Genomic DNA, 63,593 nt, shown 5'->3' on the forward strand with positions numbered 1-63,593 from the left:
GTCTGTGGGAATATTGTAAGCAGGACTACAACAACCACCAGTTAATATATGCTGGTTTCTTAGATCTTCTGAATCTCCAGATCTTTTGGAGATGAAATAACAAGACATATTCTTTTTTTGGCTTCACTCACACATGAAGCTATGGGATACTAGGAGTGCCCTTAGCATCTCATGCTTGAGAGCCCTTCCTTCTTCTATGTCTGCTGTATAAATTATGTAGCTCTTGGGCATGTGAGGCTATTGATATGAATTCTGCAGTGTCACAAATTTTGGCCACTCCTGAAAGATTGTTCTCAGGACAACATGCCTTTTCAGAAAATAAGCATGTTAGTAGAAAATAAGCAGGTAGTCACACTCATTTTGGATATTGGCATGATATTTTTACAGGGAACCTATAATCTGTGGGAGCATACAAGAAATTAATTTTAAAAATTGCAAAAATGTTTCTAATGAATAAAAAAGAAACAGACAAATGATTGGCTTGTCCATTGTGGTTAAACAGCAAAGAGACAAACAAATGGCAGTTAGGTGTTAGAGGAATAGCAATTGAAAGTCAAAAGTCAAATAGTATCAAAGTACAGCATTTGACAGTTCATCTTTAATATTCTGTAAACAGTTAATGCTGTCCTGATCTTGACATCCTTATTTTGTTCATGATGTAGACTAACTTCTTAATATAAGCAACGGAATACACTGAAAGTAACTGAAAGAACAGTATATATTATGAGCATGACAGTTTGTCCCAGACGATCCACCTCTTGCCAGCTGCATTACCATCTGCAATAAATATTTCTGACCAGCTGGCAATGAATCTTAATATAGTGCTATATGCAAATGAAATAATCTCACATGTTTCTGAAAGTTACTGAAAAATGGTTTTGGCTTGCTATCCATCCCATAGTAGATCTGCATGTGAGTTAATCATTGTCACAGCAATGCAACTAATGGAGTCCTTTCTCTTTGGGTAGATTCCCTATACTACTTGTGATGTACTAATTGAGTTGAGTGAGAGGTTTGGCTTAAGAAACAATGTGACTTTTCTAACATGAGGAATAATGTTTAGTATTTATAACCAGACTTCTCGGGTATATTTTATCTGCTATGGCGGATTAAAAGTGTCTCTGGGTCTGATTTACAACCAGGTAACATAAAATTTAGGTCTCTCTGTGGGAAAAAAAATGTCTAGACTTCTAAGGAAATGCTATTTCTGACTAATATATTAGTCTTGTAGCTCCTGGAGAAAAACTGGGAGATTTTATTAAAGCATGGTTTTCATAACTGCATGTTGAACAATGCAAGCAATAAAGATGATATATTGTTCTATTATAGTAGATTAAAACACTTTGTAATGTGTTTATGATAAAAGCAAAATTTCTGGCTTAAAGGGCAAACCTATTCTTTAATTAAAGTACAGAAATACCTATGTATTAATTATAAGGATGGATGAGGTTTTCTTAAAAAAAACCCTTGGTGTGCTTTGAACCTTAGCACTTTTATACTCAAGTATCAACCACGTGCAAAATTGGGAGAAACAGAGCAGAAGAACGATTTCTCCGTCCTTCCATGTCATTTCCTTTCCCTGACCACAAGTTAATGTAGGACACATTCTGAGAACCACCTATAGCCATGTGCATCTTTGTACTGTTTTTTTTTTTCCTTTTTTTTCCCTATCCCACTAATTTAGTGGCAGTTTGTCACTAGTAAATGTATAATACATGTGTGTATGTATACACACCAAAAATTATGACATATGCATGAGGAGCAAGGTTCAGACAATCAGTGCAAATTCCTTCTCCATCCCACCAATTGCCGATGTTCTTGCTGTGAAAGTATTTTGAAAATTTTGTCAGAAAGTTCATTCTCTCTCCATTGGAATTTGTATAGAGCAGGCAACAAATCAAGGGACTTTCCAGGAAAGATGAATCTGTTTTGCATTCTTCATTCTAACCCATTCTTTCTCCTTTGTCTTAGGCTATTGAGAGTGTCATGTGCTTTTGATCTTGTTTCCCCATTGTGTGAAGTCAGCTTTCCAGGACCAGATATCTGGTAGTTATCGTAAGGTCAATCACTAGTGTAGGCATTGAGAACTGTTGGATGTGAGGGTTTTTTTAAAGATACCACTAACTGATTTCCTAATGTGTTACACTACTTTCCTAACAAACATATTATCTTGATATTATCTTGACTTGTGGAAGATAGCTGTACAGATTTTGAACCACTGCTTCTTTGGATAATCAAGACCTTTAGTAGTAGCTATTTTTGTGTCCGAGCAAGCAATTCTCTGAATATCCAGTAAATTAACAGCTTTTTGGAAAAAGTAGAAGGAAGCTGTAAGTCTGATCTTAACTTCTGATGAAAAGCACTTGAACTGAAAAAACTCTTATTTATCAGCATAACTCTTTGTGGTGTCAGCTACAGTAAAAATGAGAGTAAGAGGAAGATCGAATTCTGAACAGAAGATACAAATCAGTGACCATTAGATAGAAAACAGTGAGACAACATCTGAGAACGGGAAGAACAAAGGCACAATTGGGACAGTGAGGGCTATTAACTGTGAACATAAAAATAAACTGTTTAATTTTGTCATGTACTAATTTAGCCAGTCAGTGTTCTACAATCTAGGTTAGATGAGTCAGCTCCAGTGATTCTTCTTCTAAGTATTATTGACATCATGAGTGATAAAGAAGCAATGATCTTTTGTGGCATTCATCTGTGGTGTATTAAAGCCAGGAGAAGATTTCTGATTCTAAAAATTACACTTCTTGTAATTCTTGTAATTGTAATTACAAATTGTAATTGTAAACCTTGTAATTCTTGTGCATGTGTAAATTCAACTTCCATATTTTTTGCAGCTTTTTGAAATGCAGCCATGTTGCTGCAGTGGTAGAAGGAAGACTGATCTTTCAGTGCCAATCCAGTATCTACTGAAGAAATTCATCAGAACTGTATTATTTTATCTATAATTTCTTCTTTTTAGGAAATTAAAGATCTACATCTCTGCTGACCTTAGTAGAGGAAGAATTTTCTGCACACTACTTGCATAATCATAATGACCTGGAGCAAAATCAAGGTTTTATCTTGATGAGAATAAAAATACCTGAAAGACGACTTATACTGGAAATAATAGGTGAATCAAAAGAAGACATTTCTTTCAAAAATCTTCCACACTGTCATTGCAAAAACTGAGTAGGTGTGGGAAAAATAACATAGACTACAAGCAACATAGACTTTATATAGAGTGACAAGAATATTACTTGCTGTCAGTTAATAGTGCTTTGGTATTCCAGCATCTACAAAGTGTGCTTAGTATCCTGTACAGTGGATACACAAACTGTAGCCATCAGATCTCTAACAGTGAAGGAGCTAAAGAATAGTACCTGAAAGTTGTGTAAGGAGCAGGACAGTTCTTTGCACATGTACAATTTATTGTTGCCATCAGTGGTGGTGGCCAAGTGAAATTTAACTTTTGTAATCATCTTCAGCTGATCCCATGACCTCAGTCTCCTTGCTGTGTAAGCATGATTCCCATAAAAACTCCCGGAAGAATCTGCCCATTCCAGCTCTTTTGCTATGCAGCTGCCACATGCACTTCCCACTAGTTCAAAATGCTAATTAAATACTAAACACAACTGCTGCTTTAATGATATGGGATCTATCTGTTTGCTTATTTTAATTTCAATACAGAGCAATATACTTGGCTACAATCTTCTCTTTCTTATATGCCAAGATCACTGTAGTTGCACGTATGTTACAATTGCTTGATTTCTAATGTGATTGACATAAATCCTTAGGCCAGAAGGCACAATACAAAAATAAAAATTTTCTTATTAATTTATAGAAAGATTTTACTTATAAAGAAAATGTAGTTAATATTTTTCATTTTACCTAATGCAACCATGTAGCCTTCAAAGTTCTCATTGGATTCCATTTCCCAAGTCCCATTGTAATCAGCAGGCATGGTGGCAAGAGCTTAAAACCAACTTCAGATTGAAAAGTGAGGCTGGAAACAGAACCTGTTAGGAGAATGCTTTATAAACCTTTTCATATCTTATTTTTTTAAGGCTTATGGGTTTCTAGATAATACAGTTTAAGGGTCAGAGTGATAACCCTAGAAAACTTCGCTTTTATTAACAAAGTTCAGTTTGTCTGCTTTGCTGGCAGACAAGGATCACTTTCTGAAATACTGGATATGGTTTTACAGTGACCTTTGTAAAGAACTACTAGCTATTACGGGGTACCTTTGAAATATATTAAACATAGTGGCAAATTGTACAACACAGCTAAAGTTCCCAAAGGTGAGTTCTATTTTTCGGTTCCTTTCTAGGTGTCATATTTCCATGTGAAGAATAAGCCTTACAGATCTGACAGACCCAGAACTCCCATTTAAAACTGATGGAACTTTTGAATGTGTAACATGTGCAAGAAAGAACAAAAAAGGGGATATTTCTGTTGAAAATATATCTGCTTTCCTTTGATTTTTGAAATATTTTTCTACCAAGTGCTTCACTTACACCAACTTCAATTTAACACAATTCTTGAGGATCTAGTTTATAAATATATCCATATATAAAAAGATATCCATATGTATAAATAAATGCAAGTAAATCATAATTGGTGCTGGTCACATACTACAAATCTTTATTTTGAAACAGCGCTTTGTGTTAGGAAGGTATTTTTCATCCAGCAGCACTGTGTTATTGTGGGGAAAAGCACAGATGACAGTTGTGCAAATATTCAGAATGTGTCTGCCTAGAAAATATGAATGTGCAGTAGAACTTTACCAGAGAGTCATGGGATCATTCAGGTTGGAAAAGACCTCTAGGGTCCCCTGGTCCAACCGTCCCCCAATCAATATCGCCCGCTAAACCATGTCTCTAAGTACTACATCTGCACACTCCTTACACAGCTCCAGGGACAGAGATTCTACCATTTCCCTGGGCAGCCTATTCCAGTGCCTAATGCTAATGTGCATTCCTAGATGATACTCTATGTTATGCAGAAAGTAATTTCAAATTCTGAGTTCTCAAAACATTGTTCCACCAGGATATTATGTAATATTTATGCAATAGGCTTGTCTTTACCTATCTCCATCTACTTTCTTTCTTAGTCCACACATTGCATCAACCTGTTTAAATACATTTTCATTATTTATGCATTTTACCTGTATAATAAAATGTCTCTTAAAAACAAGGAATAGGTAGGCTATTGTTCCTTACTCAATCACTCAAAATCAACTGTATGAGCAACATCAGTTGCTTTGTGCACGTGCATGATCATCTCTAAGTGCATTACAACACTATTTCTCCAGCTGGAAGTTATTCCCTCCTTCAGTACACTAAAGAGTGTTGAATTTATAAGAAGACACTCTGTGTTTTACCTTTTATCACCAGTTGCCTACTGGTGGAATATAAGGAATTAATCAGACAGAATGTGTACATTTGCCTTACAAAAGTAGAGTATGTAGCAGCTCATGGTGATAGATTTTATGTACTTATTGATTTTAGCTCTGAAGTAGTTTGTTTCCTCAAGTTATTTTGTGCAGAAGTAGTGTGCAGAAGTGAGTGGAACTGTGTCATGTGATCATCAGCAGTTACCATCTTTTAAAACTACTAAAGAATCTAGTAGTAGAACTATTAGGTCTGCAGCTGTAGATGTGCAAAGCTAGGCACATTTAGAGGAAACAAATTATGAGAAGAGAACATCCTGGAAATATAAGGTCCTAATTAATTAACAGCATAAACACATAATTGTGTAAGTTTTCACAGTAGTGCTTTGTTTATGTCCATCCCTTATTATTAATTTAAGTGTACATATTTTTTCCTGTGTGTGCATTGTGTAAACTCTCTGCTTGGATCTCTTTCAGCACACAGTTATTCAATAGCCTTGAAATAGCTCTTCTGAGCTTTTTTCACATAAAGAAGCAGCCAGCCTATGGGCAGCCAATTTAACTAATCAAGGAAACATTGAAGTAGGAAATTAATAAAACATAATGTATTAAATTGACAGAGCTCTGTGATGCTTCATGAGCATTGTGCTAAGATCCACAAAGAGAATGTTTCGTCTAGGAATCAATACCTTGATAGGCAGTAAAACCCTTATTACATTTAAATGCCTGCTAAAATCATATAAGACCGATAGATAGTTTTTTTAATTCCCATGTGGATAATTTAAGCCTGTAGATCACTCATTCACTGTATCCATAGTGTTCTTTTGGGATTTTGCCTTGCCAGTTATACTGACCTGTCTCTTGTCACATATTAGCTTTAAAATTTTGACATACTGTTCATGTAAAACTAGAAACAATTCTTTTTGCTTTGTGTTTATTGCTAAACTTTGATGAAAACTCTACATACTTAAAGGAAAGATATACATAGAGAAAAACTCACAAAATGGCAAAACATTCCATTCCTGTGCCATCAGTATATGCCTGGGGAAGTGAAAAAGTGTCTTCTCCTAATCTTCATGATAATCATGTTCTCATACCTCTTCCTTGCAAGATCAAGATTAAAATCTATTGGCACACAGTGTACAGCATGTAATGAGACCTGAGAGTGGAAGGAATTAAGTGTCTTTTTTCAAGTTTTCTAATATCTCTGTTAAAAGCAAAAGCTCTGGGCTCATAGCTTGTGTCAGGTTTCAAACCAGGAATAAGTTTTAGAGCCAAGTAATAAGATCTCACAAATGAAGCAACGTCAAGAAAAGTCGAAATATTGTATTGTAAAAGCTTGAGTAACTTTTCCAGTTTGTGAATGAAGAAATGAAGATGGCTTTTCTCGTCTCTGTCCTACAGCTTAATATTGGTAAGTGGCAGTTTGAAACAAAACTGCTCATAAAATGAGCCTGAGCTGGCAAGATTGAAAAGGCCCAAATCTTGTGTCTATGGAATGAGTGCGCAGTCATGAAAGCCATGGCTAACACTGGCCTCCAGATTCCTCTCATGATACTTGAGGCCTGCCTGGAAGAGAAATCCTATGTATTTGAACAAAGTTCAGCCTTCTTGTTATCTTGTCCTTGGGCAGTAAACCACTATTAGAAGAACTATATCAGGAACAGAGGCTACTAGCCAAACAATTTTTCTCTGTAAACTTCTGGGCATGGCATTTCATAATGTCACTAGTGATCATGATACTAAGTTTGGTAGTAAGAAGAAATCACCCAGTGAATGCTGCCTGCTTGAAAACACACTTCAGTAAGAAATTCATTATGAAAAAATATGTCACTGAGAAAAAATAGCCAACCTTAAAGCTTACCTTGATTTTCAAAATAAATGAGAAATACTGAATTTATTTTCTATTTAATTCTACTTATCAGTTATTCAGTGTTGTCTACCCATAGGTCTCAAGGGAGCAGGTAAAAATCATTTGTGTTATAAAATCAGAGAAACATAAGGAGCAGTGTGGTTTGGTCAAGGTCGTGAAATGAGCCACTAGATACAGCGAGTTATAAGGCACAATCATTTGTTTTATCCATTAAAGCATGCTTCTTCCTGAGCTAAGTTTAATGCAGATTGAAAGCATGAACCCAGCCTAAGTGCTTTGTCACTGACAAAGCCTAAATCTTCTCTTGAAAGATTTTTTCAACATCTGAATTCCTTGCATGAGCCATGCATTCATATATCTAACTGTAATCTATTACTTAATTGTATTTATTCTATGGTGAAGTTTTGTAATTGCAACTGCCACTTCTTATCTTCATCAGATAAAGGTTGCATTACTCAGACATTGAACTGGAATACTGGTTTATGGCTTTTGAATTAGAAGAATCTACAGATACCAGTGTGTTTTGTTTTCTTTGATGCTTCTATGACAAGCATAATTCAGCTAAGAAACTGTGTATCCCCTTTAGTGTGTTCATTTTAATGCAGGGTCTCCTCTATTAGCATAACATTTTGCCCAGCAGAAATATTTCTATTACCTCATCTGGAGAACACTTCAGAGAGATACTTTCATATACCTTAAACATCAACTTTTGACATACCTCATAACTGGTATAATCTCATGCTGGGAAGATTTGTAGTATATAATCCCATTTTGCTTAAAGTTCTAGAGTCCACATGAAGAGATAAAGCCATGTCAGATGTTGCGATTAGTATACAGTTTTGCATTCACAGTAGCCATTTAAAACAAGATTAAAGCCATTCTTTTATGATCACCTGGACATAAGACAGTTAAGATAAATTATGCCAAGGTATGTTAATGAAAACGTATAACATAAAACATTTTGCCAGTTGGCTTCCTTTTACTTTTTTTTTTCTTTCCTACCAGCATATAGTATTTACAGAACTGTTATCCGAGTCCTAAAAAAATTACTAGAAAGCAGAATGTGCCTGCTTCCTGAATGCTTTCTGAGAGATCTTTGCCATAAATCAGTTTTATGGCTTCAGTAAAAAAAAAAATCTATCTGTGCCAGTAACCCAGAAGGAAAACTCTCTTGCAGGGAACTGAACGTTATTACCCTGTGTTGTCACATATCTCTTAGAATTTTGGTGTAAGTCTTTATTTCCTGTTGGTTAAGGGATTTTCTGTGTTGTAAATCTCATACATTTTGTTCAGAGTGCTGTGTGGTGACTCTTTTCTACTTGCCTCTCTGGCTCCACAACAACACTCCTGCTGAGACAAAGATTCTGGCTTCGTTCTAGCATATCCTGTTTGAGAAATGAAGCCAGCATGTAATTCCCTGATGAATGAATTCCCTCATGAGTTCTGGAATTAATTTTAACATAATCCAGCTTAGTAATAGAGGTGTTTACATGGCTGTCTGTCCCTGCGATGATTTTCTGGCTTTAGGTTGCAGATGTTTGACAAAAACAGCATTTAAGATGGAAATTTACAGTCATAATTAAAAAAAACAAAACCCAAAACATGTAATTTACGAAATCAAAGTATTGTCTGATGTAGTTAAATGAATCAGTGTACTCTGTGCTAATAAGATGTAAGTGCAACATACTTGAGACTGCAGGATGGATCTCTAAGCATATATATAGTCACCTTAAGGCAACTGGTGGTATGCCACAGAATATGCCTTGGGATGCATTGCCAAAACTAAGATTCCTCCCAGACAGCTGCAGGACAGGGCTTTAGAGGTAGACATGCCACGTGGTTCAGGAATTGGATGCATATGCTTGCATGCACGTAGAAGCAGGGAAAGCTTCATTTATGTCTGCATAGTTCAGTTACATTGCCGCCTGTTGTCTACACTGAAACAGGGAATTGATAAATAAGGAATTTTCATATTTTCAGCAAAAAGTACCAAGTGAGTTGAGTTTAATGTTGAAGATGATACAAATGAAAATAAGATTTCTTAAAATGTGTATTTTAGAAGAAAATTTGTAGATAAAGTTGTAGATACTGAGATTCGTACACATATACATTTAAATATACTACTGAGTGTGAGCCTGTCTTTCACTGGAAGAGTAAAATAAAAGGGGAAAGGAATTGAATAGATGATATTAAAATGCAAAATTGAAACCTGAGTATAATCTCAGAGGAGGAATGGATTCCCCAGTCATTCAGCCGTAATCTCAATGATAACACTTCTCTATTTTATACATATTTTATACATGAACAGCAAGTTAATAAATTGATTGGGAAAGTTATTTTAAGAGAGTATTTGAAAGTAAATTTTTCAAATTCCATTAAAAGTTTCTTAGGAATGGTAAAAAGCATATCAGTGAGGTTTTTAATATACCAACCGGGTTTAGCCTGGAAAGGAAAGAAAGAAAAAAGAAAGAATCCTTATTGATGGACATCACAATTTATTTTTATCTGTCATCCATTATATAATTGGTACAACAGCTTGCCTAGAATGCTGCAAAAAAGATAGCTTAAGGAAGCTGAATGCAGAAGGCAGAATAACCATGCCTTCCTGAAACTGTCCAATACTTTGTGATTGACAGCAAAAGGAAGGTACACGCACTGGTTTTCAAAGATTTTACCCACTTGACTCTTTTGGACTGTATTTGAAATTTTCATTATTAGTTGTTCATCTTCACTCTGACTGCATACCTAATGGGAATTTCCACAGGTGATCTGAGATTGTAGCAAAGAAAGGACAGTATGGAAACGAGTATATTTTTTCCATGAGCATAAATGACAGTGGTGTAAGTACAGTGCCAGTTTTGTCCCCATGGTGACGACACTGAAAAAAACAGCTTGAGTTGGAAATATTCCCACAAGACCCTTACACTGCAGAGTTCCTCAGGAATCAGTGTGATTAATACACCTGTGGTATAAGTAATCTGTGGCATCAAGTATGAATCCATGAGTCTACATATTATATATGCATTAACTGCAAACATTTTTTTTCCTGATATTTTATTGTAATTTCCCGAGCCATGCCAAAGGTGAGACCATGACAAAATACTACTGTTCATTTCCTGTAAGTTGAGATTTCAATACACAAAATCTCTGCAATTGTGAGCTATTGTTTCTATTCATAGAAAACCTGAAGTGAGTAGCATTCAGTCTCATGAGATAGAAGTCCTTGCATCATTCAGACTACGCTTAGCATTCCAGTGAGCTTAATGATCTCTCTTACAAATACAGAAAGGGATGGATGTTGTTACGATGCACTGCATAGATGTGTGTTTTGGTGTTGCTCGAGAAATGCGTAATTACATTTTATCACAAAACTTGCATACTGTGGCAGCTAAAGTTCCCAGTGCAACCTGAATTTAGTTAAAAAACCTTAGCCAGAGATCACTGATAGCATATGAAGTCTGAACCTGTGGATTTCTAGGTCCTGCTGCCAAACTGGGACCAATGTCCCACACTATTATGTTTGGATGCAGTGATCTTGAGGGTCTTTCCAAACTAAATGTTCCCATGTCTCTGTGATTTATAACCGTGGATGAACTCCTTTGTTAAAATTAGATGTATTTTGTATATATTGTAAAAATGTATATCTGAGTAGTATTTTTTAACTTACAAAGCGTAAATAAAAGACTTTGTTGTAAGTTATATGTCTATTAGAATGATGTTGATCATCATTTTTTGTTGCTAGTAAAAGACAGCTGCATCAGAGAAAAGAGTGCGTTGGTTGTCAGAGTATTGTGTTCTGTTGGTTACCAGTGGAAAGATGATCATTTTGGGGAGTGCTGCCTGAATTAACTCTGCTATCGAGAGATTGCAGATAGGGAGGCACTTAAGGTAGAAAAGCATACTAGTATTGCCTTTTATAGCAATATTCAGTTTGAAGGGGAAAAATATCTTTTCCTACTTGTTACTAATTATAGAACTACATCTTCAGCAAGCAGTGTTAAAGATTCAAATAGTGCTGTGATGTAACACATACAGTAGCAAAGTACAAAGCGATTGGAAGGCAGCAGAGGCCTATTAATGGGCAATCGTATATTGCTTTATGCATGTCCTACTGGAACACGCTCATTGCCTCTGAAGGCTGATTTGCTATCTCTGTTCAACAGCTTATCCTTCCATCATGTGAGTAAAGGTTACATTACTGCGTGGCATTCAGATGTATCTGCAGTTTCAAAGGAAACACCATAGCACTGTAACAGCCTTTTATATAGTGTCTGTTACACAAATACTCGTTAGACTGAGTCTGTAATGGGATGCTTTGAAAGTTCAGATTTAACGAAAGCAGCCCCAAATAATTCTTCCTTCCCGCACTGATACATCTTTCATTAGTCTGACCATGCAGGCAGCTGAGCAATCTGCCTTTTGTCTAGCCAGCAAATGTGCGTAACTTTTTCTCCTTTTTGTCTGCAATTAGCATTGTGTTTGATATCAAGGTAGAAAGCCCAGTATCCTGCAGAACTCCATTCAGGTTTATTTGTGATGTGGACAGTGCAATGATCTTAGGTGTCTGATTAAAGTAAAAGAGTTTGTATTAAACCTGAGCGTGCAGATACTACTTTTCAAATCCTAAGTGCGATTAGAGATGGTTTTGCTGTCTTTTCAAGGAAAAAAATAAGGGAAAAAAATGTTATTTCAGAAGGTACTTTCTTTGCAAAGAGATAAAATCATTAGCAAATAAGCACTGAACTGGCACATGGCTACAGCATTACATGGATATACTTTCTGGAAAAAGGACATGCTTGAACCAGAAAGGAAAAGAATATGAAGAAAGGGTAATCTTTTTGCTTTGCCCAGGCTGTTTCATAGAGTTTTTTATTTTTTATTATTTGTCCTGTGTAATATAGGTAGGTATTGCACAACAACTCATAATAGACCCCCAAAATGTTAAAGCAAGGCCAGGAAGAGTTATAGAGAAACACCTCCAACAATAAGAGCCCTTTTCTGTGGATATCTATTACCTTCATTTTTAACATTGGATTATACAGACATTTCTAAAGGGAAGAATAATCAGGTGAGGTAAGAAGTCTGCCATCCTGCAAGAAACTCTGCAGAAGGCAGCGATTTTCAGACTGAATCTTTGACCTGCATCCTTTTTCCATTACGGACAACATGCTGGTATTCTCCTGTGATCCCAAGACAACATGGTCTTTGCCATTCCTCTCATTACTGATCAAAGTAAATAAGCTTTTGATGTTCCATCTACGGAATACATATATCAAGCAGGCTTGTCTTCTGAATTACACCAGGAATTCTTCTTGGAATTCATTTCTCAGAAGAAAGAGTAAATATATCAATTTAGAGCATCTTACTTGATTCTGCATTGCCTGGTCACAGCACCATGCTAGTGATTTCTTCAGCTCTCTCCCAGTTGCTGCAGCAATCCTAAATTATACTTCTGCAAAACCTCTTGTCCATTATCTCCAAATGCAGTGGATGTGCTCCATCTGTGGGCCTTTCGTTGCCTTACATGCGTCTTCCCCAGTGCAGGGAAAAGGCTGAGGGTTGCTGTGCAGCAGGTGAGCAACATCTTACGAGACAGTCTGTTTGAAGGAATCTTGCTAAAGGCCACTTGTTAGTAGCAGCTTGTTTTTTTAGTTATAGTCTCTCCTTGTTATACAAGCAGCCCAGGGTCTTCAGCCATTATGCTTCTCCGAAGAGAAGAACTGTAGAGAACCTTTGGTCAGCTCTGTTACTGAAAACTGTTCTAAAGCACGATGAAATGTAGATGATTATTTTGTTGTGATGAAGAACTACGTCATTTGTTTTCACTGACTTCAAACTTTTCATTTGCTTCCACTTCTCCACAATTTGGTCATTCCTTCAGATCTGTAACGTCTGATGAGGGAATGTGGTTAGCCCCAAATGAATTGTTTGTTTTTATGCTAAATCACATTAACTTACATAGGGGGAGTATGTAACTGAGAAGGCATTTAGCTGTTCCTGAAGTTACACAAACTGCAGTGGGAGGTGCTGCATGGCAGCATGCTACAGAGGGAGAGCATTTTTCGGAGCATTAGTATGGCTGAGGAGGGAAAAAGGCTGCCCTAAATTATCCACGTGACGTTCAAACAAATTAGGTATTTATTGCCCATTAACTTCAACTTACAGTTAGCACCTGGCAGGGTTTTTGAGCAACATTTAGCAAATTAAATGCCTACCTGTGGCTTTAGTCACCAAAATACTTTTGGAAATAATGTCAAAAAATATCCGACATCATGTTGGGAACTGGAAACAAAAATGGAACTTTGTGTCACGAGATGCTTCAAATGTTTATGAGGCAGACACTGTATGAGAAAAATATGTTATAGAGCGTTGTACGTATGTTGCAAAAAAACATTCTGTGAAATAACCCTGCTTGTAGGTTTTTGGGATGGAGACACCTTGCTTTTCATTGCCCAAAAACTGACAAAGATTTTTTTCTTTTGTATGATGACAATTAAAGAGCTGGAGCCGTACTACTTGGAGATTTTTTTTTGCTGAAGAACTCTGGTATTCTGCTTATTTTCTGTTTTGCTCGTCAGGGAATGAGTCATCTGCTCCTGCATCATTTACAGCAGTGTGAAATGTAGCTTGCAGACCTTATTTGTCTAGCTCCTAAGTCAGCCCCCATGTCTGAGATTGGTTTCAAGAAACCTAACAAAATTAGCACAACGTGTCACTGCTGCAGTGTTGTGAAAATCTGTTATGTGTTTTGTGCTGTTTCTTAGGTACAAGAAGTCTAAAACTCATGAGTAAATCTTTCAGAATTCTTTCAGAGAGTGATCTGTAATCATACTCTCGGAAACTGAGTATGTCTCTGTGTTTAGGTCTGAACTACCTGAACGTACGTGTCAGAAAAGAAGACCAGTGATGACTGGCTTTCTAGCTGGTGGGATTTCAAGGATTAACGCAGTGGCCTTTAAGGACTGTCCCCAGTGATCGGCTGTTTCTAATGAGCACTGCTGTCAGTGAGACAGTGGAGAGGACTGACTACATTGCAGTGAGCTGCACTGTCGTACCTGAAAACTGGTGTCTGGAGGAGCTGCTGTGTTTGAGTAAGGGCTTTGCTACATTACTCTAAAATACATAAAAGGTGCTGTTCTCCCTCTTTCCAAAAATAAACTTGGAAATGTCAGCATCAAGAATGACAGCATATTTCTTGACAAGATGAGTGAAAGACCACAGTTATTTCACAGAAGTACTACTGAAATGTGTTAACTTCTTTAACAAGCCCAGCCTGGAGAGAAGTGTTAGAAGCTGTAATGGTTATGGATAGTAAGCATCAGTGTCTCTGTAAGAAAAGATAAATTGAATCATGCTGATTTAGAATTAGAGAAGGAAAGTGATGAACTGCTGTAAGTCTTGTTGCACTTGACTGAATGTGAAATTTCAGCTCATCCCATATGCAATGCTTTAAACCTAAAAACTGCAAATGGTGACTCCATAGCATTGTATCTATTTTTATATAGCAAGGACACTGACTAAAAAATGGCTGGGAACATCAAGAAAGAGAGGGACCTTTCAGTTTAAATTCCATTACAATTTTGCATTATCTCCTCTGCTTTTCTTATATTTTATCTCTGCACTTCTGTAATGCTGCTTTGTGTAGCCTAAAGGGGAGGGGAAAGAAAGGAAGTGAAACTGTTGCATAAAAGCTTTTAATATGATTCCACAATGCTGATAAAAGCATTTTTAAGAACTACGCATCTTTAAAGATTACTACTGGTATCGATATCATGCTGTATGTATTTCTACAGATGCACAATCAAGTTCTAAATGTTATCTACTCTGTGATTGTGCACCCATAGCTAATTGCTCATGCTTCTGTTACAATCTTGAACTCTCAATTAACTGAACATTCAAATAAGCTGTTTTAAATTTGAAACATTCTTATCACAATATTGGCTTTTTAATTGGCTAAACATTAGAACAGTGTTGTACCAACTGGCACAACTAGATGGTCTCTGGCTATGTAAATTACTGTTACTCAATAACCATGTGCTTTTTTCTTTCTTTACCTGCTATAATAAGAATATGACTCTTGAAAGAGAATTTCATTCTTTGGAGTAGAAACTTGATCTTCAGGCAGACTGGTTGAAGGAATTAAAAGCTATGCTGCTCAAGTGTCCAGTGTGGATGCTGTTGGCATCAATACAGAGAAGAGTGCACGCTTTGTTGATAAATCACAGGATACTGAAGGAATTCTCCTTTTTTTGTGCTTTTTTGCTAGACAGGAGTCAATTACTTAAATAAACATTTGCTTTGAGGTTGAAAATTGTCTTGAAGTACCAATAGCAGCAGCACATAGATACTATTCTAAGAGGAAGTGTTTTAGTAATAGAAGATAATGGCCATGAATCCTTTACGTGATTACAGGTGATATTGTCCAAGAAACAGCACAAGACGATACATGCTAGGAAAGTTTTACCAATGTTGTGCTGCAGAACTCTTTTGCTTTACTATCCATATAGAAAATTTAATATAGTGGAGTCAATTAAATGATAGGCATTGATGAAAGTGGATGTATCTCCTGGAATGCACCTTTCATGCTATGCTAGTGGATTGGTACTCTCTACTGCTCCATCTCATATAAGAGACTCTTTAGAAATCTAACACACCTTGTTCTATGGAATTTGCCATTCTGGCAGCTCATTTTAAAATAAAAATGTTTCACAGATCATTCAAAGCAATTATTTTCCATCTTTCACAGTTGTATGAATGCAGACTGCAATCTTAGCTCTTATTTCTGTTCTGGTTTCTATGAATGGATTAGACTAGAAGAAATGCTGTTAGCCCATGTGTTTCAGTTGAGTGTTTCTGAGTGGCTTGAATTGAAATGGGAGTCTTCGATGCTTTAAAAAAGACTTCTAGGAATAAAAACATTCAAATTTATACTCTGGAATCAACGTAGTGACTCTGATTCTGCTAGAGCAATTATCTCACCATAACACTAGGGGTACAGAAATCTGAGGGTTGTGGCAGAAACAGGGAATGGTGATTTTGTATCTCTTGCAGTACAAGAATTAGGAGTAATTACGTGATAACAGAAGGCAGCAGGTTCAAGCGAACAGAGAGATTTCTTAAACAACTGTTTGCTAAATATTTGCATTGATCTCAAAAATGACTTGAGATTTTCATGAAAGAAAAATATGGTGAAGGTTATTAAATAGTGAGACAGCAGCTTCTGGCTTGAGCCACAGAATCAGAAAAGACTGGGAGAACAGTGTGGTGTAATCTTAGTCAAAGTGCGTGGAAATCACAAAGGTTGCTATACTGCAGCTGTGTCACTACAGTATAGATCTTATATATCTGAAGATTAAATTCTTTAATGACATTAAAGGTATTTCATAATTAATACCACACATTTCATATTATTACTTAATATTAAAACTACGTTTTCAGATAATGCAATCTAATTTGTATTCCTTTGTCTGTGTAAAACATTTTGGTAGCTATTAAGAAATCCTGGATTTCTAAAATAAGAATATAAAATATTTAACATATATGAAATAAAAATTTACCAGCCCTTTCTTAGGCTTACATGCATGTTGTACAGGTCTGATTAGATTTTTTCTCACATCAATTATTTAATCTTCAAGTACCAAAATACTTATTTTATGCTCATATTTGCACCCAGTAAAATCAGTGTGTATATTTTGACTTGTTCAAATCGAACAGAAAAAAACACAACAATTTCCAAATGAAATATATACATTACACAGGTTACAATATTAGATACTACATAATCAGCGTATTCAAAAAATATTCTCCTGCTGTTAAGAGAGCATCGCATTTCCTCTGCAAATCATGTTACTATAAAGAGTTTCAGTTCTCTACCCGATCCTCTGCATTTGCTTTATAGTTTTAGAATCCTTCTGAATCTTCTTTGGTATTATGCAAGTCATACTCCTTAATCATTTCATGTTCTGATCCTACATCCTGACTTAGTGCTTTTCATGTTTTTCTTCTGTAATGGGAGGGGTAGATCAGATGGTGAATAATCACAGAAACCACGAATAAAACAGCTGAGGATCACATTAAATGATTATTGCTATCCTAAGTCGAAAACAGGTGAAGAGAAGTAAAAGACTCAGAAATGCCCTTTCGAAGAGGAGCCTCCTAAATTCACGGACATCTTACTACTTAAACCTGTAAGAATGTTTAGTATAAAGTAGTAGGTCAGTGCTTTTCTATATGCTGCACGAGAGGATGAGCTCAATGATGGGTACTAATAAAATATGAAAATGATATTGTACAAAGCAATGTTAGCTATCTCTTTTGTATGTGAGTACAATTACATAGTTACAAGCAATAACCTTACTGTCAGCTTCATCAGAAAGAGGAAGAAAGCAAATAGTCAGTCATTGGCTAAAGCATTTGGAAAGGAATTGCCTCTTGGCCATAATTCTGTAATTGCTGTTTTTCCAGATTATTGATCCATAACTTTACTTAATTTAAGAAATCAAATCTTCCATTTTGGTGGAATACTTTCACTGAAGTACTGCTCCATTGGAGCTGGTGGTAAAATTCTCACTGGCTTCAGAGAGATGAGGATTTCTGGTCAGCCACATACTGCAGTCCTCATTCACTTCCCTACAACAATTCATAGCCTAAAAACAAGATTACATTAAGGCCCCTTGTTAAAGCTACAGAAAGGAGATTTTTCACTGCAAGTAAAATATCTGCTCACATGGCTTTAACTACAGTATCTTGTTTTTTATCAAACAGTCTCAGTTTTTGTGTGGTCAAGAATTATGGTGCGCACCCATTTATAGTGTTTAGTAACTTTATTTATTTGCAATTATTTCTTTAAAATAATTTGTTAAAAATATTTTTGACTATACAGTTCTAATGTAATCTTCATCTGTATTAACTCTCATCATTGATGATGTTCATCACTAGTGCTTGGAGACTTGGTGGCAAGTCTCCTTGCTTCTTCACTTCTGTGTCAGCAGTAGGCTCACTGTACCTTCTTAAAGACCTGCTTGCATTTGACTCCGCACACTCTTATTTCCTAGGAAGAGAAAATAATTTTAAAATTACATCTTTTACATATTATATGTGCATTATATATTCATGGGTATGTCCAGGTTAATTTCAATATATTTCCTATCAAATTAGATTGTATATCTTGTACATATTTTAGCCTATTTTTAATCCTAATAGTACAACTTGGTTTGGGCTTATTGTCTGGAGAAAGGTGGAGTAAGAGAAGTTACTTTGGGATCTCAGATCTTAGAAGACCAAATGTGTTCCAGGGGCATTATTGTTCATTTGTGTGTGCAACTGCTTAGGTCTTTAAAATGAGCATTCTGTACTTTGGACATATAAACAAAGTATTTGGGATGGATTTAAGTAACAAATTCTGAGTCTGTATGTTGATGATCAGTAGATCAAACTTACAAACCCAGAAATCAGCCAAAAGTCTATAAACCACAGCACAGCAGTGAGTTTTGACTGAACTTCACCATATTGATGCCTAATGCTGCCCACTGGTCTTCTGTCTTCCGTAGCAGGTTTTAAAAAATCTTTGCTTGCTAACTAATCTAACTGCTCATAAGAATGTACATTGATTTATGAGACCTACTGTTGTTCACCTAACATCACTGAAAATGCAGTTTAATCTTCTCTATTACTGCAACTGTTGAGGTTACACCTGAGTTGCACAGACTTTGTGGGAATTTGTAGAGCTGCTGACTGGTTTTCCTGGAAGAAGAAAATTGGTGGAACTTCTTAAGGAACGTATAGACAAAGATCATATATGACATAGCAGGACTGTACTTCCTATTTCAAGATAAGACTTAAATAAAGTTGTCAGAATATTTTGAGGAATTTAGGAGGTATAGTTAACTGGGAAGTTGTGCACGTTCCCTTATATTTCTTTATAAACTTTAAAATGACTTATTAAGAAGAGCTTACACTGGGTCAATAACCTTATTCACAGGCTGTTGTAAGAGAAGTTGTTTCATGATGAATTGATGAAACAAGCAGACTGGTATTGTGATTTTAGTTGGAACTGTTTTTGTTCACTGTGTATATAAGGAACCCAAAAGAAAGAGTGTGCAGTAAGTCCAAAGAGATCTGCTGACAGAGATAAAAACCTGCAGAGCAGAAGCAATCAATACAATAGAAAATGGCAATAAAACTCAAAAGGAAATGGAGAATGGTCAAATAAGTCACTCACATAAAACAGAATCCAAGGAGGAAAAAGAACTACAAAGTACAGACCATAGATTGAAATGGTAAAAATAGGAGGTGATAAACTACTAAGGGATGTGGTGCTACTTTCTACAGAACCATGGAAGGAATTAAATTAACACTTGGCTCATTGTGTAAAGTTCAGTAGCATCATAAAACTATCGAAGTATCAATTTTTTAGAGGTAACTGCCCATTGTATCAAAGTACTTTCAGAAGCACAGGGCCCAGTAATCTTGGCTGATCAAAAGATACTAAATGGAACTATTTCACTGCATACGTAATGGAGAGAGTTATATTAATGAGGATTCAGAGGAATAAAGAGGACATAATTGGAAGTTCATGAAATATAAAATGTGATAAAATATTGGGGACTGGCTTCTAAAATATTTGGGTACTTCTTTTGCATGAAGTAACTTTGTACTGGCTTTTGGGTGCATTACGGACAGCTCGCAGTAAATTGTACAAGTGTCAGTTAGTGCATGGCTACCTGACTGTGCTGGCAGCTACGACACTTCTCTTCACAGCCTTTTAAAGCAAAAGCATCAGATCAGTCAGGTTACGTCAGGGTACCTAAGATGGCACTGGACAGCAGTGGCACTTGCACCAGAGTCTGAATTTATGACTTCTCAGATATGACTCTTGACAGCTTTAAGCACAGAAAATGGTCTGGCCTGCAGGTTTGTGGCCAGGTTGTATGGCTAGCGTATGAGTCAGAGTAAGGACAGCAGAAGTTTAGACTTTAAAAAAAAAAGCGTTGGGAGTAGTAAATGGGAAGAAAGAATGATTGCAGGGAGATAAGAACCTGAACCTGACAAAATGGAGGCCAAAGAAATCCGAGAGCAGCTAGTGCCATTGCTTCATGTGGGTTAAATACAGCAAGGAATAAGCTGAGCTTCAGGGCCAGACACAGCATGGCTAATTGCAACCTGCCTGCAAACAGAGATTCTGAAAAGGCTGCTGGTTGGGGTCACAGTACCAAGTGCTTTTTATCTGGGAGATAGTGTGGAACTTCTGTAGTGTTCACATGCAGATTGAGGGGATGTTTTGTTCTGGTTTAATCAGTATTCCATATGACATCTTGCAGCAGGATACTGGGTGCAGAGGCACAGTGCACGCTGGAGCTGTACTTCCTTTATGCTCTTTAGCACTTTCACATGAATTCCAACTCTCCAAGAAAACTGTTATTCCCAGGAACCTCCACAGTTCCCCAGGTGATGTCCAATTCCAGGTGACAGGGAAGAGGCTATTCCAAGTTCCAGCAGTGATGGCAGCCTTCCTCTCTCCCATTTGAGTTATTAATTGAATCTCTCTGTCTTGTTATTATCTTACATTCTTTCACCATCTGTAGTAAATCTGTAATCTCTCCTATCTTGGACCATTTTTCTTTTCCTCAAAAGGAGGCAGAAGGGGCTCCCTTCTCCTCTTGCACTTGAAACTGTGACATATAAACACAGGAAATTCTGCAGTCTCATTTTCATTGCTTCACCTCTACTTCTGTTGAGGCCATGACTGCAACTATAAATTTACTTCCATCCCTACCTGCATTACATCAAGTATGTAGTCCAGATGGTAAGGTTTATTACATACATTCCTTCTCCAAACTTGTTTCTGGGACTTCCACTATTTCTTACTTGGTAATAAGAGGCTTAGGGTACTTCTGCAAAGATTTCATCTATAACAGTTCCTGATTTGGATATTTAGAAAATATTAATTTGGAGTGTTGAATGCTAAAACTACCGACCACAAGAATGAATCAAAAGTTAGATTTATTTTCTCAGCAGGAAGAGTGCATTTTATCCAAAGTAATGAGAGAGTGAGTATGCCATGAAGAGCTATGTAAAGAAAGAATAGGCATCTTCTTTCAGATCCTGTTAACTTGGAAAGATGGAAACGGTGATCAGAGATAATATGACATTTCAGAAGCCTAATTGCTGTTTTAGTTGTCTGGGCTATAGTGCAGTTTGGGCTGTAACTATTTTAAAAGAAGAATGGTATATTTTCCCCTTACGGCTTATCGCTAGGTAATTTTACAAGCTCCCATATTGTGTATTTCACAGAGTGTACAAGGACCATTCTGCTAAATGGTTTCCTCAGTGTAAACATTTCAAACCGGTATGTCTGAACAGTTATCAGAAAGAGTACTGCTTTGAAATGAGGCAGTTTTTGTAAGGGACTTGAAAGAATAATGGTACCAAATTAAATTACTACTTTAGAAGCAAGTCAAATACAGCACCAACACTTAAGTATGTCAAAGAATGCCAAGATAACACAGCACTACATCTTGTTTCAGTAAATGAAAGGATGGCACTTAGTACCCATTATATGATCTTACCAGGTGCATTTCATCTCCTTCAATCCACTGAGTCCAACCACGATCTTCTTTTTCTCCTTTCTGTACACAAAGTAGCTTATCTCCATCCCAAGAAACCGTGGTCTAAGAAAATGGGCATGTTCAGCATTACTGCAGTATTTCATGATATTTTGATTAGTTTCCTTAAAGAAAAGCTACTCTCTAATATAACAGACTAACAAATCTCATAAGAAGAATAATTGTAGAGCATTGTAGTAATTAGGATAATTACAAAAGAAATTTGCTTAAAGAGCAAGTTGCTTCCCAACTGCCTGTCAAAACCTGCAAGGGTGAGATAAAGCTGTTTAACTGCAAGAAAAACAATCAGACAAAAATCATTATGTCAAAGTGCACTTCTTTTCCCCGCTGACAAATACAACAGCAGGAGGGGTGTACAGCCTAGCACTGTATTCATAAGAAGAGCTGAAAACTTGAGATTCAGGTCTTTTTCCACCACAAGGACTGCTCAGCTGATCTACCTGAACACAGAGCCCACTGACTGGCAGCTCCAGTTATACAAGAAAGACTTGTAAATAGTGGGCTTTTTTTTTCCCCCATATCTTAATCTGTCTTCTGTCATTGAGCAGAGTAGTGTGGAAGTATCAGTATTGATAACATTGCCAGTATCCTGTTTTGTTTAGCTGGAGCAGTAATTGAGCCAGGACTGGTAGAATACCAGTTAAGGTGTTGCAGGATGTAGCGCAGCGCTTTCCTGAATACCTGCACTGCCTTGAGTAGTTCAACAGAACTTAATAAAATTACTTGAATATGAGAGTGCATCCTTCCACTTTGTTATTGTGACAAGTCTTTATCCACAGTATGCTTTTCACTTCTCCCTAAGGTAAAAACAGGAACATTCTGTAGAATTTTTGTAGTGGAAAAGGAAAGATTAGTGGCAGTTTGTGCTGCATTACGATAGCTTAGCATAGATGCTAGCACACTGCTTTCAAACCAGCTTGAATGAAATGAATCTGAGGACTAGCTATAGATTTACTGTCTACCTTGCGTAAGTGTTCAGGCCACTGGCTGTATAAGCAGCCCAATATGGATAAATTGTGATCTATTTAATTAAAGGAAAACAATGCATCCATCCTGCATGGTTTCTAAGAAAAGAAGCCATCCTACATTTTTCATTCTATGAATTAAAGTAGGTTCAACATTGAAGAACTATGCAGACCTATTTATTTAATTTGTGTATGTCACAAGCAATTAATTCTTAAATGATAACCATGATAGTATGATAGCCACCCATCTATAAATGAGTACAGCCAGAATTCTCCACCCATGGGAAGCTTTAGGCTAAACAAGCATGGAAAAATGAATCACCAGAAAGAGTGCCAACAAAGATAATCGTAGGCAAGGCATTAGGAGTGATCCAATATAATCTATTTCAACCACATGGGGTTTCTTAAGAATCACAGAATGGCCTGGGTTGCAAAGGCCCACAATGCTCATCCAGTTCCAACCCCCTGCTGTGTGCAGGTCACCAACCAGCAGCCCAGGCTGCCCAGAGCCACATCCAGCCTGGCCTTGAATGCCTGCAGGGATGGGGCATCCACAGCCTCCTTGGGCAACCTGTGCCAGTGCCTCACCACCCTCTGTATGAAAAACATCCTCCTAATATCCAACCTAAACCTCCCCTTATTTTACAACCATTCTCCCTTGTCCTATCACTGTCCACCCTTGTCAACAGCCATTCCCCCTCCTGTTTATTTATATGCTCCTTTCAAATACTGGAAGGCCACAATAAGGTCTCCCTGCAGCCTTCTCCTCTCCAAGCTAAACAAGCCCAGTTCCCTCAACCTTTCCTTGTAGGAGAGGTGCTCCAGCCCTGTGATCATCTTAGTGGCCCTCCTCTGGACACATTCCGAGAGTTCCACAAAAGCCTTATTTGTCCTCACTAAAAATCTCTCTGATTTGTAAAATGCAGTGGCAGTTTTTTCTGTTCAGTCATGTAAAATAACGCATTTAAACCTAGTAGCAGATAACATTTTAAAAATGCCATCTCCTTTCAAGGTTTAAAATGCTAATGCAGGGGGGAACAACACACTGCAGCAAAGCTGTACTTAAGACAGCCCGTGTGGTTGCCATTGTTAGTGTCGGTTTACGTATCTATTTTGAATCTACAGATATCCAGTTGGAAAGTGGAAGATAACAAACAACACTGAGTTTATATCTCAAGGCTTTCTGATGATTCTAAACCATGAATATATCAGAAAGTAAACTTTATTTCTGCCAGGGACCTACAGATGCAAGAGGTAGTGGGAAATGAGTCATTTGCATATGCAGATTTTCTTAGTATCAGTGCTTATTTCTATCCATTAAGCACTAACTTAATCATAGATAAATTGTTAGATTAGCTGTAAAGTTAAATTTTGTACCATTACATGCGAGTTCCGAGGCAATATACCATCATAAAATCAGATCCAATGTTATTAGACCTACTCACATGCAAAGTCAGTTATTGTGGAAGTTTCTAGTTTTGATACTTCGCTGTCTTAGTAGACCTGGGGACACTAGAGAAATGTTTGTGGCAACTCAAAGAACTTTTTCAGCCTCTAAGAGTTTTAAAAACATTTTCATCTCAGAAAACACTTTTTTCTCCTTGTTGTTGTTTGGTTTTTCTAATCAAGATTAGACACTGCTTTTGGTGATCCAGTGACAACCACATGGAGTAAAGTATCACTGACCACTACCCATGCCATTTTATCAGAATTCCCAGATGTTATCCTTTTTCTTCCTTTCTCAGAAATATAACTACTGATGGGATGTGAGGATGCCGTACAGTGTCTGATTTTTGTATTTGCTATGAAGGTTATAAAGGACAGAATATATTATATGGCAAAAGAACACGTTATCTTCTTTGTTAGCAGAAACAACTGCTTCATGACAATAAGATTAATTGGTAGGATTTTTATATTTTCTTTCTTTAGGTGATATTCTAAATTCTGATATAAGACCCAAATAACACAAAAGACAGAAATTTCTCTTTTAAGTCAGATCAAAGAGGAACAGTAAGTTCTTCAATTCCAAATATCTCTGAGGTTGGAATTGTTATGGCTATTGTAAGTGCACTGTTTGCTGCAAGTAATCTACCCTTTCCCAGCAACAAAGACAGCAATACTTACCTTATTTTCAAATATTTGAGACAGAACATAACAACATCCCAGAAAAATTAGTAAATATCAGCCCTTTTGTTGTAAATAACAATTATTTTAGAGCTTTCCTTTAGGCACAGACACTCCTTTCTTTGTGTATATGGAATATTTTTTCACTGACTACTAACTGGGAGAAACACTGTAGCTCCAAAAATGTAGGTTTTCTTTTGTGTTCATAACTGCTAATATGCTGTTCCTATTTTAAGTGAGAAAATAAACTATTTATGTATTCCCCACCACTTTTGACATTCTCCACAGAGTCCCTTTAAATTCCCACATTAACTTAACAACAGCATAATAGCAGCATAAAGAAAAAGATGTCTAGAAGAAAAGAAGAATGGTAGGGAGATAACATAGGCAATTAAGATCTACGAACAGGCGGTGCTTGGATTCTCTTATGCCTTCAAATTCTGTATTAAGCTGATTTTTCTCTAAAGAGAGATTTATATCAGATGTCAGGGGGAAGTTCTTTACTGAGAGAGTGGTTCGGCGCTGGAATAGGTCGCCCAGAGAGGTTGCGGATGCCTTGTCCATGGAGGTTTTTAAGGCCAGCTGGATGAGACCCCAGGCAATCTGATCTAGTATTAGATCAAGTGGCAATAGCAGCAGTGAAATCTTGTCAAGTTACAGTAGGTAATACTTCCAGCTTCTAGTGCTAAGGCACGTTGACCTTGACAGCCAGATATACTGAATTGTGTGATTTACTGAAATATTCATCAAACAAACTGATTTATCAGAAAAATTTGCATTGTCAAATTGCATAAACATTTGATGTTGGCAATGCACAGTGTTTCCCATTCCCATGTTGGCTGTTCCTTATGTGCTAGCTTGTGTGCTGTGCAGCTGAAGACACCTAGAGTATTTTACGGGTGAATGAAATACAATTTTCTCCTTAAGTAGCCAATGAACATTTTCTGCTGAAGCTACATAGATTTTTGACGTACTACATTTACAAATATGAATTGCAGCTACTATCTTTCATCAAAAATGTTATTGATTTCCCATCTTTCAGAGAAACACAGCAGTACAGTTTCCATTTTTCTTCTGCTTCCCTTCACAGTGTTGTCTCTATATTACAGCGCAGTAAATGACCGCAGTGTCCTAGGACTGCGTGATACAATCCATGCTCTGTCTCAATTCAGTAATTCTGTGCTTATGGGAATTACTAATCATTTTACAACTGTAATTATGATTTAGGAAAAAATTAAACCATGAAAAGCAATTGTTTAGATCAGATAGATACAGGAAAATCCACTTTGAGATGCGTCCTTTGTTTCCAACTAACACCAAATAAAATATTCTAGAATTTTCAGTCAAGCACTGCAGTGTATCCAATTAGATAGTAATTAGATGCTCAAGATAAGGCTTTTTCACCTGAACTATCAAAGTGATATAAAAACATCTGGTAAGCAGTTGTCAGGTAAAATATTCATCAACTGAAGCGTTGATGGAATAAACTCACGTTGATATCAGAACCACTATAATGCAATGGTGAAAACACATTCATTAGCATCACAGTCACTACCTGTGACCTTCTGCATAGGAGGCGTACTCTGCATTGCTAACAGGAGGGCAACAACTACATTAAGCATTTGTCACCTCTCTAGCAACTCCTTTGATGTCACCAAATCTATAGCTGGTAGGTTGTAGACATAAAATACTGAGAAAAGAGCACAGTCAAGCAAAAAAATACAGATGCTTTTCTGTTGCTCTTTCAATTCCACAGCTAAATTAGGCAAAATTAGTTTTCTAAGAAAAGTCTGATCCAGAAATACTGGGAACACGTAGAAAAATCAAGTGGAAGAATGAAATCTATAGGTAATTTTTCAAAGAGCCTCAAGTTAAATGAGATATCTACCATAACATTTTAGATATTCTAGAGTCAAAAAATAAATCTGTGATAAAGACATTCAGTTAATTTCTAATACTACTTAAAGCAATCTTCTGCCTTCTTACAATTATTTTTTTGATTTTTTTTTTATTTAGGTCCATGTTTACAGTAGCTGTTTTCATGGACTTCTGAGGCAAACCTTACTAAGTTGAGTAATTTCATTGCTCCTTCTCTACATGTGCTATGACAAATTGCAGCTAATTTCAGTAGATTTAGACTGTAACAGCCAGAATTGATTTGAAGTTGTAAGGATCCATAGCAGTTAAGCAATACTTCCATAAATAAGATTTTTTTGAGTTTTGATAGCTTTGAAAAAAAAAGACCTACTGAACTAAACACTCGGAGTCAGGAAATTCCAGTCACCTTCAGCAAGATGGAATTGCACAAGTGCCAGGAGGATTTGCCACATGGGAAGACAGAGTAATAGCTCTGGATTCTGGCTTTGAGTGTCTGGCTCCAATGTGATCTGCAGCAGCCAGGCACTTCACTTACAAGAAAGCTGCTGTACTCTTCCACCACAGCCCACTCATTCTCAAACTCAACCCATTTTTTTTTTTCCATAGACAGTTGTTTGCAAACCAGTTGAAAGGCTTGGCAAGGTCGTATGAGGTTTTAGTTATGGTGGTCCAGACTTCATCGAGCCTTTGTAGACTACAATCTTAATTCTGAATCCTCCTGCTCAGACCAATTTTGGTACTTGAGAAGGAACGCTCAGAGATGTGGGACAGTTCAGACTGGGGAAGACAGAGGAGATCTTATCAACGCTCATAAGCACGGCGGGTAGGAGAAGTGGATGGGGCCACACACTTTTCAGTAATGCTCAGTGACAGGACAAGGGGCAGCAGGCACAAACTGAAGCATAGGAGGTTTCACCTTCTCAGAGGCTTACAGAGCACCAGAAGAAGCTGCCCATAGAGGTGGTAGGGGTCTCCTTCTCTGGAGAAATTCAAAACCTGCATGGACATCTTCCTATATAAGCTATTCTGCTGGACCTGCTTTAGCAGTGGAGTTGGACTAGATAATCTCTAGAGATCCCCTCCAACCCCCGTGATTCTGTGAGTGCATGAACCACCACACTACAGAGTGAAAATCCTGAAAGATGCAATAATAGAGATGTATCACCAAGAACATCAAGATAAGGTCTCTATCTGGCAACCCAGTACTATGGCTGTTTTTTTCAGTTGTCCTGATTCTTGACTGCGTTCTGGCTCTGATTTACTGTGTTTCAGTACAAAGTAGCAATATGCTGGAAAATGTAAGCAGCTGCCAATAAGGTCACTACTATATTTAAGAACTTAAATGGAAAGAGACTACTGTTTCCATAAGGAACTATCAGTACACGTGGTCAATAGGTTCCAAAGTACAAATTGTTTGAAGATCCAGCTGATCTTAAAATTTGATTCAGAAATATGAATGGCCCACAACCCATTACTCCTCCTACCTTAAGTTCTAATTAAATTAAGATACTAAATTTCTCTTTTCTACATAAAAGCAGCTTAGGATTATGAAGATAAACTGCTACAAAGGAGAAGCCTGACAATCTGAAAAAACTGCAGAAGCATTTCTTAATTGTCAGGATCACTTATCTGTTGAGAGAAATAAACTGCTTGTTTGCTCTGTTCATCATCATCCCATGAATTCCAGTCACTCTTCCCAAAATCTAACAAATTATTCTGTTAGTATTGAAAATTAAGAAGTGAAGTTATTGTAGTATTATACCTCAAAGATCCATTTGAAATAAGAGTTCACTTAACGTAACGTCTTCCAAAGAGACAGATCTCAAAAAACATAATATGTGGGCTTGTTTTGTCTCTACTACACAAAAACATCTATTAAACATTCTCCAACAGAAAAATGAGTGATAGGATTCTTGGACTTTATTGCAATATATCGTTTCTAGAGAGAGACTATACGTGTTTAGCTATCCTGTAGCTAGGGAGGATGCTGAAGCCTTTATCAATCTTTCGCTCGCATACCAACTTCAGTTGAACCCTGTAAAAGCAGCTATAAATCTAACCTCCCATTTAATCATTCCTGCTTTAAGCCAAGCAGCAACAGAAACTTCCAGAGTTAACTAATAGGAAAACGCTGGTAGCACAAAACAGAACATTTCTCAGCTTTTTGTGGGGCTGGCACACGTGACATATCATAATGGGTATCTATAACTATAGAACTCTGAAATGTGTTTGTGTGCCATCACAAACTTACAAGCTCAGATCATTGAAAGACAAGCTGGTTAAAATGTGGGCATTCTGTACCTGACTGATAAGCTTAGTGAAATTCACTGTAATAAAAAAAAAAAAAAAAAAAAAAAAAAGAGAGACACTTCTAGAAGTGTTGCTTTGGTGACTGTCAGCATCTCCATTCCTAGCAAACAGAACTGCAATGACAAGTTTTAGATCAAAGGGTAAGCTACTGTCAGTGTCAGAACTTAAAATGTTCAAATTGCTTATTTTGAATCCTTGCTCATAGGAGCAGAGAGGGAAAGGGAGTGACATTCCAGGCTTTGGAGGAGTGGAATAAGCATTCTGGTTAGCACATGGTGTTTTATTTCTTAAGAATGGTTAGGTTTTTTGTTATTGAAATAAAACTGTAAGCATCTTAAAAAATGGGATGACTTCTGATATCCTATATCAGAAGGATATATCAGCAGGAAAAGAGTAGAAAACAAATCTAATTCACTTTGTGCAAGGATCAGAACTGACTCTAAGACATTTATTAAATTAACGTGCATAACTGATTTGCTCTCTGCATAAGCTTAGCAAGAAGCAGTTGTGCATAACACTAATGGTTTTTCATTCAAAAAGGAGTTAGGCAAGTCAGGTTCTCAGGTTTTCATCAGATTATTTCTGCTTGCACACTGCATTACATGCACCTGGAGAACTGTAGGAGATAGTGAAGCTGAAATGCTAAGCCCACTCAAAACCATCCTGCCCACAGAGCTTTCAGAACAGTTCATTACAGTTAGCAGTAATTTTGTGAGCAACTAGCTCAAAGCCTACAGTTAGTCTCAGGTAGTAGAAATGAATCTAGCGCTGCAACATTTGAAGTTAATGACATCTTAATGTGTATGACAAAATATTCTAGAGATCTCATCTGACATCATGTCACAAATGTGCTGAGCATATCACTTACTGCTAATATGCAGTAATGCCAAAAAAGGCCTGCAATGTGAAACAGACAAAAACAAGGAAAAAAAGAGAAGAAATAGCTCCTCTCTACTTAGGCACAGAGACTGAACCGGAGTTTGAGAGAGCCTGAGACAGATTCAAGGCTGGATCTCTGCTCGCTAGAGCCCCAGAGAGGTTGACTGGAGAACTGTTCTTCCTCACCTGGAGCCAGTAGTTTGTAAAAGGTCAGAAACACAAAACTACCTGAAAGCTACTTCCTCTGAATTAAAACCCCTTAAAGTCAGAGATTAGCCCAGTAAGAAGCTGGGGATAATACTGCAGAGAAAGGGAGCAGAAGATTTGAGAGAAGTCTAGAGTATACACATATATACAAAGACATCTCCCATCAGTTACCATTCTAGAACAAAGCTTTTTCCAATATAGTAAATGAGAAAATACTTACAAGCCCAAATCAACAAATTGAAGTAATTTTTAAAAAGAAAGTGACACCATTCATAGAGGTATAGAAACGTAAGCGTTGAATCACAGGGATCAAGTAAAGACACATTGCTGACCTTGCATCTTACTTAACAAAAAAATTCATTTTGCATCTTCTCATTCTATGCTGACTCCCCACCAAAATTCCAAGTGTCCAAGTGCTTGCTTTTTCTAACAGCAAAGTATTCATTGCAATGCCTACTCTAAACTAGATTAACAGCTGTGAATTCCATTTCTGGTATTAAAGGAACCCTGCTGAAATAACAGTTTAAGAAAGTTTAATGAGCCATGTAATTTGAATAGCACTTTTTTCTGACCTTGCAACAGTATAAATCAAATTATGCCATGAGTACCTTAAGTTCACTACATTTTTTCCTGAATACAAACTAGGCAGGACTCATTTCTTGCTTGGAATACAGGGAATATCAACAGTCTTTTTGGCAGCACTTTGCCTATCATTAGTGCTCTCTCCTGAGTGGACAGCTGTCGTAATGCTTGGTTTTAGGAAACAGAAATTTTATGTTCTAAAGCAAGTCCTCACTTTCCCATATCATAGAAGTATTGATATCACTACCCTTTAAGAAAATGAAATCATCCAAAAACGTGCTGCAGACAAGAAAGTGATGGTTAAAGATGGAAAAAAAAAAAACAACCCAAAACTGCTAAGGATTATCCATCTGAATTATCTCAGAAAAGCTTCCAGCAGAAACTAAGTGACCAGCAATGATAAGGAAAACAACCCTAAGCAAAATGAAGAAAGGCAGCCTACACTGTCATAAGACTTGTTATTGTCATACCTTTGCCTTTCTTCTAAATTTAGACTCAGCAAAGCTGGTCAGCTTTTACTCATTGCACACTATTGATTTTGAAATATTGTAATTACTCGGAGATTCAAAGACGTGTTTTACAACTGAACGGTGGACAAAATTTTAGAGACATAGACAGGAAGACTGAACCTGTCCACTGTGCTTTTATTTTTACTGATGTTAACCTTAGTTAGATGACTCTAGCTTCTTCCTGTTGGATCTGTTATACAGAGTAATGTTTAATATGTAATTTGTTGTATCCATGTTACTTCGTACTTGTTTTGTCTTGAGCTGCTTGTAACTGAGGAGAGAACCAGCCCAGCAATCTGCTCAGTTCACAATGTAAATAACAGTAAATGACTCAAACTCTCCCATTAGATAGACTGAACATTAATGATTACGCCATTTATGGCACGTAGATTCAATAAGAATCAGAAAAGGTTGGAAAGGACAAGATCATCTAGTCCAACTGTTCTCCCATTGCTTCTAAAAGCCATTGAACCATTCATCATAGCTCCTATGTATAAGGAAAGGAAACATCAAAAACCACAATCATCTTTCACTCTTATGGTGGCTTTCCTCATACCACCACTCAAGGAGTATTCCAGTATTTATCAGCTCAGCTCCGTAACACTCCTTTCACAAGGCATCTGTCCATATGGAGTTGTTCCTTTGCTTAAAACTGCAAATCTTTGCTGACATTTTGGTTGCTAGACTTGGACTGAAGCTGCATCTCAAGAACAACTTCTTGTACTTGTCTTTCTTTGGAAAAGCTGAGGTTTCATAAAAATGCCTTTTATGAGAGAATTGAACTATTGCGTATGATACATTACAGGCAATGATTAGATTGACCTTACAGAGCTGCAGTTGGTATCTTCTGATGTGGGAGACCACAAAGAGATACGAGAGACTTCTGAAAGCTTTTCTGAAGTTGCAGGCCTAAGTCATACTTAACAAAGAAACTAATTGTTAGTATTAGCGTGACCACAACTTTTTTTTCCCCCAAGGCAAATCGATGCTGATACATCCTGTTTACAATTCTGAGTGATTTTGCAAACCACCAATAGATACATTTTTTAAAGAACAGTTAGAAGTAAACTAGATTCTATTCCAAATCTAATAACTGCTGTAAATGACTGGAATAGTCTCTTATTTCATCCTTCTCATTCGATATTTTACATTCTTTCCTATTACTCAATTTAGAAATGTCAAGTAGAGAATACTGGCTTATTACAAATAGTGAAATGTTTCAGAGAACCAAGAGTTACATGTTTTACTTGTTCTGCATTTCAGAAGCAGGACTGGGCAGGGGCCACATTTTCATGTCTTCCGAATTCTATTTTATTTATTTATTTATTTATTTATTTATTTAAGCACAGTGGTTGCCTGATAGAGCTTGTGAGAACTCATTGAAGGCTCATGCTAGCAAAATTACTTCATTCTGCCAGTTAAAGGATGTTTTAGTGGGGAGTTTAATGGTCCTTAAGTATAAGTAGTGCTTAGCTGGAGATAATTCTGTACACATGCATATCAGTAGTTCACTGAATTAAACAATGGGAACTTTGCATATTTTTAGCCCTTAAGCAGATAAGTTGACCATTGCTATCTTTGAAAGCACTTTAGCCAAGAAAATCTAAGACCTTCTTCAGGTTCATATTTGCTCAATGGATCTGGTCTGTATCGCAAATGAAGAGCCTTCCAGAAGTCATATGATATTGGGCCCTTCCCTTTACACACATACACTTCACCTTTCTGCAGTTTTTTTTTCTGTTTCATGCTCTTATGCTCTATAACAAGGAGTACAGAGGGATTAGTTGAGAACCTTCCTTGCTGCTCACCTGCCCCTTTTTTGCCCTATTCTTCCAGGTCATTCCCTTTCCTGCCATTTACAGAGCAAAAGCAAGTTAGTCTAGTGTTAGAGAATAACACGCTGCATAGATGTACATCTTTCTAAGACTGGAAACCTATTAATTCTATTTTGTATTACTTCTCTATATTCCCTGCTGAAATAATTTTCTTTTACTTATCTTCACTGTGGGATATCACAGGCATTATGCTCTCAAACACAAAAGAAAATGTCCAGCTGTATATATGTGGAGAACTTGGTATTCTCAAGTTCTCCCTGATAACGGGTATTTATCAATCAACTATCAATTAACGGGTATTTATCAATAAGCTGGAAAATATTGTCTCTTTGGCAGGCAAACAGAGCTCATAACGCAGAGACCTCAGTGCTAGCTTATTGATTGTGAAGATTTGTTCCAGTTAGGCTAATGAACACATCGCTCTACCACATACACCCAGGAAGGAACAAGCACAGAAAAACAGCTTTTGAGCACCTGACCATTGTTTCAGATGGAGAAGGATACCTGGCCCTGAAACGAGTTGATTTCTTCTACTGTAAAGCGTCTGTCAGTGAAGAGATTCTGAAAATCTAAATGCAGATGTCTTCCAGACTAACAAATATTCCAGAATAACTGAGAACATTGAAGCTACTATTCATTAATTGCTAGAACTTTGTCATGATTCTGATTACAATTATATTCCATTAACGTAAAGGCATGCTAAAAGCCATGCACATCTCAAACTGAGAAGTATAAATATAGTTTTAGGAGTAGCCACAAAAAAAGAAAAGGCTTACAGATATAGCCTATGCAAAGCCTTAATAGCCTTGTTTTTATTTCGTCAGTTGTTACAGTTCTAATTCTTACCATGCATTTGCGATCATCCACCCCAGCTAAATCCTCTTCAAACTCCTTTCCTACATCAAATTCCATGATGTAGTTTCTAAAAGTGCTTAGCGTTTTAATAATCATATGATCTCCATTCTGAAAGATTTCTTTGTCAGGTTTTAGCAAGTTTGCTATTTTTCTTACAGCAACATTTACATCTGAAAAAGAAAAAGAGAGTTACTTTAATACAGAACATCTACCAGAGAAAGAGGCTTGTAGCTCTGGGGAGAGATTAGGTGAAGGTAAGTGTCCAGATATTTCAGGCCAGCTTGTTAAAAAAAAAGTCTACAGCCCATTTCTGTTGCCTATATTTGTGCCTTGTTTTGCTACTTGTATTTGACAGTTAATAAGGGTACTAGAATTTCTGCAGGAGTAGTAGCTTTTTATGTACTTCATCACACGCAAACACACAAAACCGCCTCAAGTACATTACCATCTCTGTAGCACGCAAAACTTTCACTCTCTCAAATTATATTTGGGTTTTAAATTTAAAGTCTGCAACTTACCTCTTTCAGCTATGTAGTTTAGTCACTACACTTGGAAACTCCGTGATGTCAAAAAGTGGACTGCTTAAGAGAATTTTGCACAGAGCAATTCTTAGTTCCTGAAGAAATTGTTTCTCACAAAAATGCTTTATGACCATACAAGTAGAATAGATTCATGAGAAGATTAGGATAGTCTGCATTTATTGATCACTTACAAGAAACATGAAGGGAACCTTACCCAGTGCTTTGAGATACTCCTCAAAATTGTCATTGCTGATCATTTTCCAGTAACCATTGAAATCTGCAGGCATCCCTACTCCAGGTAATTGTCAAAATCAGCCTCAGGTTCTGCACCTTACAGCTCACTGCCTTTCTTTGTGGCAAATCTGAACTCTGGTTTCTTTTATCTGGTTTTTACACCACGTAGCTATGCAAGTCCTTCTAATCCGATTATTGCTGAAGTGTTGCCTTTAAATCCTTCCACAAGGCTGAACCTCTGAGATTTCTACTGACAGCAGGATGACTTGATTTAAACAGAATGAAACATTCATCTTCCCTGTAACTTCTGTAAAGCTACTGATTATCTGGAAATTCATTTTAACCATAACAATTCTTCTTTTTTAATGCCACTAAGAAACAAGATTCTTTAAATGGCTTTAGTTTAGGTTATTAGCCAAGGCTATACAAATGTATACCTTGTGTGCTTTTTTAAGGGATATCCTACTTCTTAGAGTACATCCATCTATTTTATGCCTTCTTTATGGAAAAGAAGGCCTAAGACCTCTCATACAGCAATTTGTGTCTGCATTAACTTATTCCGTGAGCTCCTTAATTCTGCCTGTTGAGTTGTTTGGGCAGCTGAGGATTCAAAAAGGGGCATTTAGACATAAGCAGCAGTGGTTAGTTCCATACGTGAATAAATACTGCATCACAACAGAATGCACACTCTCAGTTAATTTAAGCAACACTGGAGCAAAGAAGCAGCACTTCATAGACGTTAACTTCTCATATGCCTTTACAGCAATAATTTGTTTCCTAAATAAATAATGTATATATATATATATATATTTTAAATAATACTACTAAGTGATTGAAAACAAGAAACTCTTAAAGCTAAAAAAACTGCATTCTATTTTAAGGTGTAAAGCTATAATGGGATGGAAAGTGCTGCGATTATAGCAGGGTGGCAAAGTCTTTGGCTGCAGCAAATTTTTGTCAAACAATATAAGACATACGTAAGCAACAAATCCCACTAGACTAGGAGAGAAAATTCTTATCTACAAAGATATTGAAATGCCACAGGTTTGTGATTTTAGCAGAAAGTATCTATCATATAACAGAAATCTGTGTTGGCAATATAAAGGTACCTAACTAACATGACCTGCAGGAAGCAAGGGAACATTTGGTTTATAGGAGATTCAAAAAGCATTATTGCTTTACCTTTGTGTACAAACACAAAAGTACAGAAGAAATTAGGCTGTCTTCTTACACCCTTTTAAGTTTGAAGCCTGAAGATCTCTATTCACTTTGCAGTAAGCAGCTCTCTTCCTTGCTGTAAAGAAGAGATAGAAGCACAACCTAACATTTTAGCTGACATCAATATGCAACGACTATCTTACAACTCACATTTTTTCCTTGTGGAGCTACTTCAGGGAAAGGGTACTGATAGTTTTATTCTAAGGGAAAACACTGAGAATTCAGAATAAGAGCACAGAACTCCTATTCAGTTCAATTACTCCCATGTAAGATGCCCTTCTGCAGGGAGCTGAACAAATGCCGTGTTGGTAGATACAACCACTGTGCATTCCAAAATACTAACTATACTGTATTGTTTTAGGGTGCTTTAGCCTCCACACATCACTTCATTACAACCTTATTTCACATCTAATGATTTAGAGAAGTAATTGCCAACTATAAAGATGGAGTATCTTACTCTAACCGAGCTACATTAACTGAATTCTGCACAATCCCAGAGTATGGATGGAGTGAGCAATTATTTAAGGACAAACTTCCTCCTTTGCCATCTTTTAAAATTCACTTCCAAAACACAGGCTTACCAAACATGGATAGCTATTGTAGATGCTGAGATTAGAAAGCTAATATCCTTATAGAACCAATGGAAGAAAGGAGGGCTTGTCCAAGACTGGCCAAGTAGGAGCCTGACTTGAATAACCTGAAGTACACACTGAAAGAATTTCCCTTCCACAAATAAGATGCCTTAAACCAAGCTGTGTATGCCCCCTTGTTTACATCTTTATCCAGTACAGAGAAATCCTACATGAGCAGAATTCTTTATTTCAAAGGGATAATATCCAAGTATTTCCAGTACATTAGACCAAAAGTCCTTGAAGTCTGTATGCTGATTTCAGCAGTGCAAGTTATGACACTTCCCAAACGTACTTATCTATATTTTATTAATTCTGAGCCAAATGTGTACTCTTAGGTTAGAAAACAATTTACATTTTAGTTGCAATACAGAAAATGTCAAGTGCTGGCACTCATTCAGTGTGAAGTAGTAGCAGCTACTCTCTTTCAGAAAAGTGAGTAGCTAGTTTTCCATATCTGTTGAATCTACTCTTCTAGTATATCATGGTTTTATGCAGTCCTGTTTATGTAGTAAAATAAGAAGCTACATGAGGCCCACAGTCAGGCCTTCGCCTGTTTTCCTTCCTCTTTCCCAAGTGTAAGAAAAACCAAAGGTAGAGCAGTCCTCCAGAGCTTGCTGTTAACTCACAGGATAGCTGAAGGCATCCTGTTAAAAAGTGAGACAGAATCAAACTAGGCAACCTACCCACAAGAGAATAGATTTGTCTGGCTAGCATTTGCATCCAAATACTAAGAAAGTCTCTTAGGTATTTCATGTTTTCTATCATGCCTTTTCAAATGGTACAGGTTGAGCTCCATACCACTATTAGCAAAGTACCCTCTATTTTGGAACAAGACCTGTATTTTTTTCCATTTTACTTGTTTACTAAAACATTATGCTGAATTAATAGTTTTCTTTACAAAGAGATGTACCTAGACCAAGTAACATTTTTGAGAATTACTTATTGTAACGTATTGTAGAACAAAAAAAAATGTTTTGGTTTCTTTAGTTTGGTAATACCTTTCCATATCATTCAAAAGTGAAGTCACCTGTAGAAAAAGACAAGGTACATGTTTTATATGACACAAATTTGATCTATGAAAAATTGGATGCATTTTAATATTACTTGGGAAGACGGCCATTTTTAGCTTTTGGTGTTATGCTTTTGTTGCTTTTCAGAGGTTTTTCTTTTTTCCTTTTATTTTGCATTGCTATACATCCAAAAATGCAGCAAGAAAGCATTACACTTATCAGTGGAAAACAACTACATTTTGATTTACCTCACAATGTGACCAAGAACATCAGAAACTTTTTTTTACTGCTTAAAAAGAGGGTTAATGTTCTACAGTCCTCTAGGACACATGATCAACAAGGCTCTGGAATAGATAATATGCTGTAGACTCCAGATCAGAGAAACAAAGAAATCCACGTAGTGGGACAGAGACTGTCTTTCATTTGTAAATCAGGAGGCTTAAAACTGATATGAATGGTGCATTAATTTTTAAAGCACTTGCTTTATTTCAACTTCTCCTATCTGCCAAACAAATGCACTTGTAGCTTACCTTACACTCTTTAGAAACAGAAATTTGGGGTCCTAAGTCTACATTTAGGAGTTTGGTTTTTTTTATTTTTATTTTTAAGGAAAATAGGGAAGTTGCTGTTCATGTCAATTTGCTGCTTCAGAACAATAAGACATCTTCATCCTTAAACTGTCCATAAGATTAAGGAATTCCAAATATGGAAAGCACTACGTCCAACCTTTAAATATGACTGAAGATTATCATTTATTGCTAAAACCTTATTTCCGTTTTTATGGTATTCAACTGACTGTGTTGATTTTATGAAGCACTACAGCTCGCAAGAAAAAAATTAAAAGAGCATAAACTCAGGAAGTTTTGGGCTGATATATTTCCCCCTTATCAAGAAGAAACATCTTTCAAGAGCTTCTCATGAAGAAAAGGTCACGTCTGTCCATTTCACAAACTATGGGCATCTGTCATTCAGCGGGCTTACCGCTGTGTTATGCAACTTCAGAGGCTGAAGCAAGTCACCTTCATTCTTCCGCTCACTTTCTTCTGTGTAGACATTATGGTAAGCAATGTAGGCTATGACAGAATCTGGTATGAGGTATTTTACACTTAGTCCTCTGCACAAGGCTTGGCGTATCTGTGTTGAACTGATTTCATTCTGAATCCATTCTTTCACTAGAAAGATATTGTGCTGAAATTTAGTTAGAAGTTCTGATTCACTGATGTACTGAGCAGGATCAGAGCCAGCACGGCTTACACAGACCAAACCAAACTGTTCTAAGATTTCTTGGATGTGCTCTTTCTTCCAGAGATTGGGTGTCTGAAACGTACGTAGAAAATCAGCCCCACAGAGCAGCTTTAGTTCCGGTGTAACTAGAAAGACAAGAAGAAATAAGGGATTTCTATTCTTGCTCAGTTTTATTGGAAGATTAGAAAAATTATACTTACAATTGTTTTACTATCATCAAATATTTACCTTTTCTACAATTTTCCTTCAAAAGGCTACAGGAATGATTTAGCTTGGGTTTGATGTGTCTGGTCACAATTAATTACCCTACCTACTTCATCACTCAAAGCTGCACTAAAGGAGAAAATGATTCCTCTACTCAACCAATCTGAGAAGGGCAAGGAACAAACAAAAGAGTCATTTTGGCATAAAAGACCAGGCAACAAGGGAGTTAAATGCCAAAATAATGTCCATACTTCCAATAGCTGATGAATGATCAGAAAATGATAGGATTCATAACAGTAGATTCAATCCAATGTAGAAACCCAAAAGGAAAAGCCCTATATAAACTAGAAACTAAATAAGAGGTTTTAAGCTCTATGAAAAGACTTTCCATATCTGTGCCAACAAGAATGTGTCTTTGGCCCTTTAAGGACACTTTTCTAAGTAACAATCTGGGGACAAAGACCAAACAGCTGCTCTTCATTTCTTTTTAGAAAAGTACTATAGCCTTAATTTCAGGATATTGCATGTCTTAAACCAGGAAAATTTTTGCTGTTTTTTCTTTATAAGCATAGCTCAATCAAGAATGGTGGGCAGTGTTTTACAGGGGGAAGGAGGATATAAGCTGAAGTGGAAAAAAAAATCAAAGTACCTGGACTTAAGAATGGGCAAGGTCTAAGGACAACTGCTGTTGGATTGCACCAGGGAAAATGATTTGAAAGGTGACAGCAAAGCTGGCCATGTGAACCAACTAAGACTTGAGGTGCAGAGAAATCAATATTAAATGAAAGTAAGACAGTTAACCATCTCTTGTAATTAGGAAAATATTGCATGCAAAGCTATACTTCATGAATCAAGGCGGAACAGCAAATCTTACCAGAGCAACATTTAAAGAGCTAAGAGGAGCTTTTAACAAACATTAGATAAATATAAATATATACATGAAGTCTATTCAAAGCAATTTGTAATACAGTGGTTTCATTTGAATGCTTAGCCATTGTTTACACTAGTTAGTATGCTACTTTTGAATAAGAACAAAGATTGAACGCTCAAGTGAAGATATGGACATCTAACACCTAATTCCTTCAGTAAGGCTATCCACATTTTATGTTCCTATAACAAAATTTTCAACCAGAGGTGAATTCTGAGCTCTCTGAGAACTTTTCCAGGGTGCTGTAGGCATTATAGGCTATCACAGCATACAGGAATAACCAGAAGAAACTAGTTTTAGTTGTTTCTAATATTTAGAGCTCAGATATTGAAAAATACAATGAAAAAGTCCAAGTCCTATGTTGTTCTGAATGGATAGCATCAATAAATTAATCTAAATTTAAAAAGTCATAATAAGTGTTCTATACATGTCCTTAATGAGCCTTTTTATGTGCAATACGTACTAAAATTACCTGATTTTTGTATATGGAAAAATAAAGAGTCAGCACCATACTCGGGAGTCTTGTAGTTCAGCAAGAAAATATTTAGTAGAAAAATAGTATGCCATGGAATTTTGCACCATGAAATTCAACCTGATCTTTGCAAAAGCTTCATTTATATAGGAGAACCCTTCCTGCAAACGCCAGAGAAAAGCCTGATTCAACAGATTTCACTGATCCCTCACGTGGCGTTATAGAAGAGTTTTTGTGATAGAGGAAACAGGGTGACAGTTGCCTGCCATTAGAAAGTCTGTGCTAACCAACACATTTTTGAGAAAGAAGAAACTGTACCCCATTCTGGAGTTTTCAGTAGCACTCGATCTTTCCCTCCAGCCCATTGCAAGCAACCAGAGAAAGTGGAAAAATCTGTTCCATTCCTTTTCAGTGGTGTGTTTTACATAACCAAGCCCATATTGTGGCTCAGTCTGACAAAGTGCTGCAGGCAGAAAAGGAAAGCGGCAACAGGTTGCAGGACTTTTTTCTGTTCACACTAACAGATTGTTCCCTGGAAATAGCTGTCAGGTAGAATACAAATAGAAAAAAATCCAGGCACTGTGCTCTAGACAGGGAGATCTATTTCTTGCCAGTCCTTCTTCTCACTCAGCTTTTGCTGTACCTTTTGTTTTTAACTTCAGAAAAAAACCTATGCTGATGACGGATTGATTCTAAACCAAGAAACTTAACAGGAAAGACAGATCTGTTTGAACTTCGTAAGGTTTTGTTTTTTTTTAAAAAACAGAAAATGCTACAAAACTCAAAAAGCTAAAGGAAATAATACCCAGAAATTTTATATAATGGAGAATCAAAATAGTCTTATGTACTTTTACACTAATTTTCCTCAGTGTGGTAAGGAGAAAAACGTGACTTACACTTGTCAACAATAATTCCATCAGGCAAGATTCAGCTGCTGCCTGAACGCCACAGACTTTCTCTTCCATCTCTAATGCTACAGCAGCCCATGCTTTAAAAACTTAAATATAACCACAAGTAACAAATAGATTATTCAAGTGCAAGTGTTACAACACTGAAGGTGTAGTTTAAAACATCAGAGGTCCACCCATACTTTAAGGAAGTTAGGGAACCAGATAAAATAAGAAAGCCAAAGCAGACTTCACAGAATCTGTCGTAAGTCTAATGTCAAGGAAGCTTTTCTATCTAGAAATGTAGTTAAGAAAACAAAACAAAATCAGTGCATTAGGATCACTGGTATTGCAGCCATATACTTAGTAAACTGTATAGCAATGACAAATAATCCCTATAGCAACGTTCTTTATTAATATACTCTATATTGCAAAGCAGCAGGGTCACAGCATACATCTGACACAGCTAAAGAGACGCTTATAAAACCAAAAATTAATACAAACCCCAAATAAATCTTCTTGTTGGGGAAGAGTTGTGGAAATCTCCTTATTACGTGGCATTTACTACAAAGTAACAACACAAGCAGTCATGCAGGAGTAGCTTGTTCTTGGCAGGTAGCCTCAACCACCCCAATCAAAGAACTTCCCAGCTACCATGTTAAATTTCATCCAGTTCCATAAAGTTACATTGTTTTAATGCTAAAGTAGATTTTGCTTACATTTATGAACCAACCTGAGCACTGGGAAGAAATGAAATTTCCTGTAGATCTTTCTGTGGGCTGTTTGTTTTTCACAAATTCCTTCTTGGACTGGAGCAGTCTGACTGACTCATTGTAATGGTGCCTGCATGAAAAATAAAGGCTTCTGTGTGAGATAATCCTCTCAGAGATGCACAAAGCGATTACCTGGCACTTTCAGATTCAAGAACACAGTCTGCTTTTATGCACTTTGGATCTGAATACAGTTTGTTAAAAAGAAAAAAAAATCGCTATATTTGTTCTACCATGAAGTAGAAGTGTCATTAAATTTTGCACAATCCATGAGCAATCTATGTAATGACATTCTGGTTTCCAATTTGTTTTTGAAATTCTACCCTTACGGAAATTTTTATAGCAACATTGAATTTAAAGCACTGTGTAGGTTTTTGCTTGAAAACACATTAAATCACACTTGAATCACTGTACTTAATTTATTAAATACGACTCCTCAGAAACAGTATTTCTGTAACACATGCTCTTTAAAAGCATTCAGGAGGAAGTACTGTTGTTCTTCCATCCTCTTCTCCACAAGAAATACATTTCCTGAGTTTCAACTGTATGCTTTAAATTAATCACAATTCAAAGAAACTCAAATTACACAGCTCAAGATTTTTGCACACTTAGTATGCTTCTTAATTCACTGAACTGAGGTTTCACGAGGATCCTTTCATCAGTTTTTCCAAGTTTCACTTTACTCTTTTGCTGCTCCAAATCCTTGGTGTCCCTCTGTGTACTATCACCCTGTGGTAGTGGCACTTTCTTACATTCTTAGAGCAAGCACCAATTTTACATCCATACATCTCCACTCTCTTCAAATCAGCAAAGCTTTGCCTGTGTAAAACAGGCCCTGGCTTGCCCTGTCATAAGCCATGCTTATGCAATGCTCACATTAATTGGCACAGCCAAGGACTCGCACCAGCATCACATCTGCCTAGTATTTACACATCCAAAGTGACTGTGAGGTCTTACACAGCTGTACCAAAACAGAGCCTGTGGGCTCTAGAGTACAGCTCTGTCCTTAACACTGTCCAAATTCAGAATGCGTACAAAACTGTAGATATCTTCTGAATGTCTGGCCTAAGGAATTAATTTAGTGATTTTAAGTGTACACTCTTCAAATCACACTTGGAGCCACAGAAATAATTTGCAATTATGCCAAGAATATACAGCTAGCCAGGCTGCATAATTATCCGCAGTCATTTTTGTTGCTCAGCCATTGGCTAAGGGAACTGCATAGACAAGGGGTGTGGGACATATGGCAGGAGAAAGTAGGTAGCAGTAGCTTGGCCTGAGCCTTCCTACATTTCTATTTTTAATCCTTCCTTCTTGTAAACAGGCTGATGCTATGTATAGTCAAGTACACTAACTTCATGTCATGGATTGACATTCTTGGGCCTCGATTCAAAACCAAGATTTTTTGGCAAGGAACTCACTGCAGGACTCACAGCACAAGCAATGCAAAATCTTAACTGCCAAAAGGTCTGTTCAGCAGGCGTTTCAAATGCTGAGGTAGGGAGAATTATGTTATTTGAAAGAGATATCAAGAAGGACAAGCCAATCTGTCAGTTTATCAAGCATTTTCTGAAGTCTGTACGAAACTTTCAGTTTCTATATAATTAAATCACAAGCACAACTCAGCAGAACTTGTTGGGCAAGACATAGTATGAATTAACTTGGAATTCAAAAAATGTCTGTCTTTACTGCAATTACATTTGCACTACAAGAGGAGTGAGTGTAGTTCTTTGCATATTAAAAATACTCTTCCTTGCCTAGGAATATTCAGCCATGGCAGCTAGTGAGGAAATAACTCTATCATGCTACCTTTCATTGTTTTAAGAAAACAAACAAACAAACAAACAAACAACAGCCTAGGGATAGCCTCCAAAATTTTCACGCTCACTTAAAGTAAAAGGCAACTAATGATGCTTCCACAAGCAGGATACAGCTCTGGTGCTTAAAACTCTTTTGTGCCAAAACTATTTGTTAGTCTCTGCAAAGTCCAAAGATTTTGATTGAGAGTGACAGTTTCTTCACACTTAGAAGTAGTACTTAGGAAGAGGCCATTCATGACTACTTTCAGAACACAAAGTTCTGCTGAAGTGTACAATTCAAAACACTGGTAACAGGAGGTGTTTTAAGAAATTATACGAGCATGACAGTTACAACGTAAGACCCAATTTCTTAGCCATGCCATTTCATTAACGTACTGCTTTTCTAATCTGAGCTTTGTCCCTGGAATAAGTTCTGTTTTCTCTGTTTCCAGTCAGAAAGTAAGGTAAAAGTGTGGGCAGGAATGAGAGCTAATTAATGCTTCTTACAGGATGCTTGCTTTCCTGAAGAATGCTTTCTTGAAGTCTTTTACTTTTTCCACAGTACAGGTTTCCAAAGGTGGTCAGCAAAGGAAGTTTGTTTTTATACCTTGCCACATATTGCATGTGTTATCAAGATAAAGCTTATAGAAAAAAAAGTACATTTCAAGGCAGGTTTCAGGCAAGTTCCTTCATTTTTCCTTCTAGCACAGTAGCAGCAAACTCACTCATTTTGAAGAGCAAATACGGACTGGGGTTTAACATGACGTTAGAGTTGATTAAAATTTCTTATCAAGTGTGAACAGATAAACCTGTAGGCATAATATTGCTAAGACAGCTAACCTAGAATTAGCTATCTTAATACATTGTTTGTAAACTCCTGTAATTTTGAATTAAGATACCTAGTTAGAGAGTTAAAACCACAGAAGTAACATGAGAGTCAAGCACTCTGCATGCCGAACCCTTTCAATGACTGAAGTTTTGCAGGGCCCATTCTTGTTAAAGGCTTCCAACACAGCATCTACTGACTTAGCAAAAGAGCAGTACTTGGTGGTATCGTGTTGGTCTGGGCAAAGCCTATCTGCTTTGCTCTAGGAAATGAAAGACTCAAATGGGGAAATAATGATTAGGACAACCCTTCTGAAGGAAAGGGACATGAATTTTTCACTGCCACCTCCTAAGAGGTGATACCATAAACAGACATGTTCTGCTTTGCTTGGATGTTTTATATGAACAAATTCCATGCATTGATCTGACAGGCTCAGATTTCTAGCAGTCAGACATTCATAACAAAGAAAAAACAGTTCAGTTACCTTAACACTTTTACTGTCTCTGTCCATGACTCCTGCTCAGTCTCCCATGGATCAACTCGAATCCAATCAGATGTCTCCAGTGCTAATTTGGCCATTGCTATCCGATGCTTTGCTGAAACCAAGCCTTTCTTTCCATAGACATCACTGACAGGAGACATTATGCCTTCAATCACTTGGTATCTTCCTTCCAGAAAGGAAAAGAATAGTCATATAGTCATCGATAAGCATTTTGAAAATTTAGAATGGATGGAATATCAAGAGCTCATCTAATGTAATCTCTTCTTAAAAGCATGCTTAACTTCAAAGTTACAGGGAGCTGTGAACAACCAGATTTAAGTCATGTTTCTAATAAGAAAACAGCAATTTAAAAGAATTGAAAAACAAGCTGGCTGTTTCTCTGAGCTAGGACTACCAATGTGTTTATTCTAGACAAAATAAAAGGAGAGGTAAACATGCAATTTTAAAGCAAGCAGACAATTTATAATTTGTGTTACAAACTATCCAAATTGCTGGGTAGAATGAAATTCCATATTCCAATAATTGTAGCAGTACAGCTTTTAGGCAGCCAGAATAATGGATGACTTAACTGACCGATGCTTCGTTCTTAAGTGCCTGCTGCTTGTTATTTATCAAAATCATTGTGCCTCTCTATCGCACTAAAGCAATAATTACAGCATATTGTGATGTAATTAATGCAAGTCAGACAAATAAGATGATTCAAAAACAAAGGTGGACTAATGGGATTTAAGATTAGAAATCTATCGTCCAAACATCAGCTGAGCTGACACTAAAAACCCCTTGTATCTCACAGTGTTAATTAAATTTGAAAACAACTGTATTTTTTCCCACTGTTCTAAAGTAGACATTCATACAAACTCTTTGTTACAATTTGCATTTCTGGGTTTCTGAGGAAACAAAACTAGAAAAATGTAATTTTAATAAATCAGAGAAATAAAGTACTGATAAGAGTTGCATCCCTTAAACTGTGAGAAGGGAAGGGGTGTTTCAAACAAACAACTGAAATGGAGGATTTCTAACACAACACATACATTTTAAAGAACCACCATACATATGGTACTCAAGTATCTTTTTTTTTTTTTTAATTCTGTTTCAGCAAAGAAACTCAGAATGCAACAAGTTCCCTCTAGTCCTCCATAATGAAAATGATTGCCCTGGACTCAATTTTTTAAATTAGGACATGATAATTCAATATTTTAAAATTAAAAATTACAAATTAATTTTTCTAAAATAGGGATACAATTTTCAAAAGAAGGGAGATGAAATTTAAAGAACATTAAATTCCAATAGGATTTACAGGCCTGTCTCCTATGAAAATGACAGCCTAACCCATCCCTTGTTTTAAAAACATTTTCAGTATAGGCAAAGTGGTCAATAGAGTAAGGTAAGAAATGAAACCAACGGAATGAGAAAAACCACAAGACGGCTAACACTTCAGGTACTGGAAATCAGACAGTAAGAGTTTGAGGTGATTGAAAATCCAGCTCTATCCAAGCAGAACACACAAGAATCTACAACCTACAAATACTGGTGTACAGCCCCAAATTACTGACTCTGGTAACTTGTGTCCTCTTCTGTAATTCAAGAGTTCACATGTTCAAATATGTGCTTGAATCTTGGCAGCACACAAAGAACAAATCATTAAGTTCTGCCACCTTCTTGCTTGCCCCATAAATCATTCCAGGCAGTTTCAAACTTTCCTTGAGTCAGAATTACCTTCACATTGTACTTCTTCTGAATGCTATCAATTGCATTCAATTGTGAATTCTGTCTTATTGCCTGTTCTGATGTTTAATTAAAACCTATTGTTAAAGCTACACATTAAAGTACAATTAAATACAAGTAACAGATTAGATGAGAGCAATTTTTTTCTTCCAGGGTTCAAGAACCTTAGTTCTTTGGGGCCTAGTTGTCCCCCATATATGCATACATACATGTTTCACTGACAGTTTAAAGTAGGAGCGCATGAAGACTTCAGATAATTATGCTGTATGCATTTGCCTTCTGAGCTTTAAAGGACTCTTGGTGTTTCCATTATTGTATTTAAGCAAACTTATTGTTCCCCACGCGCAGTTTTACTGTTAGAAATTTTATCTTCTCTTTTAACAGGGTTTTACATTGCTAGAGTTTCTCTACTTAATAGATAAGGGTAAATGTTTTTTGAAGATGGACTATGAAACAATGTCATCACCCATCTTCCTCTCAGCATCATACAAAAAAATCCATGACAAGCTAGGAAGCTCTACAGCTCCATGGTGTTATCCTATTCAATAGCAGGAATGACCCCACTACTCTTCTTCCCTTTGTCACCTCCGGAGCAGGCTGCAACAGGTCAGTCTTATAGCATTGCTTTATCTCATTCCTCTCCCAAAATGCTACTAAAGGCAGCACTGTTTTAGCATTAACAGTTTTTGTAAATTTCATTCCCTGCTGCATACTTCCTACAAAATTTAGCCTCTTGCTTTTCTACAGCTAAGAATCAGACCAATCCATTTAGCCATTCTCATTAGTTACATCAAATTAACTGCCCAAGTCAAGTCTTCAGGGTAAGACTTCAGATTTAGAGGATACCACTATAAACAGGCAGTGCCAACATATAGTCACAAGGAATTCATGCTAACTTTACTGTGTTTAAGATTTTATGCTTTCATATGACTGAAAACAGCAGATGAATCATTTATTTTAATATCCCTCTCAAAACTGCAAAACTTTACAAATTTCACTGATGTAGGCCTACATAAAATTATCATGGACTATTACTAATCTCATCTCTAGGCTGCAATGAAACTCCTTATTCTGTTTACACTTTATAACAGGAAAAGAACAGGCTTGCTGTTAGTATTTGTGATACTGTTTAACAACTCAAAACCAGGAAATAGATACATTTTCACTTTCTGCATACATAGATGTTAAAGACCATACAGATCTCAGCCTATTCTTAAGCTGACAGATTTTCACTCATTACTTATCTAAACATAAGCCAAACCAAACTCTCTGGGCTTGGCTTTTCTTCCAACTCTCCCCTGCAGTTTGCCCAGCTCCCTTAACAGCACTGAACTCAAGACTGACAACTGACTGGTCCACCAGTGTGAAGAGAATTCAACCTCAGTGCTCTTGGTCACAGAGGTATGTAGGTATGCCTGGAAAATAGAGCAGCTGCACGAAGCAGAAAAGCTCAGAAAAACCACACATTCAGATTCAACCAACTTAAAAAATGTCTCACCCAGCAGAATATCCTAAGTCATTCTACTCAATTCTACTTAAGACAGTTTACAATAGCTTGTATGAACTTAATGGCATGATTATTTGTGCTGTAAATTCCCTTGGACTGAGGTTAACCATTCCTAGTTTTCACTAGTAAGGGGATTCTTCAAGTCCATTAAGACATCAATGGATACTGATCAGAAGCAGCATGAAAATTGCATGATGCAGGACTGCACATTTTTGGTACAGAGTTCTGAAGGTTGGCCCAGGAAATTAGCATTTTCTCTGCTTCATGAGGCCTACATTACCCACAGAACAAAGAAGAACAAAATGAGTCTGATAAGCAATTTGAATTTTACCACTGTATTTACAAAACATCAAATACATAAAGCAAATCACTGATTAAGGCCTGCTTTGTGACAAAAACGGCAGCTATTTCAAAATGCAGTAGAGTGATGTTAAAACTTAGTATCAAGTGCTGAAAATAATTAGTCGCACATTGAAGTCATCTAAAAATGCAAAAATACCTTACATTAAAGCTTGAATTTCTTTACTAAAAACCGGACATTTACATTTCAGAATATGATTAATTGGATTGTTTAATTTCTTTAATCTATCTTCTGTGAGTACACACACATTAAAATCACATAATACAATTCTGTATCGAAGTAATAGTAATAGTTTTCCTTAAAACCATAAGAGATAGCAATTACCCTCCCAGAACTCTGACTATTAACATCAGGAAAACACAATAAAAAGCTTTCTAATTTTCCCATTAAAATCACAATATTAGCTTTATTTATAGATTATAATTAACTGGGGAGGGATGTCTAACATCTTTGTTCTGATGCCATAAAGCACAGGAAAATGAAAAGAAAGCATCAAATAACTAGATAGAAGAAACCCCATATAAGACTTTTTCAAAACTGTTTACAGATAAACATCAAAAGGATATACTCCTATGCTTACCTTCCCTTCACATGTATGTAGATATTGCCAAGCATGAAAAAAAGGAAAGAAAATAGCAAGACTTTTTACTTTGTTCAGTAACCTTCTATGAAGAGAATTCAATAGAAGGAAAATCAAAGGGGTAAGCAATTTAGCTGTCATTGCACTGAAAGTCAAAGTAAACAACAAATACATCAGAACAATAACAGACAATCTTTTATGATAGCTCTTCATAGGATGGATGGCTTTACCTTCACCACTTCAAAGTGCTTAAAGATGCATTCACTGAAATAGATGAGGTGTGCGAAGATCGTAGTGACAGATGCCACAGGAGTAACTAGAGAAACATATATCATATCCACCTGGCTGTGTGAACAACAGGGCCTGAAGATGCACATTCACCCCTACAGTTGGACAGCTGCTCTCAAACACTGAGACTTCAGTTACTCTGCCTGGGGATGTACAGTGATCAGTCCTTGAACAAATGCTGTACATCACACTTAAAATAAGCATTTTATTTCAAGACCTCAAAATACTACTTAGAGTTCACTGAATTTGGACCACATCACACAGCTTGCTGTCATCCACAAACTTGCTTAAGCTGCACTCGATCCCACTGTCAACACTGCTGATGCAGGTATTAAAGAGTATTGGTCTCACTGCAGACCTTAGGGACACCACTCATTATTACTCTCCATGCAAACATTAAGCCATTACAATGAGTATGATCTCACAGCCAGTTTCTCATCCACTGAACACTCAAATTCATATCTTTCTAATTCAGAGTCTAAAGGGCTTTGTGTGAAAGCCCTTACTGAAATCCAGACAGATTATATCAGTGGCTCTTCCTTTGCCCACTGATGAAGTTGTGCCTAGAAGGCTCCTAGAAGGCTCCTTCATAGGTCAGGCAGGACATGCCTCTGGTTGTCTTGCATCACCCTCCTGTCTTCCACGTACCTTAATACAGCTTCCAGAAAGACCTGCTCCTGGATTTTCCCTGATACAGCAATGAGGCCAACAAGCTTGTAGTTCCCCAAGTCATCTTTCCCACCACCTTTCTCAGGTTCCTATTGCACCAACTTCCTAGGAAACTCGCTGTCAGGTTCCAATAAGCATGATTCCCTTCAAATCAATTTCAGATGCGTATGCTTCAGCAGTCAGAAGGAAGATAAAAGTATCAGCAATAAAGACGTCACCAAGCACAGAGCACAACGCCCCTTCATAGCTTTTCTCATTTTTGCTAAGTTCCTGGTGTTGCCCACTTCTCTCCTTTGTTACTGAAACTCTCTAGTCATCTGGAATCTAACTTTTCTTATCTCATTCCTAAAGACATTATTTTGCCAGAGGAAATAAGTTGTTTGTCTTAGAGAGGATGGATAATGAATAATTAAGTTTTCAATTCTCCAGTTTCACCTAGTTGTCAAAACTTCTTTGACATCACATAAAGATGAAATAAAAAATGTTTATTTCCAGTTTCAAAGCTATTAAAATCTTCCACAAAATTGTCTATCCCATATGATTCTAAAACTGCTGATAAAACTTACAGTTCAGTTGTATGGGTGTTCATGCCTCTTTAAATTTAGTGCTACAATTTCAATATAAAATATGCCCCAAACGTTTCACATTGAATCATCAATAAAGAAATTAAAATTAAGCTAACTGTAGATTTACATCTTAGCTATACCGAGCACCAAAAGTGTCTTCCCCTCCACAGCAAAACACCATGTGCTCGTAACAACCCCTCACTGACCTGTTTGATGCAGGTGATCTCTAGCCAGCTCAAATAAACGCATATGCATATTTGTGATGGGGTTAAAGGAGCCACAAGCTAGAAGAATGAGAGGTATCCTGCTCTTCATTGACATGAAGATACTGAAACTTCACCCTAAAGAAAAAAACAGTATAAAGTAAAAGACAAACTTGGCTAAGTACAGTCTTCCCATCATTCCTCACAACAAAAGCAGGTCTCTTTTCAGAATCATGTACTCTTGACACACTGGTAAAGTACCAAATGTTCAGTTAGCTGTGTCATCACAACACAAAGAAATTAGCTCAAAAATGCAGGTTTTTTTTCACACTAATTAAAATTTTATTCTCTCTGTATAGAAATAGCTAGAAACTATTTCTAGAAATTCATGTATTATTATTATGAAGAACCGTGAGGTTTTGACTTCTCTTTATTTTTAACCTGTTTTTGTCAGGAAACAACTCCTCATACTGTCCCTCTGTCAGCTTCCTATTAATAACTTTAAAACCTGTAGGCCTGTCAAAAGCAAATTTTTAATTTTTATTTTAAAAATAAGTTGGGACCGGTGCAACATATGGCAAAAACCCACATGCAACACCAAACCTACAGGTCTGGCTTCCTCAGAGGTAGGCAGACAGCCAGCCCGCACATACTTTATTAGCAGCTGCCTGTATGGTTTCTTCACTGGATGGCAGACAAGTGACAGCTCAATGATAGGGAGCAGAAGCTATAACTGTTATACAGGGGACACTAAAAATCTATGGATATGGAGAATGGGTGGGGAGAAATGCTTGAACTGAAAATAATCTTTATACATTCTAGCCAACTTCAGTCATCTCAATACCAAAGCAGTAGAAATCAATTTTAGTCACTCTGCTTAGCACTACTTGCTTAATTCTATTTACAGAAATGATTCCAGTGGTTATGACCTACATACATATCTGCAGTTATGATTTTTAGGTGTGCTCTCATTTCCTCACATTTGAGCTTAGCATACATATCTGACAGCACTATTCCAAGTCCTTGTATTCCCTTATTTTTTCCCCCTTTTTTTAATCTTATAATTTGAAAACAATGGTTAAAAGAAAGCCACACTGAAGCTTCATAGTTACAAATTCTATCAGATGATTTATAGAATTTATTTTAGTATTTAAATCTGCAGACTAGGACTGCATTCCAGGTACACAGATCAACAGTTTTTAATATTTTCACACTTGAAGTGTTAGCAGTTAGAAATTTTTTTCGTAGAGAAAACTACTTGAAGCATGTGCTAAGATTTCATTATCTAGTACTAAGTGCACATTAAGATTTCCCCCGTCCCCTTTTTACTCATTTCTCATATCTCCTATAATCCTGAAGATATACCACAGGCAAGAAGACCACGGCTGGAGAGCCATTAGAAGCTAACAGCAGTGTGATGGCCTGCAATTGCAGTAGCTGTAGGAAGCACATTGTGCAGCTCTGCGTCCCTCTTCCTTGGTTTACTAACCCTGTCGAGGCACTAACAAACTCATGCACAAAGGCTGCCTGCAGTCTTTACAGGTTCCTTATTCAAAAGGAAACTGAAACCAAACTCAAAAGTGCTCTTTGCTCAGTGCCAGCAATTCAGTAAATCTATCATAATTTTATTATGAATGACTTGGTTTTTTTTTAACCTGTTTCAAGGAAGAAAGATACCTGATTGACTGAAAAATAAGTTGAAAAAATTTTTAAGCGTTCTTTCCTGTTTGGCTGACGTAGTTTATGCTTCCTCTGCACTGCTTTCCTTGGCCATGTTGAAAGTTATAAACTGAAAGATGTATTTTTTTTTGTTTGCTTTCAAAGCAGCTCTTCATTCTATACACTTTTTTCTCACCTGAAAAAGATACCTTCAATTGTTGGATTTCAGCGCCTATTTAAAAAAAAAAAGAAAAGATCAAACAGAAAACAAGGTAAAAGGTATTCCAAAATATATTTATATGGAAACAGAAGTACAAATAATAATCAAAAAGACAATGCTGTTATTCCCAGTACCCCTATGCAGTATATCCTAACTTACTCAGCAGGTACAGTGTAGCTTTTAAGATCTCAAAGAAACCTTTCAGGTTCAGCTGCTCTTTCCTGGGTTGCCAATTCAAAATAAGTAAACCTGGGCCTAGAACACTATCAGGTATGGATCATCCCAAGCTGTAAAGGCTGAAAAGCTGAATTCCCAAGAAAACGTTCTGGGTACCTCTCTTCTGTTAGACTGAGGAAAAAAAAGGATGTCTGGAAAGGAATTCCAGCTGGAGTGAACACTCCTGTATTTTGAAAATCGTGTCCGAGTCTGCTTTAAGATATCAGCTCCCTACGCAACCATAAATAGAGTATACCATTAAGAAGGAGAACAGAGGTTACACAACTCCCCCATTCTGCTACTTATTCTTGTTCATAGAATTGCCAGTATGTTCTCTGGCTTCTTTGTAGCTAGTAATGTATGCCTCATGCCAAAAGTAAATGAGGTTTCTCCCTACAGACAGGTATCTATTAGCTACAGACTAGTGAACCTAAAGTGTCTTATACAAAAGCAGATAAAAACAATCTAAATCAACTCATTGCTCAGAAAACAGTCCAGATTCAGTGTTGAGACAAGCTGACCCCTCCCAACATAAAACGGGGCAAAGATGGATTTTACAGTAACAGAGCTAACCCCCATTAGTACATGCCTTGGAACCTTCCATGCTGAAAACCCAGCAGCAATGCAACATTTGCCTAGTGAAAAATCACCATTACCATTCACAAGAATTAGATAAAGCACGAGTAGCATATTAATTTACTAAGCATTTAAAGTAATTGAAGCATCTCCCCCATGTGAACAAGAACGTACACATACAAAAATACATAGGAACAAACAAACAATCCATAGATTTTTTAGCGTAATTCCTAGAAAAAAAATTAAATGTAGAAGAAAAATTAAACATTACAATATGCTCCTAACCAGTTTACGCCCTGTAATGCAGTAGCAGTTACAGTAAGTGGGAGAACACCTCTGTATCCCTAGCATTACAAACACCTCCAAACGTTAAAGTCAAAGTGACATGTATTTCATAGGGTGCCACTGAAAAACATTGAAAGTCCTAGAATACAACAAAACTACTTCCACCAAATTAATTACAATACCAGACATTATCATGAGGACTATCAATAATCACACACTGAAAAAAGGTTGACTCACGTAACTGGTGATGAGGACCTCTGGCTACAGAGCACTCCTCAAGAAGAGATCTCCACACAGGAAACACTCTCCCTCCAGGCTAGCCCTTAAATGAGCCCAGGAAGGGGTGGATCTGGGATCCATGGGATTTCCAGTCACATGGGAAGCACAGGTAAGTTGTTTGCACCTGCGCTTCCTTGGCCAGCCACTCCCTTCACCAGGTGCTCAATCATCAGTTCAGGCCATGACCTAACAGTTCCCCTACACCCATTGACTGGCTTCCTCAGCTGAATACAAACCACAAACAAGTAGGTGATTGTGCTGTCACCAGGTGTTTCTTCAGTGTGCGTATTGTGCCAGGGGAAAATATTTGTTTTAATTAAACTACTGCTGAGTACTTGGATAAGTTGTCTTCCCTTGCCTTCAGACTGAAAAATAGTGTTTAGTAGCAGCAGTAAAAACCTGTGTCAATTTCAGTATGCAAAAACTGATTTATACCTATTAGTTGCTGTACGTGTTTGCAAAAAGCAGCCCAGCTGTCATATCACCGACGTACCTAGTTAAATAATTAATCATTCATTAATTTGTTCTCCAGCAATTGTCCCTATGTAATGCATCTTCCATTAGTCATGCCCTGCAAAACATGGTTGCTCATAAGTGTTTACTCTTATTGTAGCGCCCAATCCTAGCTGAAAGATGAAATACTTTTGAGAAAGTACATGGATAATTCAACTGTTCTACTTCTGTGGTAATTCTGATGAAATAAATACTAATTAGGTCAAGTATGTACCTTGCTTTCTAACAGGAAAAAAGGAACATGGAAAACACATAATATCTGTAGATTGGAAAGGGAAGAAAGGACAGAATGTACCATATCAAATTGGATTGCAACCAAGAAGGCAAATTTTCTCTTAGGGATCTTGATAACTAAACTTTAGGAGTGCTTCAATGTCGTGGTGCTATAAATCAGCAGAAAGAACAATTATTCAGCACTTGTAGAAGTCGGGTCTTCATTTCTGCTCTTCCACTTCTGTAACTGTGAAAAAGGAAATAGAATTGAACTGTTCCAGAGGCTGTCTCTGGCTTCATGCATACCAAAATTAAAGTGACCTTATCTGTAGATACCTACTTTGTGCCTCATCCTCATATTAATTATTAGATCAGTGATAAATTATTGCTTCTGTGTACAAGTTAAATGTCCCATAATCATTACAAAAATAATCTCAGAAATCCTCTGAGGATGACTAATTGAACAAAGGAATCACTTTTGTACTTACAATCATTCTTGCACAAAATGCTCTACATCCCCAGAAACTGAAGTGAATATAGGAGGAAGAAAGAAAGAAAAAAAAAAAAAAAAAAGCACCAACCACTACAAACCTCAATTATACAACAAACTCAGAAAAGATCAGGTAGTACTTATTCTGAACAAATTCTAGTACTGGTATTGCCCCTACTTTAAATAAAAGTACCTTATGCATTACGAGGAGCAAGACATTGTTGTGCACGTGCCATTTTAGGCCTTGACTTTCCTGTCTGATCCAAGACAGCTGTGTGCTTCCCTAGTACATTTAGACATTGATTAAGCACAGGCTCCAGAGGAGGAATTCTAGCAAATCTTCCAAAAACTACTTTGTTTCACATCATTTTCTTTCTAGCATGCTATTACTGAGTTTACAAGGCAGCATTGTTACTACATCAAGTTCATTATTAAAAAAAAGTTAAGATCTCCCTCTTGCTAATATTAATCATTTTTGTTTATTTCTTTTTAAATGCTTGGATTTTAAGAGTTAAGCCTCCCACAGTCTTTATTTGCTATAACTTCCAAAGTCCCATATTCCAAAAGCAGAAATAGCAAACCGTGTGGCAACTTTCTATATCGGTTGGGTACTCAGTACTGGGCAGACCAGTTTCAAGTCTTCATTTTGTTGAGAAAAGGGGCAGACAATCACAGAGATAACTCACATTTGTAACCTTCCACCATAATAACACTTGTGCTTTTGAACTGCCTTCATGTGATCAATGACTTGCTGCCACTTTGCTTAAAACCAGCAAGGTTTCAGCAGTCAGCTTTGCTACTCAAGTGCTTGCCGCTTTAGCGCCATGTCTGTGTGTGCCTCAAAACATTAAACCAAAGTCCAAGCACCTGAAATCCCCTAAAAAATAAAAAAAACAACCCACACAAAAACAACCCTTCCACTATCCTGTATTTCAGAATTCTGTATTTACAAAGCATTAGTGAAAAATGTCTGCTAAAGAAACATATAAGACTGAGCTGCACAAGCATTTTTTAAAATTTTTACTGATAAAACATTTTTATAATTGTCTATGCTACTCTGCAGCAAGATCTCATCTTCTGTTTTCAAGAATTTTGAAACATTTAATAGAATGCTTGGGATCAGGTCATTTAACATCACATTTAATCAAGCAGAAGTAGTATGCTTTTTTTTTTTTTTTTTTTGAGTCTGTTTAGTTTTTTTAAACCAATTCTTGTTTTAAGAAACCACTGCACTTGATTTTTGCAAAGAATGAATAAATTTTATAAATACATCTCCCGCCATTTCAGCTTCCCTCCTGACATGACAGACGCTGCCTTTTGTCATATTTCTGATTAGTGAAACATTACACAGCTTTTGTCACCTTTGCTGTCTTCAAAAGTCAAAAATAATGGAAGCAAGAAAAAGCACAGCTTTGACCAGACAGCGCGAAGGTTTTGCTTTTAATGACCAAACGGATGACTCAAAGAATAAGGCTCAAAGAAGACAATTAACAGGTTCGCATTTCCTGCAGCAGCTGTCTGGCTCCTGGTGAGCTCTTCTGATTCAGGGCTGCACACGCTCCGCCCTGAGAACATGTCCCAGTAGCCTTGGCCAAACTGATGCCTTCTTTCTACATGGTAGTTGCTATGGTACTGCCTGCAGTGTAGAAAACTTTCAACAATATGGCACACCATGCAGTTATACATAAAAGGGCAGATAGCTTCAAATGAGGAACCCTCACTTAAGCAATGCAATAGATTATATGATGGAAAAAACTTCCAATTTTCATTAAAAAATTTCTGCAAGTTCTTATTCTATTGCTTATGTTCCTAAGTACATCAATAATAGATGACGTTACAGATGACCACAGTTAAATTCTGCTGAAAGTCATTAATTAGAGCCATATCTGATTAATTATCAGAAGCACAATGGAGTGCTGAGCAGAGCAGTCTGATTCACGAGCTGTTAAATTAGTAAACTGGAGGAAAAGACACTGATACGTGCACACTGTGAGGCGGGCTCACCCTTGAGGTAAGATTTCTGTAAAGAGCAGAAAGAAACTGAATTTCAGCACAGGATGAAAGTGTTATCTCCTCCTGTGAGGGCAAATCTAGACTAATTTATATAAAATTTAGATTTGAACAAGTTCAAAGCTGCTCATATCCTTTCTTTCATGGGGTCACATCGTTATCTCGTATAAATTTATGTAGCTGCACTGAGCCCAGCTGAGTTACAGTAGGTGACGCTAAGGATGTTATGGTTGTAAGACATTCTCAAAATGAGAAAAAAGTACATTTTACCAGGTAACTAAAATCACAGAAGACCATATTACACAAATAACCCTTAAAAATACGATCAGGTACCTGAGATTTTTCTCGTGCTGTTACTAGTTGGGAGCCATTGCTATAACAGAAGTTAGTCCATTCTCTACACTCCCAAGATGTACTTTTGCTGAAAGCAGTCCTCTGTAGCAGTGACATACATACCTACACATCCACCCTTTCCACTTTAATAATGATGATAACATGAATATCTGGGTAAGAGAAAAATGAAAAATGTATAAAATAGGGTGGTGTTTTGTTTGCTTATCAGAAAGTTAGTCACCCCAGCCAAGAATAATTTTACAAGGTGGCTATAAATATTATTCACAGTTTAGTATGACACTCTAATCCTCTAAAATGGCTTTTTCAGGGCCACATGACAGATCACATAATTGTTAAATTCCAGTGACTCAGGTGTATTGCATTTCTTTGACTTTCATTGAAGAACCATTAAGAAATTACATGGTGGGATACATGACTTTTGATCATATTCAGCATTATCCAAAAGATGAAGTTTTCCCTTTCAATCTCCATATTAGAGTTGTGCAAAAATGAAAGCCTCATCTCCATTTCTAAATCAGCTTCAAAGAAACCCCTGAAACTAACCAACTCCAAGCTTGCTGCAGGATTCACCAGAGCAACAGCATATGCAACTTGACAGAAATCATCTGTTCTTACCCCTTCACGTATCCGTGAAAAGGACCCAAAGCACACAAAATATTGTCTTTAGAGGTGTATGGCATTCTTGTGCTTAAACAGAGGATAGGCTTAATTTTCGAATACTCACCATTTTTCCTTCTGCTTCGTGCAAGCAGTAACTTCCCCAGCAAAATGCAGGGATCAAAAAGCTATCAAATTCTTAAGCCATTAGAATGGAAAGCATTACATACATTTCTTACAGTAACATATGAATTTGCCTAGTAACACCGAGGACTTGGCATGGTACATTTACCATGGTAAATGGTTCCTAGGCACAGGATTTCACATGGCTTCTTGTCTTTATATTTCTATTAGTTAATCAATTTAGAATTTCTACTTGCTTCACCTTTTACAGTCAGAGAGTTCAAACCGAATAGACAAAAGCATGTGATTTGTTATCACTCAAAATGCTTTGCTTGCTCCTGAGAATATTTCATCTTTCATTTGGTATGTAACCAAAGAAAGAATTGGCATTCTGGATCCACTGGGCTGGACAGACCTCTAGTCTGACATTATGGCATTTCTTAGGGCTTTTGAGATCTGCATAATGCTCCATAAGCCTAATGGCTAGTTTCTTAGTTTCTATCTTAGTAGTAAGAAAAACGCAGAGTGCTTGGCGGAAAGCAAAGCTTCTGCAGCTTCTTCAGTAATGCATTACAGTAAGCCAATACAGGGAAACATCAGGCTGCAAAGTCGCTCTGGAGATCTGGCAGCCTCAGGGCAGCAGCACCCTGCAGCCGCGGGGCGGGCAGCTTCCCCCAGCTGCTCCAATCTGCCCTGCCAAATGCTGCAGTTGGTGCTCAAGCATCTTATAAAATAAGACCTTAGAAATCATCACTGCAATTATGTGATTTATCTCATTAAAGTACTTTAAAAGGCAGAACCTCAAATAGTTCCAGTTCGCCTTTGACAGGACTGTCACCTTGTGCTCTCAGTGCCCTTGGACACCTCTGGGCTTCCCCAAAGTCTTTCACAAATTCTTCTAGACCATCTGAGTGCTAATTAGCTAACTGAACCTAGGCTAAATTGTACAATTTTTCTAAGTTTAAAGCCATGAAGTTAGTTTGCTGTTAGAACTGTGTGATCTGACCAGTCCTAAACTACAGCTACTAATGATCAGGGATGAACTGATTGCGCACTGTATTGCACAGAGCTTAAGGAAAACAAACACAGCCATGCCATGGCCCGATGCCTGCTGAAGTCTTTGAATAATGCAACGCCAGGGATCATTTATAAATCCAAACACCAGCTGCTGCGTGAGAGGGGAGATGGCCTCAGAGACTGAAGGAGGGGAGACAGAACGGTTACACAGTGAAAGCTAGGGATTGAAATACGCCTGTGTAACCACAGACATCCTCGTCTGCTTTAACTCACCGACACTCTGTGAAGCGTTTGGGAAAAAAAGCCAAAGTTCATTTATCAGCTTTAATTACCGTTCTAAATATCCTTCTGTAAAATATACGGATGTGTATTGCTCCTGTATTCTTCGGGAGCAGCGCCGTACTTTCAGTGCCGAGCAGATCAGCTCCACGCTCAGGCACGTAATAAACACGTCCCGCCGTCCTGGTGGAGCCGCTCGGGTTCCAGCATGGAGGAGCGGCCGTTTCCCAACCCCCTCGCCGCGCGGCGCACCCCGGGCTCCCGCCCCCTGCCTGGCCCCGCAGGAGTCGCCCAGCGTTGCCGCTGCCCCCCAGCCCCGGCCGCCCCCCGTTCGCCCCGCACCCGCGGCTCGGCCCTTACCGCGCGCGGCCGGCCGCTGTTGCTGAAGCTCCCGCGGCCCCGCGGCGCCGCGTCCCTGTTTCTGCTTGTAAGGAGGAGCGGAGCGCTGCGGAGCGCTGCGGGCCGCGGCTGGCACCAGCGAGGTGGCGAGGTCGGGTTGCAGCCGAAACGTCGGTGCGTTCCGGTGGCTTCGCTGGGGCTCCAGGACTTAAAGGGAGCTTGTGAACAGGAGGGAGATTGACTTCTTACACCGTCTGATAGCAACAGAGCAAGGAGGGATAGTTTTAAATTAAAATAATGAAGATTTAGGTTAGATGTTAGGAGAAGATGGTTTGGCACTGGCACAGGCTGCCCAGAGTGGTTGCCACATCTGCAGATGTGCTCAAGGTCAGGTTGGATGGGGCCTCAGGTTCGATCCGCTGGATGGAAACCCTGCCCACAGCAAACAGTTGAAGTGAGGTGGTCTTGAATGACCCTTCCAACACAAGCCATTCTGTGATTCTAAGAGCACAGATCTGCAGTGGTGCTAGAGTCTTTAAGTGTATCGGGGATGAAAATATTAAAATCTCCAAATTATTAACATGCAGTGATTAACAAGACCAGGCTTTGGCCTGGCTTTGACCCACCAATTTGACTGGCTGCAGCAGTGCTGGTATATGATATTAGCACTAGCAAAATAACTGCTGTCATATCCTGCATCTTGTTCACATAGAAGTGAAGAGGCAGCACTTACCAAGAAGGAATGGCATCCCTGTTTTGGTGGGGAAAGACGAACACAGCTTGTCCTTATTTTTTGGTGAGTCGGTGGTGCACAGACTTTGACTTTCTCGACTTTGTGCATTGCTTTGTATGTCACATTCTTCTCCCCCACCAGCTATCAAGTATTTTGCAAGTATCCTTGCACAGTGGGAAGTCCAGAGAGTTTAAAGTCATATTACTTTTTCTGCTTATCAGCAATAAGAAAACAAGTGTCTCAAGAATGTCACTAGTTGTGTAATCTACCCCAAAACTTCTAATTACCACAACATTAACAGGAAGCACAAATGCTTACATGATATATAGTAAAATGTATGGGATTGTGGAATGAATTTTAAATTTGCTCTTTGAAATGTGCATGCAAAAGGTAACACTTCACTGCTGCACTGAGGACAGAAACTGCCCTTCAGGTCTGTGTCTGACCTTGCCTAATGCTGCCTCGGGGGTGGTTTCAGCATTTGGAACTTTTACTTGTGACTGGAAGCAGAGCATGTACTCTTAGGCACCACTTTTGCAAGTCTGAAGACATAAATTAGATTCCCCAGGCAAGGCACAAGCTTAAAAAATGTAGTTAAGTATAGAAAGTGTTTTGTCTGTTGCTTTAAAGCATATATAAATTCTGATGTTTCCAGGCCTTTCTTCCTAATGCTAAATCTACAACATTATAGAAACATTAATTCTCCCAACTCCTTTGAGGGAGAAAAAAGCTAGTTAAAAAAACTTCATAAAGCTGACATTCCAGAGCAAAATTGATCATTTATTTCTGCTGAGCAGGCTTACTGAACATATAAAGCTTATTCTAAACAAGAATAGCTAGAATTAAAACCTCCTCTTTGTATATTTTAAATTACTTTTATATATTTGGGGAATAAATAAGATTTCCTATAAGGGGAAACATTGTGCTTCGTTTACAAAAAAAGAAAAAAGAAAATCAATCTGAAGATTAAATCTTGTACATTAAGCTTGAAAACTGAGGGCAAGCACCCAAGTTAACACCGTTAGTGCAGCAGCTCTGATGGCAGTGCTAACTGTGCTTGCTGAGGAGCTTCACCATTTCTGATGCAGACTGTCATAGTTGTTAAAATAAACATTTCTTTGTTGTCTTTGAACATAAGTTTCCCATTTCTAATTTTAGAAGCTGTTTAATAAATAGAATGCTTCCTGAACTCAGTTGTATCTGGAATAATTTGCTGATGGTAAGCATAGACACCAGTAGGCCTGATCCTAATTGTGTTCTCTACTGCATCAAATGAATTGCAAACAGTTCCTGAAGTGCCTGGATATGAAAGAGATTATATGGGAAAGAGAAGAGTGTCAGGCAGGAAGATGTGCAAGAGCAGAAGCATTTGGATGCTGCCCTGTAAAGGAACAACAAACAACCACAGAAAGTTTCAAGTCAGTTATGGAATATGAACTAATTAAGACCTATTTTTCAGCAGTTAAATTAAGACAAAGTTACCACTACAAAATCACGTTGTGTTCTGACAGTTACTCAAAGATAATAGATCCCACTCTTTATTACACTGGTGTGTTCCCACAGGTTTCAATTCTGGTCTGCCTCCTGTGGGAGTTTGAAGAAACCCTACCATCCTGTTTCTATCCCATTACTGTGAAGTTGGAATGCTCACATCTAGGTGTAAAATTGTGATTATGAAATCCCAAGCCAAAGTTGCTCCAGATGCTATGAATCAGCTTCTCTACCAGAATTTGGCATTAGCTGCAGCTCTTGAGACAGAAAGCTCCCAGGGCCTTACATAAGATGTGCATGCATCAAGGCTGTAGAATTAGGCCTTGTAATTGTAAAACCTGCCAAAAGAGCAGCACAGCAAGTCAGCGTAATCTGCTGGTTCTTGGCATCTCAGCCTTACTGATGTGTATTTCAGTGCAGAAAAAAAATCAGTTGGGAAGAGATGGAGAAGAGAAACATGAGAGAAATGTTCATTAACCTTTACCCTCCATAATGGCATTGGAAAGCATTAGCTTCAAGTCTTGGCTTGGACAACAAGGCAATCATTCACTCAGCTTAATCTATGAAGTAAATACTCAAACTTTTATTTTTATATTACTTAAACGCTGCAGTTACAGCTAGTTTGAACATTACATCAAATACTACAAATAGGGTGGACAAGATGATGTTTACTTGCTGTAAGTGGAATAATTCTGTTACTTGATTGCTATTAGAATTGAAGGCAAACATTAGTAAATCAATTTTTTCTGAGGCAGACAGTGGAAATCAGAAGGCTAAAATGCAGTACAGAAACAAAGCAAAGCAGACTCCAGTGTACTGTAGTTCTCTGGAGCTGCAGAAGATAAATGAGCAGAGGTAAAGAACAGGGCAGCACACCATGCTTTATTTGAAAGCCAAGAAAAAAAACAACTTAAAAGGGCTCAAACAACAGTCATAAAACTTGACTTAGCTGCACAAAAGCCTTATCTGAAAGATAAAAACACTGAAAGGCAGAGAAATAAAAATTTCTCTCAAGTTTTAGGCTT

At 37.4% G+C, this 63,593-nt stretch overlaps 3 protein-coding genes across 6 annotated transcripts in view; all 3 read right to left on the bottom strand.

Annotated features, from left to right (window-relative positions):
* Positions 1-4,014, bottom strand: part of RBP2 (retinol binding protein 2) — a 9,795-nt gene extending 5,781 nt beyond the window's left edge. The window contains exon 1 of the mRNA XM_052686532.1: positions 3,886-4,014. Coding sequence (XP_052542492.1) covers positions 3,886-3,958 — 73 coding nt within the window. The 5' untranslated portion in view covers positions 3,959-4,014. The remainder of the gene's footprint in view (positions 1-3,885) is intronic.
* Positions 4,015-13,814: 9,800 nt separating this feature from the next.
* Positions 13,815-35,728, bottom strand: RBP1 (retinol binding protein 1). The gene is made up of 4 exons (XM_052686049.1): positions 34,763-35,728; positions 34,019-34,197; positions 21,827-21,928; positions 13,815-18,309 (listed from the first exon to the last, which is right to left on the bottom strand). Exons 1-4 carry the CDS (start codon positions 34,833-34,835, stop codon positions 18,256-18,258), a joined length of 408 nt encoding a protein of 135 aa, XP_052542009.1. The 5' UTR covers positions 34,836-35,728; the 3' UTR covers positions 13,815-18,255.
* Positions 35,729-35,744: 16 nt separating this feature from the next.
* On the bottom strand, positions 35,745-60,448 carry NMNAT3 (nicotinamide nucleotide adenylyltransferase 3). 4 transcript variants are annotated; one of them, XM_052686050.1, is made up of 7 exons: positions 60,366-60,416; positions 53,030-53,065; positions 51,178-51,312; positions 45,258-45,441; positions 42,112-42,221; positions 38,624-39,012; positions 35,745-36,076 (listed from the first exon to the last, which is right to left on the bottom strand). In XM_052686050.1, exons 3-7 carry the CDS (start codon positions 51,290-51,292, stop codon positions 36,047-36,049), a joined length of 828 nt encoding a protein of 275 aa, XP_052542010.1. In that variant the 5' UTR covers positions 51,293-51,312; positions 53,030-53,065; positions 60,366-60,416; the 3' UTR covers positions 35,745-36,046. The 4 variants fall into 4 exon arrangements, with proteins under 4 accessions (XP_052542010.1, XP_052542012.1, XP_052542011.1 ...); XM_052686052.1 differs by lacking the exon at positions 35,745-36,076 and adding an exon at positions 36,797-37,276 and having other exon boundaries at positions 60,366-60,415; XM_052686051.1 differs by lacking the exons at positions 35,745-36,076; positions 53,030-53,065 and having other exon boundaries at positions 38,501-39,012; positions 60,366-60,448.
* Between the last annotated feature and the right edge of the window lie 3,145 nt (positions 60,449-63,593).

This window comes from Tympanuchus pallidicinctus, unplaced genomic scaffold (assembly GCF_026119805.1).
Source record: "Tympanuchus pallidicinctus isolate F22 unplaced genomic scaffold, pur_lepc_1.0 scaffold22, whole genome shotgun sequence".
In the NCBI taxonomy this organism is placed as follows: Eukaryota; Metazoa; Chordata; class Aves; order Galliformes; family Phasianidae; genus Tympanuchus; species Tympanuchus pallidicinctus.

Coding starts and splice junctions, on each gene's coding strand:
- NMNAT3 (XM_052686050.1), bottom strand. CDS start 51,292: ATGTCAATGAAGAGCAGGATACCTCTCATTCTTCTAGCTTGTGGCTCC. Junction 39,013..42,111: donor CATTTCTTCCCAGTGCTCAG/GTTGGTTCATAA, acceptor TTGTCTTTCTAG/TTACACCGGAACTAAAGCTG. Junction 36,077..38,623: donor TGAAGTTGCATAACACAGCG/GTAAGCCCGCTG, acceptor TCTTCTTTACAG/CAAGGAAGAGAGCTGCTTAC.
- RBP1 (XM_052686049.1), bottom strand. CDS start 34,835: ATGCCTGCAGATTTCAATGGTTACTGGAAAATGATCAGCAATGACAAT. Junction 34,198..34,762: donor GGAGTATCTCAAAGCACTGG/GTAAGGTTCCCT, acceptor TTTCTTTTTCAG/ATGTAAATGTTGCTGTAAGA. Junction 18,310..21,826: donor AAGGAGATGAAATGCACCTG/GTAAGATCATAT, acceptor TTCTCTTCCTAG/GAAATAAGAGTGTGCGGAGT.